The sequence below is a fragment of the Capra hircus genome, chromosome 3 (assembly GCF_001704415.2).
Source record: "Capra hircus breed San Clemente chromosome 3, ASM170441v1, whole genome shotgun sequence".
NCBI lineage: Eukaryota > Metazoa > Chordata > Mammalia > Artiodactyla > Bovidae > Capra > Capra hircus.
The window spans coordinates 110,629,302-110,701,190 of record NC_030810.1 but is presented as its reverse complement, the minus strand read 5'-3'; the positions used below and the strand labels follow the sequence as shown (position 1 = coordinate 110,701,190).

At 47.2% G+C, this 71,889-nt stretch overlaps 1 protein-coding gene across 2 annotated transcripts; it reads right to left on the bottom strand.

Annotated features, from left to right (window-relative positions):
* VANGL2 (VANGL planar cell polarity protein 2) lies at window positions 37,637-65,878 on the bottom strand. Of its 2 annotated transcripts, none has more exons than XM_018046377.1 (8): window positions 65,589-65,878; window positions 50,390-50,650; window positions 50,131-50,251; window positions 47,644-48,251; window positions 46,771-46,907; window positions 46,134-46,269; window positions 41,977-42,208; window positions 37,637-41,187 (listed from the first exon to the last, which is right to left on the bottom strand). In XM_018046377.1, exons 2-8 carry the CDS (start codon window positions 50,458-50,460, stop codon window positions 40,927-40,929), a joined length of 1,566 nt encoding a protein of 521 aa, XP_017901866.1. In that variant the 5' UTR covers window positions 50,461-50,650; window positions 65,589-65,878; the 3' UTR covers window positions 37,637-40,926. The 2 variants fall into 2 exon arrangements, with proteins under 2 accessions (XP_017901866.1, XP_017901867.1); XM_018046378.1 differs by lacking the exon at window positions 65,589-65,878 and adding an exon at window positions 65,212-65,243.

Genomic DNA, 71,889 nt, shown 5'->3' with positions numbered 1-71,889 from the left:
GAGGAACAGTTTTAGTTTCTCCAAGGGCCCAGATTCAGAGGATTTAAAAGAGATGTTATCAACTGTATGGTTCAATCTTTTCCTGTGCATTTTGTAAATAAAAGAGATCAGGTTTGGGGATGTTAAAAGACTTGTCCAAGGTTACACAACATATATAATACTAGGAGCAGGGCTTCTTTTCTACAGCAGTATTTTTGCCACTATACTGTGTTGTCTCTGTGGATTGTGAACTCCAGAGGGCTGAAATTGATTATGTGTTGTCTTTGCAGAATTGGAGAGAGTACTCAGAGAGTGTGTATGTAACTACTTCCTTTTTTAAAACACATCATTATTTACATTTGGAGTATCTCCTTTGATCTTCTCAATAAGTATATAAAGTAATGAAGCTGGTACTGTTATCCTCATTTGCAAGTGAAGGAAACAGTTTCAAAGAGGTAAATGTTTTGTTAAAGAACTTTATGGTGATTGAGGGGGCAGAATGGTGGGCCTTTCCCTTTCCTGTAAACTTCTGATCATCTCTCATCATGTGGGATACCTTCTTTCCATTCCTGCCATGGATACACCAGTACTATTCTCCCCAAATGGATAAGAAATCAGATGTTTATTAAACACTCACACTGAATAAGCATTCAAGGAAAACTAGAGCTATAGAAAAAGAAGTTAAAATCTATATATGTGTATACACATATGCGTGTGTGCTAAGTCTTTTTAGTAGTGTCCAGCTCTGCAATCTTACGGACTATAACCCACCAGCCTCCTCTGTCCATGGGATTCTCCAGGCAAGAATACTGAAGTGGGTTGCCATTTCCTTCTCCAAGAGATCTTCCCGACCCAGAGATCAAACCCAAATCTCTTATGTCTCTTGCATTGGCAGGAGGGTTCTTTACCACTAGCACCACCTGGGAAGCCTCATATATACATATAGTCACACAGAAATGTAATGACTTAGTCTTATTTGAATTTTAGAAATGAAAGAGTCATTGTAATTCATGTAGCCCAACAAATAAGAAAACTGAGGTCAGCCCAAGGTCACACAGAAAACAGTTACAGAGGGGACCCAGGCTTTCTTGTTTCCAGGCCCAGAATGCAACTTGGCTGCCCTGGTTCCCTTCCCAAACTCTTTGCTTGGTTACTTTGTAAACCTGAGAGTCAGCTATAGACAACAGTCACCACACAGCATCTCAATCTGTGTGGCTTGGGGCAAGAGGACAGACGGGGTCAGGATCCAGGGGAATTTACAAGTCATTATGATTGTGTTAGTCCTCAACGCAGCTAGGTTAAGAGGTATTCAAAATTGCTTGCTGCTGCTGCTGCTGCTAAGTTGCTTCAGTCGTGTCCGACTCTGTGCGACCCCATAGACGGCTGCCCACCAGGCTCCCCCATCCCCGGGATTCTCCAGGCAAGAACACTGGAGTGGGTTGCCATTTCCCTCTCCAATGTATGAAGGTGAAAAGTGAAAGTGAAGTCACTCAGTCGTGTCCGATTCTTAGCGACCCCATGGACTGCAGCCTACCAGGCTCCTCCATCCATGGGATTTTCCAGGCAAGAGTACTGGAGTGGGGTGCCATTGCCTTCTCCAAAATTGATTACATTGTAGTATTTTCATAATAGTACACCTGTGAAATAACCACACAGAAACAAGTGAGAGGAGGAAACAGCAGGTTTACAAAGTTAATAATTACATTGTTCTCAAATCTGCAACAGGATGGCTTTCATTACCTATAGTGAAAAGTGGTGGTCCATATCACTAGGATGAAGATGAGTTTTTTAAATAAATCACAATGGAATAACTAGACCCTTTCCATCTATTTGACACCATACCCACCATAACTCCAGGAATATTAAAGACCTTAATATCAGAGGCAAAAATATAATGATTTCCAAAGATAATACAGGAGAACATATCAATGATCTTGGCAAAAGAAAGGATTCCTTAAGCAAAACATAAAATGCACTAATCATACTCACACATTAAAATTTTTTTCAATCTTTTCACCTAAAGAAATCACCAAGAAAGTAAAAAGCCAAGCCACAAACTGGGACCAGATATTTTTAACATATATAACTGACAAAGGACTAATATCTGGAAATATATAATGACCTCCTATGAAGAAAGAGAAAGAAAAACAATAAGACAAAGAGGTAAAAGATAAAAGCAGGCAATTCCCAAAGGGCAAAGGAGAAAACCAAATGTTCAGTGAAGACATGAGAAATTGCCCAACCTCTTTAATAACCACAGAAATGCAAATTAAAACCACAGTGAAGTACCAGTGCACATCTTCAAATAACAAAAATATATAAGTCTGATAATATCAAGTGTAAAAGAGAACACAGAGCATTGGAAACTTGGTAAAAGTTATACATGCTGGATGCAGAGAAATTTGGTATAAATAGTTTCGTCTTTTCTTCCACTTAGAAATTTTAACCATAAACGTACACCCTAGACTTGAAGGAATCCCTGACAGGTGCACCAGAAGACACGTTCGAGAATATTCACAGAAGCATTGTGCTTGCTGACTCAAGCCCAGAAACAACCCCAGTGCTCTTCAACAATAAAATGCATAAATAAACTCTGATTTATTCATATAATATAATATTATACAACAACAGTAAAAAAAAAAAAAAACTATAGGAGACTTCCCTGGTGGTCCAGTGGTTAAGAATCCCCCTTGCAATGCAGAGGACTTGGTCAAGGAATTAAGATCCCATATGCCATGAAGCAACAAAGCCCATGTGCCACAAGGACTAAGTCTTTGTCCCACAACTAGAGAGTCTATGCACTGCAAGAAAAGATCCTGCAGCACACCAGACCAAAGCAGCCAAATAAATAATTCACCAAATAAATAAAATAAATAACCACATTAAAAATATATATATAGTTGCAGGCATCAATCTAGCTCAATGTCATAGCATAGTGATGCATGAAAAAAGGTAGTCAAAATAACATGTGTGGTATGATCTGTTTATATAAAGATACAACCAAACAAAAAGAAGCTATATTTTTTAGGGATGCCAACAACGCTGAGGGCTTCCCTGGTGGCTCAGATGTAAAGAACCTGCCTGCAATGCAGAAGACCTGGGTTCAATCCCTGGGTCAGGAAGATCCCCTGGAGAACAGAATGGCAAACCACTCCAGTATTCTTGCTTGGAAAATTCCATGGGCAGAGGAGCCTGGTGGGCTACAATCCATGGTGTTGCAAAGAGCTGGACACAACTGAGCCACTTTGACTCACTGACTCAACAACCCTGAAGTTTAAAAGTTGTTACGCCATAAGGGGGGAAAAATGACAATCGTAAAGTCAGGACAGTGTTACCTAGAAAGGGGAAGAAGGAGCAGGTACCAGGGAGGGACACAGAAAACAATGTTCTATTTTTAAAACTGGATGGTGTATGTGCTAGAATTTGCTTTAACTTTAAACTAGTTCATTAAAAAGTATATAGTATGTTAAAGCATGAAATTGCCATTTTGTATGTCAAATCGGAGAAAATATTGACATTTTACACGGTTTGATATAAAATACACATATGTATATGAGTTTATGCAATACAGTCTGAGTAGGATATATTTCACAATAAAAAATGAAAAAAGAGGGACTTCCCTGGTGGTCCAGTGATTGAGAATCTGTCTTTCAGTGCAGGGGATGCAGGCTTGATCCCTGGTCTGGAAACTAGGATCCCACATGCATTGGAGCAATTAAGCCCATTGCAACTACTGAGCCTGCATGCCACAACTAGAGAGTCTGTGAGATGCAATGGGAGATCCTGCATGACACAGTGAAGATCTCATGTGCCACAACTAAGACACAATGCAGGGCTTCCCTGGTGGCTCAGCAATAAAGAATCTGCCTGCCAATGCAGAAGACACAGGTTCCATCCCTGGTCTGGGAAGATCCCACATGCCCCGAAGCAACCAAGCCCATGAACCACAACTACTGAGCCAATGACCCAGAGCCCAGGAACCACAACTATTGAGCCTGTGTGATGCAACCACAGAAACCTACACATCCTAGAGCCTAAGTGAGTAAGCACTGGGGCTCTGGAGTGAGACAGACCTAGGTTTAAATCTCAGCCTGTTCACAAGCTGCATCCCTGTAACCTGATGGATTGAGTTACTAAGGTGTTGATTCCCTCATCTGTAAAACTGCTGTAGTAATAGCACCTATCGTACAAAGCTGTTATGAGGTATATGTGCGTGCTTAGTCACTTCAGTTGTGCCCGACTCTCTGCGACCCTGAGGACCATGACCTCCCAGGCTCCTCTGTCCATGGGATTCTCCAGGCAAGAGAACTGGAGTGGGATGCCATTTCCTTCTCCAAATCTGACCTGAGATGAGCCAAATCGACCACCACAAGTATGAAGTATATACATAAATTTAAATGAAGAAGGTGTTAACAGTGTATATAAATAGCTTAACACAATGCCTGGCACTTTGGAAATAACTGATGTTAGTCATATTATTGAATCCCTTTATCTTTCCTCATATTTCCTCAGAAAATTTCAGAAACATAGAAAAAATTATGTGAACACGTTTTAAAGAGCACATTTCCAGTGCAAGCGCTATGATTATTTTTATGCTCTTGCATGTCCACCTTAGTCCATTATCATTGATCAGCCTGACAGCACTGAAGGGAAAGCAGCCACCAGGAGTGAGGACAGAGCTGCCCTCGCCTTCCACATAGTAAACGTGAACACAGCACTTGAGTTCCTCAAGAGAGAATTAACTCATATTCCTCCTAACCCCAACATCCTAGTGCAAAATTGAGATCCTTGAACCCAACAGAACAAGACGCTTCAAAAAGTCACCTAGAAGTCAACCAGCCGAATCCCTTCAATTCACAAAGAACCAAAGCCCAGAAAGGAATCTACAACAAATGCCAACCTATCTTTCCAACAGACCCAGCTGTGCCATTGAGGCTTGGTCAGACTTCCAGGGGAGCAGTGGCAGCAGTCCCTTTTCAAACAGAGCTACAGGCTGTTCAGACCAGGGTGGATTTCTGCCTCATTAGAGTCAGCAGATGGCTTGGCTTTTCTACTCTGAAACTTCTTTTTTTCATTTCGATTTGTGCTATTCTGTATAGAACATTAAAAAATAAAAAGGAAGTGGGAGGTAGCCACTGCAAAAACAGGATGGACCTTGCCAACGGTCCACATTCCATCTTCATAAGTTACCCCCCTCCCCATCATCAAGAGGCACCAAAGACTGGAAATTCAGTTGAAACCTGGAACCAGAACAAAGCTTAAAATCTCTGGCTTATTTTATATTCCATTTCAACCAGCTTAATTAAAACAAAAAAGCATATGGAAAGAAGTCCAGTTATACAGAAGTGTAAACATAGTGTGGCTCTCTTTTTTGAACTTCAGGAAAGGACATCAAGTTTAACCTTATAGTTTGGCTGGTACTCACAAGTGAATTAAGATGAAGCGAAGGGGCTCCCCTGGTGGCTAAGTGGTAAAGAACCCGCCTGCCAATGCGGGAGACACGGGTTCCATCCCTAAGGGAAGATCCCACATCACCCGAAGCAACTAAGCTTGTATGCCACAACATGAGCCCGTGCCCTGCCTGAGAGCCCAGGAACTGCAGCTACTCAGCCCATGCACCACAACTGCTGAAGCCCGTGAGCCATAGAGCCTGTGCTCCACAAGAGAAGCCACACAGTCAGAAGCCTGCACATCATGACTGCAGAGTAGCCCCTGCTCACCACAACTATAGGAAAGCCCACAGAACAAAGACTCAGCACAGCCAAAAATAAATAAAATCTTTTTAAATTAAGACAAAACAATGGTCTTCCCACAATTTAGAGCCAAGTGCCCAGCTGCATCCTTTAAAAAATTCCTAAGATACACTCAGCCTGTGGTGTCACAGGTATCTAACATCTAATCCCTGGGCCTCTGTGTTCTTGAATTAGTCATTTAATAATACAAAAAGTCCCCTTGGTAGCCCCCACCATAAATTATGGCCCAGTACTACTTCAGAAACTCTAAAGAACCCTATACATTAATTTTTTTTAATTCAAAATGAAAATAAATACTTATACTGAACATGCATATTATCTTCCCACATTTAGCTTACATTATCTGTTACTCAAAAGATGCCCTTTTCAAGGATACTTGTGTGAGTATGTGTGACTTGAGTTGCAGTGGTGAAACCAGACATCGATGATTACTTACTTCATGTGAAGCTGGCAAACCCCACAAAGCATGGCCCAGAAGTGAAAAATTGTGGATAATTTCACTGCTGTGTGGTGAGTTACCTTGTGAGGATCACCTACAAAGGTAATCAGTATGAAAGTGTTGTAGGGATTCTTCTCAGTCCTAGAGCCTGTGTGGAAAAGGCCTTAGTTCCTCAGCTGAACTGGCCAAGACTCATGTTGGTCCAGTTCCGCTGTTACCCTCACAGACCGACTCCAGTGTTTAAAATTGAGTGACCACTGTGGTCCAGCTACAGATATAGCAGCACATGAAGAAGATTCTTGTCTGTCTATTAAATTCTTATTCCAGTCTAAGATAGTGATTATGAAGCTAAAATTGAGGTATTATCCCATTAATTATTTGACAGGTGTCCAATTGCTGAGCGTAGAATGACATGTTGCAAGTGATGGGAAATCTGGTAAATCTTGATGACAGTTACCCTCCATCAGACCACTTCAGGGGTCCCATATAAATCTGCACTGTTATTTTGGGCTAGTCATTAGCTTGCAGTGAATGAGGGCTACAGTGATAAGTAAGGCATTTATCTATTACTTTGCTAAATATATTTCAACCCCTCCAGCTCTTTTGTCTGTGACACATTGCTGCTTATGGGGAGCTGGTAAGCCTGCTGAGGTACCAAGGAAACACCTCACCCCTTTGGGCAAGAGTAAAGTTTTTCCTGAAGGGAAGGTCTTGGCCATACTCTGAGGAAGTGAGTGGAAACTTGTGAGTCCACTGTTGGGTCATAAAACCATAAATGAAAACCAGCCATGGGTAAGGCAAATGGGGAACAAAGAAGGATGCACGTGGGAGAACTGGTACCTGGGCTCAGGCTCCAGAGCTCACGTAGAGTCTCCCTACATTGGCAAGCTTCTTTTTAACTCTGCTAAAATTACATGAGTTAGCAGATTTCTTTACCACCAAGGATCAAAAATTATGTGTGGGTTAAATAAAATAAGAAAATGCTTTGGAAATCTTTTTTTTTATGTGTAACTACAATTTCAGTTTTGTTTTTTTGTTTTTGCTTTACAATATTGTATTGGTTTTGCCATTCATCAACATGAATCCCCCACAGGTATACACGTGTTCCCCATCCTGAACCTCCCTCCCTCCTCCCTTAAAGTGCTATTCAAATGTTCAATTAACATGAATATTTCAATATTATAACATTTGGATCTCAGCAAAATTAACAGCACTACACAGAACCACAAATTTTATTTTTTAACATTTCAGACAAATGAAAAATTTAAGGGATAGTAATAAACATCTAAGTAATCAACACCTAGTTTAATAAATTTAAATTACCATATAAACCACCTTTTCTTTTAAAATGTAAAGTATACTTGCCAGGTTTACTGGTGCTTATTATTCCTGTGCATTTTAAAAATATTTTCACTACATAATACCTTTCACAAAAGTGTTTTCTTGCAAGTTTTCAAGTAGTATACTACATATATTCTTCTATAACTTTCTTTTTTGTACAACCTTGTGTTTGAAAATTTAGTTCATGTTTATTCATGATGCTGTAGTTTGTTTTCACTGCTGTGTAGTATTTCACTGTGTGAATAAACCATAATCAGTTCAGTTCAGTTCAGTTGCTCAGTTGTGTCCAATTCTTTGTGACCCCATGGACTTCAGCAAACCAGGCCTCCCTGTCCATCACCAACTCCCGGAGTCCACCCAAACTCATGTGCATCAAGTCAGTGATGCCATCCAGCCATCTCATCGTCTGTCGTCCCCTTCTCCTCCTGCCCTCAATTGTTCCCAGCATCAGGGTCTTTTCCAATGAGTCAGTTCTTCGCATCAGGTAGCCAAAGTATTGGAGTTTCAGCTTCAGCATCAGTCCTTCCAATGCCCAGGACTGATCTCCTTTAGGATGGACTGATTGGATCTCCTTGCAGCCCAAGGGACTCTCAAGAGTCTTCTCAAACAGCACAGTTCAAAAGCATCAATTCTTCAGCGCTCAGCTTTCTTTATAGTCCAACTCTCGCATCCATAGATGGACCTTTGTTGGCAAGTAATGTCTCTTCTTTTTAATATGCTGTCTAAGTTGGGCATAACTGGGTATTTAATTAAGGGTTTTTTCCCCTTTGCTTTGCTTTTCTATTTAAAAGAAGACTGAAAATGCACATGTCTCCTTGTGCACATATTTAGAGTTTCTCTAGGCACTCTTACTAACTGGAGAATTACAAGATTTTCAGGTGGGGGCCTCAATGGGGTTATAAAATATTATGAAATTGTTCTCCAAATAAGTGAAGCAATTCTCATTCCTGTTGCCTCACCTATTATCAGTATTGGTTAGATACTAGTAGCCAGTATATTGTTAAACTTCCATTTTTGCTGATGACTGTAAAGTGAGGCTTTAATTCATATTGCAATTTTAACTTGTATTTCTCTGATCTTTTAAAAGTTTATTGGGCATTTGGAGTCCCTCTTCTGTGAATGTCCAGTCAACATTTCAGCCCAATATTAATTTAATTAATTAATACTAATTTGTTTCTCTTGACTCATAAGAGATTTATATACATATATACACATATAACTGGAGAAGAGAATGAGAACCCTCTCCAGCATTCTTGCCTGGAGAATTCCATGGACAGAGGAGTTTGGCAGGCTGCAGTCCAGGAGGTCACACAATCAGGCACAACTGAGTGACTAATACACACACATATATATATGGTCTTCCCAGGTGGCTCAGACAGTAAAGATCCTGCCTGCTATGTGGGAGACCTAGATTTGATCTCTGGGTTAGGAAGATCCCCTGGAGAAGGGAATGGCAACCCTCTCCAGTATTCTTGCCTGTAGAATTCCATGGACAGAGGAGCCTGGAGGGCTACAGTCCATGGGGTCTACAAAGAGGCAGACACAACTGAGTGACCAACACTTTCACTTCCCACATATGTATATATCCCTTACATAACACAAGTATACACATTGCAAATAAAGAAGTCCTAATCTATGATGCATCTTTTTAACTCTCTTCAAGGAATTTTTTTGAAGAACAAAAGGTGTTTTATTTTAATGCTGTGAAACTTATCATACAGCTTATCTGCTTTGTGTTTTCACACAAGATAACAACATAGTTTAGATGCAGTAGATTATCAGCTGTATGAAAAGTGGGCAGAGAAGAAAATATAAATGTATTTCCTAGATACACAGAAAGATTGGAAGGATAAACAATAAAATATTAACTTTTGAGTGGAAGAGAGTGGTACTAAGCTCCTGGCAAGGTCAAGAAGCAACAGTTTGAACCAGACATGGAACAACGGACTAGTTCCAAATTGGGAAAGGAGTATGTCAAGGCTGTATAGTCTCACTATGCTTGTTTAACATATATGCAAAGTACATCATGTGAAATGCCAGGCTGGATGAAGCACAAGCCAGAATCAGGATTGCCAGGAGAAATGTCAGTAACCTTGGATATGCAGATGACCACCCTTATGACAGAAAGTGAAGAGAAACTAAAGAGCCTCTTGATGAAGGTGAAAGAGGAGAGTGAAAAAACTGGCTTAAAACTCAGCATTCAAAAAACTAAGATCATAACATCCAATCCCATCACTTCATGACAGATAGATGGGAAAACAATGGAAACAGTGACAGACTTTGTTTTCTTGGGCTCCAAAATCACTGCAGATGGCGACTGCAGCCATGAAATTAAAAGACAGTTGCTCCTTGGAAGAAAAGCTATGACAAATCTAGACAGCAGAGACATTACTTTGCCATCAAGGGTCTGTATAAGTCAAAGCTATGGTTTTTCCAGCAGTTGTGTGTGGATGTGAGAGTTGGACCATAAAGAACGCTGAGCACTGAAGAATTGATGCTTTTAAACTGTCATGTTGGAGAAGATCCTTGAGAGTCCCTTGGACTGCAAGGAGATCAAACCAGTCAGTTCTAAAGGAAATCAATCCTGAATATTCATTAGAAGGACTGATGCTGAAGCTGAAACTCCAATACTTTGGCCACCTGATGCAAAGAGCCAACTCATTGGAAAAGATCCTGATGCTGGAAAAGATTGAAGGCAGGAGAAGAAGGGGACGACAGAGAATGAGATGGTTGGATGGCATCACCAACTCAATGGACGTGGGTTTGAGCAAGATCTGGGAGATGGTGAAGGACAGGGAAGCCTGGTGTGCTGTAGTCCATGGGGTCGCAAAGAGTCAGACATGACTGAGCAATTGAACAGCAACAACAATTAACTTTCAAGTGGAGGATAGTGGTACAGATGTTGTTCAAGGGGAAAAATAGGTACACAATTTAGTTAAGAAAAAATAAATGAATCTAGTTACAATCTAGATTACACTTTAGAAACAAATAAACGAAGTCAAAAATGAGGCTTTCAATAAAAGAAAAGTAGAAGAACTTCCCTGGTGTTCCCCTGATGTGACCCAGAACCCACCTGCCAATGCAGGGGACATGGGTTCAATGAACCATAGGGTCCAGGAACTAAGATTCCACATGCCACAGGGCGACTAAGCCCACCTACCCCAACTACTGAAGCGCACGTATCCTAGAATCCACGCTGTGCACAAGAGAAGCCACCACAATGAGAAGCCACCACAATCAGGAGCACACATACTCGAACTAGAGAGTACCCTTTGCTCACCACAACTAGAGAAAGCTCTCGAATAGCAACAAAAACCCAATGCAGCCATAAATAAATGCATAATTTTTTTAAAGTTGAAAGCTCTCTGCAAAGTTCAAGCAATGTCCTCTGAAAATGAAACTTGGTCTGAACCCATTGAGTCAGGGCTTCTTAAACCTGTGAATGAATTGCCCTTAACACCTTATAATAACTTAATGCCGCATTATCCATCATATATGGGTGTTTCACCAGTTGTGGCCACGAGTGACCAGACCTGTCATGGGCCCACCCATTGGTATTTCATTTGAGAAGAGTTCTAGCTTTCTATTTGCTATAACATTCAGGTTCATTGACTTCCCTGGTGGCTCAGACTGTAAAGCGTCTGTCTACAACGCAGGAGACCCGGGTTCAGTCCCTGGGTTGGGAAGATCCCCTGGAGAAGGACATGGCAATCCACTCCAGTACTATTGCCTGGAAAATCCCATGGACAGAGGAGCCTGGTACGGCTACATTCCATGGGGCGGCAAAGAGTTGGACACGACTGAGCAACTTCACTTTCACTTTCACTTTCACTTTCAGGTTCATTAAAGTTATGGACAGAACATCTGGCCACTGTGGTTTGGATAAATAATCTGACACAACCCTGGGCCATTTTGTTTATTCAAGTTCTATATTGATGTTTTATTGCCCTCTTTTCATTCTGGAGAGGTGGGCAGTGAAATCATTGAATCTCAAGGTTTACAAATTTCATCATCTCTCCCACAAAATGTGCTCCCTGACGACTATTATTAGACAAAATATTGCAAAGTGAGAGATAATGTCTTTAGAAAACATTTACTGATTCCTAAAGATTTCTAAATGATTTACAGAAATCATTTACAACAGTTCTAAGTGATTACTTATGAATGCATGCTATAAAGGCATAAAGGTACATAAGGTCACTAAAGCATCTGCAGGTGAAATTCACTTCTCAATTCAATCAACCCAGTTCAGTTCAGTTCAGTTCAGTTCAGTTCAGTCGCTCAGTTGTGTCCGACTCTTTGCAACCCCATGAACTGCAGCACGTCAGGCCTCCCTGTCCATCACCAACTCTCAGAGTCCACCCAAACCCATGTCCATTGAGTCGGTGATGCCATCCTACCATCTCATCCTCTGTCATCCCCTTCTCCTCTTGCCCTCAATCTTTCCCAAAATCAGAGTCTTTTCCAAAGAGTCAGTTCTTCACATCAGGTGGCCAAATTATTGGAGTTTCAGCCTCAGCATCAGTCCTTCCAATGAACACCCAGGACTGATCTCCTTTAGAATGGATTGGATGGATCTCCTTGCAGTCCAAGGGACACTCAAGAGTCTTCTCCAACAGCACAGTTCAAAAGCATCAATTCTTCAGTGCTCAGCTCTTTTTATAGTCCAACCCTCACATCCATACATGACTACTGGAAAAACCATAGCCTTGACTAGACGGACCTTTGTTAACAAAGTAATGTCCCTGCATTTTAATATGCTGTCTAGGTTGGTTATAAATTTCCTTCCAAGGAGTAAGCCTCTTTTAATTTCATGGCTGCAATCACCATCTGCAGTGATTTTGGAACCCCCTAAAATAAAGTCTGACACTGTTTCCACTGTTTCCCCATATATTTGCCATGAAGTGATGGGACTGGGTGCTATAATCTTTGTTTTCTGAATGTTGAGCTTTAAGCCAACTTTTTCACTCTCCTCTTTCACTTTCCTCAAGAGGCTCTTTAGTTCTTCAGTTTCTGCCATAGGAGAAGAAAATGGCAACCCACTTCAGTACTCTTGCCTAGAAAATCCCATGGATGTAGGAGCTTGGTGCAGGCTACTATGCATGGGGTCGCAAAGAGTCAGGCACAACTGGGCAACTTCACTTCACTTCACTTCATCTGCATATCTGAGGTTATTGATATTTCTCCCGGCAATCTTGATTCCAACTTGTGCTTCATCCAGCCCACCATTTCTCATGATGTACTCTACATATAAGTTAAATAAGCAAGGTGACAATATACAGCCTTGACGTACTCCTTTTCCTATTTGGAACCAGTCTGTTGTTCCATGTCCAGTTGTAACTGTTGCTTCCTGACCTGCATATAGGTTTCTCAAGATGCAGGTCAGGTGGTCTGGTATTCCCATCTCTTTCAGAATTTTCCACAGTTTATTGTGATCTACGCAGTCAAAGGCTTTGGCATAGTCAATAAACCAGAAATAGATGTTTTCCTGGTATCCTCTTGCTTTTTCCATGATCCAGCGGATGCTGGCAATTTGATCTCTGGTTCCTGTGCCTTTTCTAAAGCCAGCTTGAACTTCTGGAAGTACACGGTTCATGTATTGTTGAAGCCTGGCTTGGAGAATTTTGAGCAGTACTTTACTAGCATGTGAGATGAGTACAATTGTGCGGCAGTTTGAACATTCTTTGGCATTGCCTTTCTTTGGGATTGGAATGAAAACTGACCTTTTCCAGTCCTGTGGCCACTGCCAAGTTTTCCAAATTTGCTGGCATATTGAGTGTAGCACTTTCACAGCATCATCTTTTAGAATTTGAAATAGCTCCACTGGAATTCCATCACCTCCACTAGCTTTGCTCATAGTGATGCTTCCTAAGGCCCACTTGACTTCACATTCCAGGATGCCTGGCTCAGGATGAGTGTGAGTGATCACATCACTATGATTATCTGGGTCTTGAAGATCTTTTTTTGTGCAGTTCTTCTGTGTATTCTTGCCACCTCTTCTTAATATCTTTTACTTTTGTTAGGTCCATACCATTTCTGTCCTTTATTGAGCCCATCTTTGAATGAAATGTTCCCTTGGTATCTCTAATTTTCTTGAAGAGATCTCTAGTCTTTCCCTTTCTATTGTTTTCCTCTATTTCTTTGTATTGATCTCTGAGGAAGGCTTTCTTATCTCTCCTTGCTATTCTTTGGAACTCTGCATTCAAATGGGTATATCTTTCCTTTTCTCCTGTGCTTTTCGCTTCTCTTTTCACAGCTATTTGTAAGGGCTCCTCTGACAGCCATTTTGCTTATTTGCATTTCTTTCTCTTGGGGATGGTCTTGATTCCTGTCTTCTGTACAATCAACCCAAGCCTTTACCAAAGCCACCATGAGTGAGAATGAGCTGCCTTCTTTCCTTTGAGGCCTGACAGAGCATAATTTGTACAATACCACTGGACACTGTGGACCCATGGGGCAAATCAGCCTGCCTGATCATTCTTAGAAACTTTCTGTCTATGTGTGCCATGTGGTAGGCTATACAAGCCTGGGGCCACCCAGCACCCATCTAAGAAGCCCTAAAGATGATCTGGTGTCAAAAGAAAAAGGAGACAAAGCACCAAAGGAGTCCCTAAGAATTTGGAACATGGAATCTTATTTTGGAGCAGAGCAATATTTGAGAGAATTGTCAGGAATAGACAGTCAGTTGATAAAGATAAGAACAAAGATACCAGGACTTCTCTGGTGGTCCAGTGGTTAAGAATCCGCCTTTCAGTGCAGGTGACACAGGTTTGATCCCCGCTTGGGGAACTAAGATCCCACGTGCTGCGTGACAAGCAAGCCCGTGTGCTACAACTAGAGAGTCTGCACCCCACCATGAAACATCCCACATGCCACAAGGGAGCCAAATAAATAAATATTTTTTTAATTCCTATGAATAGAAAATGACCACAGCCCTGGTTGTGTTATTAACCAAAGAAACCATTTTATAATAGCCAAAACAATGTTAGAAAAGAATTTAAGAAATGTTTATTTGTCTGGAAGCAAGAAACCCCTGTTTTTACAATTAATGCAGTGCCCAAAAGTATAGCCAGAGTCGGTCTAAAAGTCAGTTTTGAGAAGAGCACCCACTTTGGTAAGACAATATTTTGCCACCTGAAAAAAGACTCTTGGTCTCCCCTATAGAATGCTTTAACTTCAATTTTACACTTTTTTAAAACTCAAAGAATCTTTGTAAAGAAAAACCATACTTGTGTGTTTCTCTTTTACTCTCACACTGTTACACTCACAACACTACACTTCTGACACCAGAGTGTGGGTTTCCTGCAGGTCAAACAATTCTCTATGACACCAACTGGGTGTCCTGCAATCATCTACCTTGAGTTAGCATTAGATCCCACAGATGAAGCGCTCAGTCCCATGAAACTACCCCCACTTTACAAGTCTCAGGTCATCACCTGTGCTTCTGAACAATCAGCCATAAACCAGGGTTCCTGGGACCCCTTCTTGGGTTCAGTAACTTGCTAAAACATCTCACAGAACTCAGGGAAACACTTATGTTTATCAGTTTATTATATAATAAAGAATATAAGAAAAGACACAGATGAACAGTTAGATGGAGATATAAGGTGAGGTCTGGGAAGGTCCCATTGAATTGGAGTGTCCCCTCTCCCAAATGGTGAATGTGTTCACCAACTCAGACGCTCTCTGAACCCCACACTTTGGAGCAAGTGGTGGACAAGAACTGAGGAGTAAGGGTCCCCCGTATTCTATTTGTTCGAGCAGCTGAGATGTGAGAGTTAAGACTGAGGCAAGCTGTTCAAATAGTGTTTGGCTGTTCCTTTTCTGCTGAGAGAGAGGAGAACAGATGTTATTGCAACAGTGTAACAGCAAGCCCCGCAAGTATCCTCCAAAAGGCTATAAGGAAGTGTTCACTTAATCAAAGTATTCCCAGAGTTAAAGTTAATGCTGTCAGTAGTAAGGAAATAAGAGTTTTTGGTAGACCAAAACCAGAAGTTCAGTTCCTCAAGCCTGGGTCCATCACATGCAACAGTAAGTGCAAAACCTCACATTCCTGACACAATCATGCTAAGTCACGTCAGTCAGGTCTGACTCTTTGTGACCCTATTGTCTGTAACCCACCAGGCTCCTCTGTCCATTGGATTCTCCAGGCAACAATACTGGAGTCGGTTGCCATACTCTCCTCCAAGGTATCTTCCCAACCCAGGGACTGAACCCACATCTCTTATGCCTCCTGCATTGGCAGGCGGGTTCTTTATCACTGCGCCACCTGAGAAGCCCTCCTGACACAGAGCCACTCTCAAGAGTCTGGTTAAGTCATTGCCCTCTGCTCCGCAGAGAAGCATTAGCTTTGTCTTTCAAGGCTATTAAAGCTTGAACTACTTTGTATTAACTGTTTATAGAAAGCCTCTCTTGGAGGTGACATTAAGCTGACATTTGAATGACAAGAATCTGGCAAAGGAAAGTCAAGTGATCTACATTTCAGGCAGAGAATACCTAATGCAAAGACCCTTCATTAAAAATGAACAATATGTGTTCCAGGAACAGACAGAAGGACTGAGTGTGGAGAATGAAAAAAAGATAACCCATATGTTTTTTAGCTTGAGCATGTAAGTGGTTGGTGATGCTGTTTAATGACACATAACCACCAGTGTGAAATAAAATTAATATTTTGTGGCAAGATGAGAAAAATATAAACATAAAAATTATTCTTTGCCCTTTGGCCTCCGCTCTCCCAGCACTCAGCCTCGGACAAATGGTGGTGCCTCAGACAGTAAAGAATCTGCCTGCAATGCAAGAGACCAGGGTCAGGAAGATTCCCTGGAGAAGGAAATGGCAACCCAGTCCAGTATTCTTGCCTGGGAAATCCCATGGACAGAGAACCTGGTGGGCTACAGTCCATGGGGCCTCGAAGAGTCAGAAAGGACTAAGTGACTAGCACTAACTAACTAACTCTCCCAGCACTGTGCATTGCATATCCACATCATGCACTGACCAAATCTCCCTCATCAGCAGGAATACTTGCTCAACCATAATGAGCAGCATTTTCCTGGCATCAACAAGACAACTCTTTAAAAGATACCTTTCCTTCTTGATCACTTATCTGTAAGAGAGAAAAAAATGGCCTCCACAGCCGTGGCTTCTTTCCACCAGAGGCGTCCCTCCCTGCTCCAGATGGGGGTGTAGACAGACTTTCCCCCAAAGTTTTCCTTCCCTAGCTAGACTTAGTCTGTCCCTTACCAACACAGGTGCCATACTCATCCCTCCCAGTTCTACCACCGAGGCGGCTGACGATGCACCAGGGGGAGACGTGATGACCTCTCAAATTGATTTCTGGCTCCTTACCACCAAGACGTTTGCTTGATTTGCCTTTTCCTCTGATGCCACCAGGGGTGGAGCAAAGCAGCATTTCTGGAAATGTTTTCCGAGCTAGGACTAGCAGGGGAAACGTCCGTCTCCCAAGTGCCCATGCACGTTCCTGAGTACAGTCCTGGCCACAGTAGCAGCAGTCAGTCATGCAGGGATGAGCCACCACGATGTCCCTTCTGAGTGTCACCACACCAGTGTATGTGATAGCAAAAGGGTCGACCAGCAAGGAAAAAGTGATTGTTGTCCTCGAGCTACTAGGGCCGACCCTTCCAATTCATTCCCACGGATTCCACAAAAGGAATATCTAAGGAGTTGAGACAAAACCCACCAGAGAGCCTCCTCTGATCCACTAACAGCACTACCAAAGTAAGAAGCCTGCTGTACTTCCAATCCGGGATTCTCGGCCTATATTCTTAGAAACCTCATGCTCGCTAGCAGCGCTTCCATCCACATAGTGTGGAGGCACAGCCATAACAAGGACTCACTTTTAGAGCTCTGGCCCCCTGAGGCGGGCAGCCAAGACAGTGACCTCTAGCCTGAGAGACAGCTCCGTCTCACTCCCAAACGTGCTGTTGTAACTTTCGGCTCCTAGCAAGGCTAGGCACTTCCATACATGGGGTCTAAGTGAAAGCGCATGGTATGGATCACAATTCCCTTGAAAGTCTATAATCTGATAGACCAGGTTAGTCGTTTTAATTCCCCACGCAAGTACAAAATGGTCAAAGAGACCAGGAAAATGGGACCAAGTAAAGAAAGTTTGCTCCACAAGCTTTGCCCATCTCTGGCCGCTCCCTTTGCAGGGACGTTGGGTGTCTTTTGGCATTGGCAGGTCGGTATAAACCCCCAACAAGGCTCCCCTTTTGGGGGCTGCCTTCAGCCATTATGAGCACCGTAAAACCACAGAGCAGGGCTCATCACTTGCTTCACGCAGGGCGTCATTCATTCACACAAGCACACAGTAGAGTTTGTAGGGTAAGAGGAGAAACATGTATACTGAGAAAGCAGAGAGGCTAGAGCTCTTGAGTGGTCTTACCTTGTCCTGAAGATCCCGGATGAGCCCCCAAGATGATAGCTTACTGTGAACGATGTCAGATTTGTGATCTCCGAAGGAGATTTAGCTTTGGGACCAAGGACCAAGCTTGATCACTCAAGAGCTTTTGTGTAGCAGAGTTTTATTAAAGTGAAAAAGGAACAGAGAAAGCTTCTGACATCAGGAGGGGGGATGGAGAGTGCCCGCCTTTCTAGTCTTAGAAAGGGAGTTATATAATTTTTCCGTTGGTTATTACAGTAAATCAAAAGAATGTCTCAAGGTTGTAAAGGTCTTACCAGACCCATGAAGGAGAAACACGTCCTAGAGCAGGATCCATTGTTGTTATATAATCCTTAGTACAGAGTTTAAGCTGAGTTGTTTTGTTGTGTAATCATCAGCTCTGGACCTATAGAAAAAAAAGTTTGTCCTTTTCTCCTCTTTGAGAACTCCAGACCCCTCTGTCCTCCTCAGGGACTACAGGCTTATTATTAACCTACCTAGAAATTGACTCTCTCATCTTTCCAGGAATTCTGGAAAATAGGATTTCCATGTGGCATGTTAAAAATTCAAGGAAAATAAAATTCTGAACTAACAATTCTTAACTCAGGATTTCCTCAAACAGTACACACTGTTTTATCATCTATTTATAAGTTTTGCAAGGCAAAAATCTTGCCCTATGGATTCTGCGTTCTAAGCAGAGGGATTTCCATAGTCTCCCTTTCCTTTGCATGCATGCTAAGTGGCTTCAGTCATGTCTGACTCTTCGGGCCTCTATGGACTGTAGCCTGCCAGGCTCCTCTGCCCTTAGGATTCTCCAGGCAAGAATACTGAAGTGGATTGCCATGCCCTCCTCCAGGGGATCTTCCTGCCCCAGGGAATGAACTCAGATTTCCTGCAGCTGCTGCATTGCAGGCGCGTTCTTTACCATGGAGTCACAAAGGAAGCCTCTCTTTCTTTTAGTTTTGAGCAATTGTTATATAGATCTATATATCAGCAGGGCACATTAGATGCTCCAATTCTCTCTCACTTTAAATTTCCAAAGAGAGTTTTTATTCTTTTTTTTTTTAATTTTGATTTTGGATTTGAAGTTTTTTTAATTTTCACACAATTTTTAAAAGTTAGTTTCCATTTACAGTCATTAAAATATATTGGTTATATTTGCAAACGGTGAAATTTCAGTCTCTTTTTTAATTGAAGAATAGTTGCCCTGCAATATTATATTTGTTTCACAATATTAATGATTCACAATATTAAAGGTTATATTTCACATATAGTTGCTATAAAATTTTGGCTATATTCCTCGTGTTGTACAATATATCTTTGTAGCTTATTTATTTTATACATACTAGTTTGGTCCTCTTAATCCCCTACCCCTATTTTGCCCCACTTCTTCCTTCTTCTCACTGGTAACCACTAGTTTGTTCTCTATGTGCATCTGTTTCTTTTTTAATATATTCACTAGCTTGTTCTATTTTTTAGATTCCACATATAAGTGATATCATAAAGTATTTATCTTTCTCTGTCTGACTTATTTCACTTAGCATGATACCTTCCAAATCCACCCATGTTGTCACAAATGACAAATTTTATAATTTTTTTTGGCTGAGTAGAATTCCATTGAGTGTGTGTGTGTGTGTGTGTATCTCACATCTTCTTTATCCATTCATCTGCTGACACACACTTAGGTCACTTTCATATTTGGAAATGGTAAATAATACTGATAAGAACTGAATCTGATCCCTGGGTCAGGAAGATCCTCTGCAGAAGAGAATGTCTACACACTCCAGTATACTTGCCTGGAGAATTTTATGGGCAGAGGAGCCTGGCGGGCTACAGTCAGTGGGGTTGCAAAGAGCTGGATATGACTGAGTGACAAACACTTTCACTATCTCAGACTTTCAGAAGAACACTGGGGTGCGTGTATCTTTTCAAATTCGTGTTTTCATTTTTGGAGGGTATCTGTTTAGGAATGGAATTGCTGGGTTCTAGGGTAGTTCTGTTTTTAGTTTTTTGAAGAAACACCATACTGATTTCTACCATGGCTGCACCAGTTTACATTCCCACAGTGCACAGGAGTTCCTTTTTATCCACACCCTTGCCAACATTTGTTACTTGTATTCTTTTTGATGATGGTAATTCTGAGTGGTTTGAGGTGATAGTTCTTTGTGATTTTAATTTGCATTTCTCTGATGATTAATGATTATGAGCATCATTTCATGTGCTTATAGATCATTTGTATGTTTTCTTTGGAAAAATGCCTATTCAGGTTCTCTATTTTTTAACTGAGTTTTTTATATTGAGTTGTATTAGTTCTTCATATATTTTAGGTATTAACCCCTTATCAAACATATCATTTGCAAACATCTTCTCCCGTTAAGTAGACTGCCTTTTCATTTTGTTAACAGTTTCCTTTGCTATGCTAAAGCTTTCAAGTTTAGTTAAATCCCATTTGTTTATTTTTGCTTTTGTTTCCCTTGCCTGAGGGGCAGACCCAAAAAGATACCGCTAAGACCTATGTCAAAAAGCATACTGTTTTCTCCTAGGAGTTTTATGGTTTCTGTTTCTATATTTAGGTCTTTATTCCATTTTGAGTTTATTTTTGTACATGGTGTAAGTGTTCTAATTTCATTATTTTACATGTAGCTAATATTCCTAACACCACGTAGTGAAGAGGTTGTCTTTTTCCCTTACTTCCTTTATCGTAAATTAATTGCCCCTAAGTGCATGAGTTTATACCTGGGCTCTCTATGCTATGCCTGTTTTTATTACCATACCAGCCCCATACTGTTTTGATTGCTGTAGCTTGGTAGTCATAGTCTGAAATAAAGGAGTATGATACCTCCACTTTGTTCTTTTTTTCAAGATTGATTTGGTTACTCAGGGTATTTTGTAGTTGCATATATATTTCAGGATTATTTTACTAGTTCTGTGGAAAATGTCATGTCTATTTTGATAGGGATTACATTAAATCTGTAGGCTGTTTTGAGTAGTATGGACATTTTAACAATATTAATTATTCAATTTTTTTGGATTCAGTGGGAGAAGAGGAAGGTGGGATGATTTGAGAGAATAGCTTTGAAGCATGTACATTACCATATGTAAAACAAATTGCCAGTGCAAGTTCCATGCATGAAGCAGGGCAACCAAAGCCAGTGCTCTGGGACAACCCAGAGGGATAGGGTGGGGAGGAAGGTGGGTTTGATGAGGGGGCCACATATATACCTGCAGCCAATTCATGCTGATGTATGGCAGAAACTATCAAAATGTTGTCAAGTAATTATCGAACAATTAAAATTAATTAATTAATTTTTAAGAAGTCTTCCATTTGATGAACATGGGATATCTTTCCATTTCTTTGTACTATCTTCAATTTCCTTCATCAATGTTTTATGGTTTTCAGAATATATGTCTTTCACTTCCTTGGATAAGTTTATTTCTAGATGCTATTGCAAATCCTGAAAGATGATGCTATGAAAGTGCTGCACTCAATATGCCAGCAAATTTGGAAAACTCAGCAGTGGCCACAGGACTGGAAAAGGTCAGTTTTCACTCCAATCCCAAAGAAGGCAATGCCAAAGAATTCTCAAACTATCGCAAAATTGCACTCATCTCACATGCTAGTAAAGCAATGCTCAAAATTCCCCAAGCCAGGCTTCAACGATACATGAACTGTGAACTTCCAGATGTTCAAGCTGGTTTTAGAAAAGGCACAGGAACCAGAGATCAAATTGCCAATATCTGCTGGATCTTGGAAAAAGCAAAAGAGTTCCAGAAAAACATCTATTTCTGCTTTATTAACTATGCCAAAGCCTTTGACTATGTGGATCAAAATAAACTGTGGAAAATTCTGAAAGAGATGAGAATACCAGACCACCTGACCTGCCTCTTGAGACACTTATATGCAGGTCAGGAAGCAACAGTTACAACTGGACATGGAACAACAGACTGGTTCCCAATAGGAAAAGGAGTATGTCAAGGCTGTATATTGTCACCCTGCTTATTTAACTTCTATGCAGAGTACATCATGAGAAACACTGGGCTGGAAGAAGCACAAGCTGGAATCAAGATTGCTGGGAGAAATATCAATAAGCTCAGATATGCAGATGACAACACCCTTATGGCAGAAAGTGGAGAGGAACTCAAAAGCCTCTTGATGAAAGTGAAAGAGGAGAGTGAAAAAGTTGGCTTAAAGCTCGACATTCAGAAAGCGAAGATCATGGCATCTGGTCCCATCACTTCATGGGAAATAGATGGGGAAACAGTGGAAACAGTGTCAGACTTTATTTTTGGGGGGCTCCAAAATCACTGCAGATGGTGATTGCAGCCATGAAATTAAGAGACGCTTACTCCTTGGAAGAAAAGTTATCACCAACCTAGATAGCATATTCAAAAGCAGAGACTACTTTGCCAACAAAGGTCCATCTAGTCAAGAGTATGGTTTTTCCAGCAGTCATGTATGGATGTGAGAGTGGGACTGTGAAGAAAGCTGAGCACCGAAGAATTGATGCTTTTGAACTGTGGTGTTGGAGAAGACTCTTGAGAGTCCCTTGGACTGCAAGGAGATCCAACCAGTCCATTCTAAAGGAGATCAGCCCTGGGTGTTCTTTGGAGGGAATGATGCTGAAGCTGAAACTCCATTACTTTGGCCACCTCATGCAAAGAGTTGACTCATTGGAAAAGACTCTGATGCTGGGAGGGATTGGGGGCAGGAGGAGAAGGGGACGACAGAAAATGAGATGGCTGGATGGCATCACGGACTCGATGGACTCGAGTCTGGGTGAACTCTGGGAGTTGGTGATAGACAGGGAGGCCTGGCGTGCTGCAATTCATGGGGTCTCAAAGACGACTGAGCAACTGAACTGAACTGAACTGAACTGATTCTCTTCTTTCCCTCTCTCTTCTTTATTTTATTCTTAAAACAAAAGATTTATTTGTTTAAAACTTTTATTTTAGTTATTGTTGCTGACCTGAATAAAATAACTCCCTCATTTCTCAAGGAAACCTATGGACAACATCCTAAAACATGATCCTAAAACCTAGGACAGCATCCTAAAATCCCATGATTTTAACACTCCCTTTTTAGCAATTATTTGGACACAGTTTCCTTATTGAAGAGAAAGAGAGGCTCTTCCTGGTCAAAAAGCTTTTGTGTTCCTTGTTTTCAAGCAGAAGTTTTTCCATGGAGCTAAAATGACATTTTTATCAAAGGAAACCTTCCAAGTTGGCTCCTCTTGGTTAGGTTCCTTAAGGTCCCACTACTCCTTCGTTACATTCATTACATTCACTATTTTGTTATCAATATCTGTGAACAAACACCACATCTGTAGTATTCATTGCCATATCAGCAATACCTAGCATAGTTCTTGACACAGAGAAGATACTCAACAAATATTTGTTGAGTGACTAAATGAGTGGAAAACACTGGACACATAAAGAAGCTTCCATAGCATCAACCGCAAGATCATTATGATCTCAAAGACTTCACAGTAATTGCAATGACTTTCATAAACAAACTTGAGAAGGCATCTATTGGTATATTCAATTCTTGATATATGGTGGTAGTTTACTTTCATTCTATACACATGTTCAGTTCAGTTCAGTCACTCAGTTGTGACCGACTCTTTACGACCCCATGAATTGCTGCCCGCCAGGCCTCCCTGTCCATCACCAACTCCCAGAGTTCACTCAGACTCACGTCCATCGAGTCGGTGATGCCATCCAGCCATCTCATCTTCTGTCATCCCCTTCTCCTCCTGCCCCCAATCCTTCCAAGCATCAGAGTCTTTGCCAATGAGTCAACTCTTTGCATGAGGTGGCCAAAGTAATGGAGTTTCAGCTTTAGCATCAGTCCTTCGAATGAACACCCAGGGCTGATCTCCTTTAGAATGGACTGGTTGGATCTCCTTGCAGTCCAAGGGACTCTCAAGAGTCTTCTCCAACACCACAGTTCAAAAGCATCAATTCTATGGCACTCAGCTTTCTTCACAGTCCAACTCTCACATCCATACATGACTGCTGGAAAAACCATAGCCTTGACTAGATGGACCCTTGTTGGCAAAGTAATGTCTCTGCTTTTTAAAATGTGCTCTAGGTTGGTCATAACTTTTCTTCCAAGGAGTAAGCGTCTTTTAATTTCATGGCTGCAGTCACCATCTGCAGTGATTTTGGAGCCCCCCAAAAATAAAGTCTGACACTGTTTCCACTGTTTCCCCATCTATTTCCCATGAAGTGATGGGACCAGATGCCATGATCTTCGCTTTCTGAATGTCGAGCTTTAAGCCAACTTTTTCACTCTCCTCTTTCACTTTCATCAAGAGGCTTTTGAGTTCCTCTCCACTTTCTGCCATAAGGGTGTTGTCATCTGCATATCTGAGCTTATTGATATTTCTCCCAGCAATCTTGCTTCCAGCTTGTGTTTCTTCTAGCCCAGCATTTCTCATGATATATTCTGCATAGAAATCTAATAGGCAGGGTGACAATATACAGCCTTGACATACTCCTTTTCCTATTGGGAACCAGTCTGTTGTTCCATGTCCAGTTGTAACTGTTGCTTCCTGACCTGCATATAGGTGTCTCAAGAGGCAGGTCAGGTGGTCTGGTATTCCTGTCTCTCTCAGAATTTTCCACAGTTTATTTTGATCCACACAGTCAAAGGCTTTGGCATAGTTAATAAAGCAGAAATAGATGTTTTCCTGGTATTCTCTTGCTTTTTTGATGATCCAGCAGATGTTGGCCATTTGATCTCTGGTTCCTCTACTTTTTCTAAAACCAACTTGAACATCTGGAAGTTCACAGTTCACATATTGCTGAAGCCTGGCTTGGGGAATTTTGAGCATGACTTTACTGGTGTGTGAGATGAGTGCCATTGTGTGGTAGTTTGAACATTCTTTGGCATTGCCTTTCTTTGGGATTGGAATGAAAACTGACCTTTTCCAGTCCTGTGGCCACTGCTGAGTTTTCCAAATTTGCTGGCATATTGAGTGCAGCACTTTCACAGCATCATCTTTTAGGTTTTGAAATAACTCAGCTGGAATTCCATCACCTCCACTAGCTTTGTTCATAGTGATGCTTCCTAAGGCCTATTTGACTTTACACTCCAGGATGTCTGGCTCTAGGTGAGTGATCACACCATTGTGGTTATCTGGGTCATGAAGATCTTTTTTGTACAGTTCTTCTGTGTATTCTTGCCACCTTTTCTTACTATCTTCTGCTTCTGTTAGGTCCATCTCATTTCTGTCCTTTATTGTGCCCATCTTTGCATGAAATATTCCCTTGGTATCTCTAATTTTCTTGAAGAGATCTCCAGTCTTCCCCATACAATAGTTTTCTCCTATTTCTTTGCCTTGGTCACTGAGAAAGTCTTTCTTATCTCTCCTTGCTGTTCTTTGGAACTCTGCATTCAAATGGATCTGTCTTTCCTTTTCTCCTTGGCCTTTCACTTCTCTTCTTTTCTCAGCTATTTGTAAGTCCTCCTCACACAACTATTTTGCCTTTTTGCATTTCTTTTCCCTGGAGATGGTCTTGATCCCTGCCTCCTGTACCATGTCATGAACCTCCATCCATAGGTCTTCAGGCACTCTGTCTATCAGATTTAATCCCTTGAATCGATTTCTCACTTTCACTGTATAATAGTAAGGGATTTGATTTAGGTCATACCTGAATGATCTAGTGTTTTTCCCTACTTTCTTCTATTTAAGCCTGAATTTTACAATAAGGAGTTCATGATCTGAGCCACAGTCAGCTCCCAGTCTTGCTTTGCTGACTGTATAGAGCTTCTTCATCTTTGGCTACAAAGAATATAATCAATCTGATTTCGGTATTGACCATCTGGTGATGTCCATATGTAGAATCTTCTCTTGCATTGTTGGAAGAGGGTGTTTGTTTTGACCAGTGTGTTCTCTTGGCAAAACTCTGTAGGCCTTTTCCCTGCTTCATTTTGTACTCCAAGGCCAAATTTGTCTGTTACTCCAGGTATCTCTTGACTTCCTACTTTTCCATCCCAGTCCCCTATAATGAAAAAGACATCTTTTGAGGGTGCTAGTTCTAGAAGGTTCTAGAAGGTCTTCACAGAACCATTCAACTTCAGCTTCTTTAGCATATTGGTCAGGGCATAGACTTGGATTACTGTGATATACAATGGTTTGCCTTGGAAACAAACAGCGATCTTTCTGTCATTTTGGAGATTGTATCCAAGAACTGCATTTTGGACTCTTTTGTTGACTATGAGGACTTCTTCATTTTTTTTAAGGGATTCTTGCCTATGGTATTAGATATAATGGTCATCTGAGTTAAATTTGCCCATTCCAGTCCATTTTAGTTCACTGATTCATAAAATGTCAATGTTCACTCTTGCCATCTCCTGTTTGACCACTTCCAATTTACTTTGATTCATGGACCTAACATTCCAGGTTCCTATGCAATATTGTTCTTTACAGCATCGGACTTTACTTCCATCACCAGTCACATCCACAACTGGGCATTGTTTTTGGTTTGGCTCTGTCTCTTTATTCTTTCTGGAGTTATTTCTCCACTGATCTCCAGTAGCATATTGGGCACCTACCGACCTGGGGAGTTCCTCTTTCAGTGTCAAATCTTTTTGCCTTTTCATACTGTTCATGGGGTTCTCAAGGCAAGAATACTGAAGTGGTTTGCCATTCCCTTCTCCAATAGACCACATTTTGTCAGAAATCTCCACCACGACCCATCCATCTTGACCCATCCTGGCCCTACATGGCATGGCTCATAGTTTCATTGAGTTAGACAAGGCTGTGGTCCATGTAATCAGTTTGATTAGTTTTCTGGGATTGTGGTTTTCATTCTGTCTGCCCTCTGATGGATAAGGATAAGAGGCTTGTGGAAGCTTCCTGATGGGAGAGACTGACTGTGGGAGAAACTGGGTCTTGTTCTGATGGACAGGGCCATGCTCAGTAAATCTTTAATCCAATTTTCTGTTGAAGGGTGGGACTGTGTTCCCTCGCTGTTGTTTGACCTGAGACCAAACAAGGGTGATATCGTATATAAATATAGTTAGTTATTTAATTAGCTAGTAAGTTTTGGCTGTGCCAGGTCTTTGCTGGTGCTTGGGCTTTCCTCTAGTTGCAGCAAGCAGGGACTACTCTCTAGCAGTCGTAAGAAGTTGTGCAGGGCACAGGCTGCTCATTGTGGCTCTAGAGCACTGCAGGCTTCAGAAGTTGTGGCACCTAAGTGCAGTAGTTGTGGCTCTAGGACTCTAGAACAAAGGCTCAATTGTTGTGGCGTACGGGCTTAGTTGCTCCATGGCATGTGGAATCTTCCTGGATCAGGGATCAAACTCAGGTCTTCTGCACTGGCAGGCAGATTCTTTACCACTGAGCCACCAAGGAAGCCCTGATATATCTGCTTTTGAATAGGCTGTCTTTGGTTTGTCATAGCTTTCCTTCCAAGGAGCAAGTGTCTTTTAATTTCAAGGCTGCAGTCACCATATGCAATGATTTGGGGGCCCAAGAAAATAAAGTCTAGCACTGCTTCCTCTTTCCCCCTTCTGTTTGCCATGAAATGATGGGACCAGATGACATGACCTTAGCTGGGGTTTTTTTTTAATTGAGTTTCAAGCCAACTTTTTCACTCTCCTCTTACACCTTCATCAAGAAGTTCTTTAGTTCCTCTTCATTTTCTGCCATTAAAGCAGTATCATCTGCATTTCTGAGGTTGTTGATATTTCTCCAGGTAATCTTGATTCCTGGAGAATCAACTGGAAAAGGTCAGTTTTCATTCCAATCCCAAAGAAAGGCAATGCCAAAGAATGCTCAAACTACCACACAATCACACTCATCTCACACGCTAGTAAAGTAATGCTCAAAATCCTCCAAGCCAGGTTTCAGCAACACGTGAACCATGAACTTCCAGATGTTCAAGTTGGTTTTAGAAAAGGCAGAGGAACCAGAGATCAAATTGACAACATCTGCTGGATCATCGAAAAAGCAAGAGAATACCAGGAAAACATCTATTTCTGCTTTATTGACCATGCCAAAGCCTTTGACTATGTGGATCACAACAAACTGTGGAAAATTCTGAAAGAGATGGGAATACCAGACCACCTGACCTGCCTCTTGAGACACCTATATGCAGGTCAGGAAGCAACAGTTACAACTGGACATGGAACAACAGACTGGTTCTCAATAAGAAAAGGAGTATGTCAAGGCTGTATATTGTCACCCTGCTTATTTAACTTCTATGCAGAATACATCATGAGAAATGCTGGGCTAGAAGAAACACAAGCTGGAAGCAAGATTGCTAGGAGAAATGTAAAAAAACTCAGATATGCAGATGACAACACCCTTATGGCAGAAAGTGAAGAGGAACTCAAAAGCCTCTTGATGAAAGTGAAAGAGGAGAGTGAAAAAGTTGGCTTAAAGCTCGACATTCAGAAAACGAAGACCATGGGATCTGGTCCCATCACTTCATGGAGACAGATGGGGAAACAGTGGAAACAGTGTCAGACTTTATTTTGGGGGGCTCCAAAATCACTGCAGATGATGACTGCAGTCATGAAATTAAAAGATGCTTACTCCTTGGAAGAAAAGTTATGACCAACCTAGATAGTATATTCAAAAGCAGAGACATTACTTTGCCAACAAAGGTCCGTCTAGTCAGGCTATGGTTTTTCCAGTAGTCATGTATGGATGTGAGAGTGGGACTGTAAAGAAAGCTGAGCACCGAAGAATTGATGCTTTTGAACTGTGGTGTTGGAGAAGACTCTTGAGAGTCCCCTGGACTGCAAGGAAATCCAACAAGTCCATTCTAAAGGAGATCAGTCCTGGGTGTTCTTTGGAAGGACTGATGCTAAAGCTGAAACTCCATTACTTTGGCCACCTCATGCAAAGAGTTGACTCACTGGAAAAGACTCTGATGCTGGGAGGGATTGGGGGCAGGAGGAGAAGGGGACGACAGAGGATGAGATGGCTGGATGGCATCACTGACTCGATGGACATGAGTCTGAGTGAATTCCGAGAGTTGGTGATGGACAGGGAGGCCTGGTGTGCTGCAGTTCATGGGGTTGCAAAGAGTCAGACACAACTGAGTGACTGAACTGAACTGAAATGAATCTTGATTCCAGGTTGTGATTCATCCACCTCAGCATTTCACATGATATACTCTGCCTTTAAGTTAAATAAGCAGGGTGACAATATACAGCCTTGATGTGCTCCTTTACCAATTTTGAATCAGTCTGCTGTTCCATGTCCTGTTTCTTCCTGACTCACATACCGGCTTCTCAGGAGACAGGTAAAGTGGTCTAGTACTCCCATCTCTTTAAGAATTTTCCACAGTTTGTTGTGATCCACAAGAAATGAAGATCATGACATCTGGTCCCATCACTTCATGGCAAATAGCTGGGGAAACAATGGAAACATTGACAGACTATTTTCTTGGGCTCCAGAATCACTGCAGATGGTGACTGAAGCCATGAAATTAAAGGACAGTTGCTCCTTGGAAGAAAAGTTATGAGACATCTTGAGAGCATATTAAACAGCAGAGATATTACTTTGCCAGCAAATGTCTGGTTTATAGTCAAAGCTATGGTTTTTCCAGTAGTCATGTATGGATGTGAAAGTTGGACCATAAAGAAGGTTGAGCACTGAAGAATTGATGCTTTTGAACTGTGGTGTTGAAGAAGACGCTTGAGAGTCCCTTAGATTGCAAGGGGATCAAACCACTCAATCCTAAAACAAAATCAATCTTGAATATTCATTAGAAGGACTGATGCTGAAACTGAAGCTCCAATACTTTGGCCACCTGATGCAAAGAGCTGACTCAGAAAAGACCCTGATGCTGGGAAAGATTGACAGCAGGAGGAGAAGGGGACAACAGAGGAAGAGACGGTTGGATGGCATCACTGACTCAATGGACATGAGTTTGAGCAAGATCTGGGAGATGGTGAAGGACAGGGAAGGCTGGTGTGCTGCAGTTCATGGGGTCACAAAGAGCTAGATACAACTAAGTGACTTAACAATACAGTCAAAGGCTTTAGCTAATCAGCGAAGCAGAAGTAGATGTTTTTCTGGTACTCCCTTGCTTTCTCCATGATTCAGTGAATGTTAGCACTCTGATCTCTGGTTCCTCTGCCTCTTTGAAATCCAGCTTGTAATCTGGAAATTCTTGGTTCACATACTACTTAAGTCTAGCTTAAAGGATTTTTGAGCGTTACCTTGGTAGCATGTGAAATGAGCACAGTTGTACAGTAATTTGAACATTCTTTGGCATGGTTCCTCCATGTAGCTCAGACAGTAAAGAATCTGCCTGCAATGTGGGAGATCTGGGTTAGATCCCTGCGTCGGGAAGATCCCCTGGAGAAGGGATTCCCACTCCAGTATTCTTGCCTGGAGAATTCCATGGACAGAGGAGCCTGGCGGGCTACAGTCCATGGGATCACAGAGAGTCGGACACAACTGAGAGACTAACACTTCCTTCCTTACTTGCTTCTTTGGGATTGGAATGAAAACTGACCCTTTCTAGTCTGAGAAGGCACTGGTGACCCACTCCAATACTCTCACCTGGAAAATCCCATGGATGGAGGAGTCTAGTAGACTGCAGTCCATGGAGTCGCTAAGAGTCCAACACAACTGAGCGACTTCCCTTCCCCTTTTCCCTTTCATGCATTGGAGAAGGAAATGGCAACCCACTCCAGTGTTCTTGCCCGGAGAATCCCAGGGACGGGGGAGCCTGGTGGGCTGCCGTCTATGGGGTCGCACAGAGTCAGACACGACCGAAGCAACAGCAGAGGCAGCAGCGGCAGTCCTGTAGCCACTGCTGAGTTTTCCAAATTTGCTCACACACTGAGTGCAGCACTTCAACTGTTAGGATTTTTAAATAACTCAGCTGGAATTCTGTCACCTCTACTAGCTTTGTTAATAGTAATGCTTCCTAAGGCCCACGTGACTTCACACTCCATAATGTCCGGCTCTCGGTGAATGACCACACCATCATGGTTATCCAGGTCATTAAGACCTTTTTAGTGTAGTTCTTCTGTGTATTCTTGCTACCTCTTCTTAATCTCTCCTGCTTCTGCTTAGGTCCTTACCATTTATATCCTTTATTGTGTCCTTCCTTACATGAAAATTTCCCTGATATCCCCAATTTTCTTGTCTTCTCTTTCCCGTCCTATTGCTTTCCTCTATTTCTTTGCATTGGCCATTGAAGAAGGTTTTCTTATCTCTCCTTACTATTCTCTGGAACTCTACATTCAGTTGGATATATCTTTCCCTTTGTCCCTTGCCTTTTGCTTCTTTTCTCAGCTCTTTGTAAAGCCTCCTCAGACAACCACTTTGCCTTCTTGAGAGGCAAATTTCTCACTGCACGCACTGCACTCGGTGTGTGAGCAAATTTCTTTTTCTTTGAGATGGTTTTGGTCACTGCCTCCTGTACAGTGTTTTAAAACTCTGTCCATAGTTCTTCAGGCATTCTGTCTACCAGATCAAATCCCTTGACCATCTGGTGATGTCCGTATGTAGAGTCTCTTGGGTTGCTGGATGAGGGTGAGTGCTATGACCAGGTGCTCTCTTGACAGAACTCTGTAGCCTTTGCCCTGTTTCACTTTGTACTCCGGAGTCAAACTTGCCTGTTACTCTGTGTTTCCCTTGACTTTCTACTTTTGCATTCCAATCCCCTATAATGAAAGGACGTCATTTTTTGGTGTTAGTTTTAGAAAGTCCTGTAGGTCTTCTTTGAACCAGTCAACGTCAGCTTCTTCAGCATCAGTGGTTGGACATACACTTGGATTACTGTGATATTGAATGGTCTGCCTTGGAACAAAACAGATCATTCTGTTGTTTTTTTAGACTTTACCCAAGTACTGCATTTTGGACCCTTCTCCTGACTATATGGGCCACTCCATTTCTTCTATGGGATTCTTGCCCACAATAGTAGATATAATGGTCATCTGAACTAAATTATCCCACTCCTGTCCATTTTAGTTCACGGATTCTTAAGATGTTGATGTTCCTCTTGCCATCTCCTATTTGACATCAAATTTACCTTGATTCATGGACCTAACATTCCAGGTTCCTATGCAATATCGTTTTTTACAGCATTGGAGTTTACTTTCACCACCAGATACATCTACAACTGAGCAATGTTTCCATTTTGCCCCAGCCACTTCATTCTTCCTGGATTTATTAATAATTGCCCTCCGCTCTTCCCCAGTAGCATGTTGCCTACCTTCTGACCTGGGGTTGGGGGGAGGGGCTCATCTTCCAGGGTCATATCTTTTTGCCTTTTCATATTGTTCATCAGGTTCTATCAGCAAGAATAATGGAGTGGTTTTCTGTTTCCCTGTCTAGTGGACCACGTTTTGTCAGAACTCTTCACTATGACTCGTCCAGCTTGGGTGGCATGGCTCATAGCTTTGTTGAGTCATGCAAGCCCCTTCACAACAACAAGGCTGTGACCCATGAAGAAGGCTGTGATTTGTGTGTGAGTGCTTGGTTATGTCTGACTCTTTGTGACCCCACGGACGGTAGCCAGCCAGGCTCCTCTGTCATGGAATTTTCCATGCAAGAATGTGGAGTGGGCTGCCATTTCCGCCTCCAGGGAATCTTCCCAACCCAGGGATTGAACCAGCAACTCCTGCATCTCCCACACTGACAGGTAGAATCATTACCACTGAGCCACCTGAGAAGCCCAAAGGGGACTACACCATAGCAATTAATATAAGCATTGAAGTACTAATACACTAAGGAAGCTTATCTGGGCCTCTCCACACTTGGTAAAACTCTTGAATTTCCTCTGTTCTATTGATCATATTGGCAAAAATTTATGGTCAGATACTTTATATTGTAAAGTGTTCCTTTAATTTCTATGGCCTCTAGTGATAAAGTCTAATCAGCTTGGCTCTTTGTAGGTCATTATAAATGTCTCTCTGGGTCATTTATGTGGTCCATTGAATTCGTTTGCATAAACTCTACATATAAGACTATACCACAACATGTCATTTAAGAGACCCAAAAATGACAGACCATGTAGATGGTGCAGTTCTATAATATAAAAAATAATGAGTTTACCAAGCTATTTAATTTAAAAAAAATTTAACTTTTATTTTTAGATTTTATTTATTTTCTTTTTGCCTGTGCTGGATCTTCGTTGCTGTGTGCTGGCTTTCTCTCTTTGCGACCAGTGGGGGTTACTCTCTAGTTGTGAGGCAAGAGCTTCTTGATGGGGTGACTTCTCTTCCTGCGAAGTACAAGCTCTGGAATACAAGGGCTTCAGTAGTTGCCACGTGTAGGCTCAGTAGCTGTGGTGAGGGCTTAGTTGCCAGACAGCATGTGGGATCTTCCCGGGCCCATGATCAAATCCGTGTCTCCTACACCAGCAGGCAGATCCTGCCTGCCGCTGGGCCACCTGGGAAGCCCCGACCTTTCTTTCTTCATGAAATTTAGATCTCAACAAATCTCCTGGACTATCTTAGTGTCAAGACACTATCTTAGTGTCAAGTAAGGCATATTTGGGCCCCTGAAGCTGTCAAAGAAACACAAAGCGTCTTTTAGGGTCTTGTTCTACAGAACAACAGCAGCAACACCTGGCACTGTGGACTGAATTGTGTTCTCCCCAAAATTGATATATGTTGATACTCTGACTCCTAATGTGATGGTTTTGTAGTTGGGGCCTCTTAGAGTTAACTGGGTTCAGATGAGGTCTTGAGGGTAGAAGCCCCATCGTGAGATTATTCTCTGTATAAGAACAGGAAGAGTCCAGACCTCACTACCACAGACCTATCTACCAAAGACCTCACCAGAATCTGACCACACGAGTACCTTGCTCACAGACTTTCAGCCTTAAGAACTGTGAGAAAATAAATTTCTGTTGTTTAAGCCATCCAGTCTAAGGTAATTCTGTGACAAACTGAGCTGACACTTGGGAGCTTGTTAGAACTGCTGAATTTTAGACTCTTTCTCAGACTGATTGAATCAGAATCTGCATTTTTATTAAAACCTCAAGTGATTTTCATCCTTGCTACATGGCACAATTAAAGTTTGAGCAGCTCTATTTTCAGGACCTCCCTCAAGATAAAATAAAAATCATCTTAACATTTCAACTCCAGGAAGTAGGTTCTGGGGTGTCAAATTCTTCAATATTATCCCAACCAGAAGTACCAAACCACAGACAGGTCTTTGCAAATGAAATCTCCAGGATCAGTTTTTCTTGCTTCTTTTTAAACTGGATTTCATCTTTGGGGTCAGAAGTAAAGTGTTAAGATGTAGGCAAACAGGCGGAAGACAAGTAGGTTTTCCACAACTGTTTTTTCAGCTTTATTGAAGTATAACTGACAAATAAAATGTTATATATTTAAAGTGGACAATGTGGCAATTTGACACATCTACTTTGTGAAATGATTATCACAATCGGGTTCACACCAATATGTGACATAGTTACCTTTCTTTTTTAAATGTGTGTGATGATAAAGCTTAAGATCTACTCTCTTCACAAGTTTCAAGTACACAACACACAGTCACCATGCCGTACATTAGACTCCCAGAGCTTCTCTGTCTCATAACAGAGACAACATATCTTCCAACAACAACTCTTTACTGCAGTAAAAACTATTCTAGTCAACTCGCCCTAAAGTCACACATTCTTATGAAAATAAGAACAAGCATTAACAGGAACTTGAAAGGAATCAAAACTGTAACTAAGTTAAACCGCTGTGGACTCATGCAAATGTTCAACTGTCACCCTGCTAATGGGTCACCAGACCCTCCTCTTCCGTTAGCTTTATCAGATTTCCAGACTTCATGGAAACACCTGAGGAATCCAGGCGAAATAGTACAGACTTTCTTCTGAATCACAAGTGCCTATATTATTTCTTTCATTGCTAGGTCTGTGTCTAGAACTAAGATGAGGCTTGGTTTTGCTTTGTTTTTAATAGCCTTTATTTTTCCTCTTAGTTTTATTGAGATATAATTTACACAGAGCACTGTATAAGTTTAAGGTATACACCATAATGAGCTGGATAACATGTATTGAGACATGATTACCACAATAAGTTTAGACATCCTTCATCTCATGTAGATAAAAGACCAGAAAGAGAAAACCCCTTTTTTTTCCTTGTGATGAGAACTTTTAGGATCTACTCTCTAAGCAACTTTCAAGAATACCGCCCAGCAATACGAACCATTGTCACCATGTATTAATGTATTAATACAGTCCCAGCACTTATTTATCTTTTAACAGAAGTTCATACCTTTTGGCCAGACTTTATTTTTCAGAGCAGTTTTAGGTTCATGGCAAGATTGAGCAGAAAGTGCATAAAGCTCTCATATGTACCCTACTCCCATGTTATGTATTGCCTCCCCCATCAGAGTGGTTCATTTGTTACAACTGATGAACCTACACTGACCTCCCAAAGTCAATAGGTTACACTAGGGGGTGTTTTGTTTTAACCATAGCTTTATTTTTTATTTGACTATTCTGGGTCTTCGTTGCTGCGTGCGGGGTTTGTCTAGTTGTGGCGATCGGGGACTACTCTCCAGTTGCAGTGCAAGGAAGGCCTTCTGACTGCAGTGACTTCTCTTGTTGCAGAGCATGGGCTCGAGGGCACTCGATTCATATGGAAAACCACCTCTGAGCAGCTATGGCAAGGAGAAGTCCCAGGCAAGATCCTGACTACCCACCAAGGTGAGCTCTAACTTCAGTGATAGATGCAGTACTTCCATTAAAAAAAAGAATGTGTCTTTTCAGCTATGTTATGAATACTCTTTGTTATATGACCAATAAGTGGGATTATCTGAAAGCACCTTTGCTTTCAGAAAACCCCAAGAGAAAATACAATTCCATAGATTAAATGTTGCAATCTGGCCTTAAATCTGTTAATTCCTAGGGCTGGCATTAGAGAAAGAGGTTCATGAGGTTAAGTAGACTCCTCCAGGGTCCACAAAGATAGATTCAGCGAAGCCAGGAACATATGCACTCTTACCAACTTTTAGTCCCAGGCTGGGAATGTCATAGTGAAAACAAGAATAATTTCAGAGGCATGGTAAGGTAGAAACTTGGTCACAATAAGTCAAAAACTGGCTTTGAGATGAAAACAGTACGTGAAATTAAAAGCCTAGTTACAGAAGGGACAGAGCCATGAGAACGGGGGGATATAGTTTCAAGGGAAGTTTTAAAAAAATTTTTTTACATTTATTTTTGCTGTTTTGGCTGTGCTGGGTCTTTGTTGCTGCCCACGGGCTCTAGAGCACATGGGTTTCAGTAGGTGTGGCACAAAGGCTTAGTTGCATGTGGAATCTTTCCAGACCAGAGATCGAATCATGTCCCCTACATTGGCAGGATTCTTGACCACTGAACCACCAGTGAAGTCCAGAAATTTTTTTTAACTCATTCTCACATGAGACCTGACTGAAATTTCAAAGGGAGAAGTAAATATATGATCCTTTTGACATGTCCCTATTCCCTGGTGGCTCAGTGGTAAAGAATCTGCCTGCAACGTGGGAGATGCCGGAGATGGGGGTTCGATCCCCGGGTCGGGAAGATCCCCTGGAGGAGGAAATGGCAACCCACTCCAGTATTCTTGCCTGGAAAATTCCATGGACACAAGAGCCAGGTGAGCTGCATGAGTCAGAAGAGTCCATGGGGTGGCACAACAGTCAGACACAACTGAGCGAGCACACAGCACCCACGCTGTATCATTAGTTCTTCATAATTCATTACTCATTCAATACACTTTTTAATTGAACACCGACTGTACGTAAAGAACTGACACAGCTGCTAGGAATATGAACGAAGTAGAGAAAATCCCTCCCCTCAAGAAAGTGTTACTGGTGTTGGTTCTTAAACAAACTACTTACATTTCTTAAAGGTAGGCTCTCTGAGCTCCTTGGAAACCTGCTAGGGGTAACCTGTGCTCTGCTTGTGAACAGGCCACACAGTCTTGCGTTAGGTTATCTGGCTTGTCACCTTCCTGTAGCTCAGATCTTCCTCCAGGACAAGGACAAGACTCTGGTCTTTGCATTCTCAGAGCATGGCAAAGGATGGGGCAGGGGAGAAGAGGACAAAATCTAGTAGTAAATGGGTTAACTTCACACAGGGATGTTTACATTTGTTGGTTTATTTTTAACCTTAGAAAGAATTTTCTGTGCTAAGCATTTTGGCCAAAGTCACAGAGAAGCTTGGGTCTGGGTAGAGCTGAGAGAAAGCCCCTCATCTCTCAACAATAATTCCAGGGCTTGATTACAAGTACAGTGTCAACTGAACATTCCCATTTTTTAAATAAATGACTCCTGCTGGAATATTCTTTTGTACAGTATCTGAAAGATTAGAGAGATACTGGTAGAAATAAGGCAATCCTTAGAAACATGAGATACACTTCAGAAATGTGTCTTAGTAGCATGTGAGAGGTTGTCACTATTGAATGAAATCATCAACTGTTCTCTGAAATTCCCATGAATCTACCCAGAAAGGAATCTTTCCCTCCTCCTTATCTTGACAACCACCCCAGAGAACAGCTAAGTGGTCACGTTCCCAAGTGTTTCTCTTCTCAGAATCAGAGTTCAGAATAAGCAGCTTTCTTTTTCATTCACCCTGAGAAGGGTGGAGCAGTGACAAGCTCACACTGCCCCCTCCTGGCCCTCCCACTCCCTAGCAAGGAGCATACCTTCACTCCTTCCTCACCTTCTCAGGCTCTTTCCACTCCTGTTTAAAAAATAAAAAAAGAGAGAAGAGGAAAAAAAAACAACAGAATGCCCCCACAAAAGTCAAATGCCTTTATTTTATATAAAAAAAAATTTGTACAGTTTTAATTCCTATGTTTAAGAAAAAAAAAAAACCCTAAAATTGCCATAATGTTTAGATCCACTGCAAACTGTAAAAACAAGCTTTTTATATATTAAAAAAAAAAAGAATTTACATTTTACAACTTTCTACATGCATGCACAAGGTCTCAGCTCTGTAACCCAAAAAAAGGGGGGGAAAAAAATCTAGATCCAACAGTGGAAAATTCTACATTTACAATCTCACTTGGAAGGAACTCAAAAAGCCCCCTTCCTTGCACACACAAAAGAACAAATCACAACAATCACACACCAGGACCAACTCCATCAGCAGATGCTGCCCCGTGGGGAAGGCAGAGGAAAGAGAAGACAGACTGACAGACACCACAGAGGGGCAAAGGGAGCTCATCCAGGCCCAGGAGAGGAGAGAAGCTTCGACTCTGGGAAACAGCTGTTTCAGATGAGAAGGGATCCCAATGTCTCATCACAGGTATTGCAATAGGGATGGCAACAGGACTGAAGTGGGGAGGGGAAGTGAAAAGGAAAGGGCTGAGATGAGGGGGGTGCGGTGGGAAGGGAAAAGGAGAGGCGAGAGGGAAATAAACAGGAACAGAAATAGCACGAAGAGGAGTGTCAGAGACAGGGACCAATGGGGACAGCGGCAGAGTGGCGAGGTAGGTGCAGGACTGAGGCACAGCATCCTGGTGTGGAGGGGAGGACCACCGGCCTTCCCAGGTGGTGGAAAGGAAGGCCTGGGAGGCGTGGCGGGGATGACCTAAGACGCCATGGGGCCGCAGGAAAGAGCACTGGAGAGATGCAGCCACAGCGTCCGCGATGACAGTATGTGGGGTGGGGGTGGCAATGGGTGGGCACACCCCCACGAGGGAAGGATGAGAAAATCCAGCCTGTGATGGGACAGACAAGAGTAGGGGACACTGGTCAGAGGGACCGAGGCAGCTACAAACCCTACCTCAGTTCACAGTATGGAGACAACTTCCTATACAGGAGAAGCAAAAGACAAACACAGCCATACACGTGACAGTTCATCCTGACATTTTAAAAAATAACAATAACAGTAATCAAAGAAGACAAAGATACCACAGTTCTGACGCCAAGGACCAAAACACTACCAGTCTTCAGTCACAGCCCTTAGTGCTTAGAGAGAGTGTTGGGGGGGGGGGGGGGGCGGGAGTGGGGAATGTCTTTTTGTTTTAGTTAAAAGGAATGAAAAAATCACAGTGATTAAAAAACATGGCAGGTTCTTAAAATAAACACTCCCCCACCCCCTCATCTAGGGCAGCAACTATGATCACAAATACTTTCCCTCTCCCCACCCAACTCTTCCCCAAACCACACCACATCCCACTCCTGCCCACAACGGCAGTGACCCCAGTCACCATCCAGGCCCCGTTTTCCAGGATAGTGAGGTATTTAGAAATGTGACCCAGAAGGGATTCCTCTGAAACCACGTCTTTGAAGAGAAGAAAAAAAAATACCTTCCCAGGACCTCCAGGACAGGATGGGTATCACTCGGGCTTACCCTCAAACTCACAGCCCCAGCCCAAGGCTGCCTTCCAGGCCCTGCCCAAGTCAGCCGTGTAACCCACCCATGTGCAGACAAGATAAGCTCTGGCTGAAGAGCCCTTCTCGAGGAAGTAGTGTGTGGACAGATGTGCTTTTCCAGAAAGGACGGCAGGACAAACAATCCCCAGGCTCCATCGTGCCCAGGGTTGCCAATACAGAGAGGAAGCCTCCCCGGTAAGAGATCAATGGGGGTCTTATCCCAGGGTGCCCTCTGCAAGGCAAGAACAAATGAGTTTTCCAGGGGAGAGATGGGCCTACAAAGGGGCATTGTGAGTTACTCTGAGGACGGGCTCAAGGGACTGCTCCAGCCGGGCCACGAGGACACTCCCCGACCTGGGCGCTGGCTGGAGGTATGTGAGTACTCCTTAGTTCTATCCCCCTTGGCTAAAACTACATCATTTAGGGATGTCTGATTTCAAGGCTCAGATTTACAGTGAAATTAAGTATTACAAGGCCAGCAACTTTTGCTCAAAATGAGAGTGAACCTCTCAAGAATTCAAATTGGGTGCAAAGACTACGGCAGCTAAATGGGGTGAGGGGCTAAGTACCCAACAAAGGCAGCAATCTTGGTCCCTCATCCCATTACAGAGGGAGACCAGAGCCCAGAAAACCAGGCAGAGAGGGAATGGGGAGGGGAGGACCCTGGCCAGCCAAGGAGAAGAGACCCCTGAGGCAAAGAAGTGGACTTAAGGCAGGGGATGAGGAGGAGCTGCTGGCTACCCCCCCAAAAAGAGATGAGGCAACAGGTCTCTGGAGCTGAGAGAAGAGACAGCGAAATGGGGGGCGGCCGGTGAAGAAAAGAAAAACGTTTGTCTGAGACCACTGGGGTGGGTCAGGGTCCAGCCAAGCCACTAAATCTGTACAGAAGTCTACGTGGCACCCTTCGCCAGGAAGGGGGAGACCCACCCCAGCACGGTGGGAGCAAAGGTGTGGGCAGCTCAGAGGGTAGTGCTCAGCGATGTTCACGGGGCTCTCTCCCGACCTTCCCCAAGGGGCTGCCTGGGAAAGGCCCCGTGGAAGAAAGGTACTGGCCCGCAGGGCCCAGGAACTTCCCCTGCTCTGAATACGTGGATGGGGAAGAGGTTCAAAGAGCGGGAAGCAAACAACCCTGGTGGGGAGGCTCCAACTCGGGCTGTGTGGGAGGACACGGGGGTCCCTGCTTAAGAATTCCGGGTTTGCTCAGGTGGGGTGAGCGAACGGGGGAGCAGGTCCATCTGCCACCAGGAGGCTGCGGGCAGCGCTGCCCAGGGGGTTTGGCACTGTGGCTCTCTGGAGTCAGATCTGTGCCCCCGCAGCCCAGAGAAATCCTTTGGGGAACCACTGGAGAGAACTGCTATAAGAACCTGGGTTCGAGTGGGGCTCTGCCGGGCCCTTCCAGAAGAGACTGTTGGTGGGGAAAGGAGAGGGTGAGAGGCACTGATTCCTGCAGGGCCCAGAGCGACACAAAAGTGAGGGGGTGGGAGGAGGGAGGGGGACTTCCCAGGCACTGTTGACAGCAGGATGGTCTCTCCAGGTTTGCATGGGGGTAGTAAGGATGGGGGAGGAGACGGGAGGGGGAGGGGGGTAATTCAAGTAAAAAAAAAACTAGAGCAAGAGGAAGAAGGGCTGCGGGGATGTGGCAGGGCCTGGGAGGCACGCCCCCACCGCCACCGCAGGAGCCCCCCACACCTCCCAGTCCCCCTGCTCTTGCAGTCACACTGAGGTCTCGGACTGCAGCCTCATGACAAACTTGTGCGACTTGGGGTCCACAAATTCCTCGGAGAGTTTGAAGAATGGGACCTTCTTGGTGCTGACCACCAGGCTGAAGTCCTGGCGTTTCAAGAGGAAAACAATGCCATCCTTGAGCCCATTGGTTACCGGCTCCTCGCTCACAAGTGTCCACTGTTTGGCCAACCAGCGTTCCTTGTGATACTGGATGGTTGGTCCAGCTGCCAGGTACCGCTCCAGGAAGGCCTGAGGAAGCGAGAGGGAACATCTCAGGAAATTTTCCCTCCCACCTACCCACCTCCCCTTTACCCCTCTGGGGGTAGAGCTTCCAAAGACCAACAAGACGTCCCAAGCTCACTCTATGCATACGATCTCAGAGTGTTAGAGCAGGAAAGGGCCTGAGATCATCTGCCTGGGACCCTGGTTTATCAGTGCAGGAGCGGGATCCCACAGAGGTGGTGTGGCTCAGCAGGGTCAGGTCTGGGACTGGCTCTCCTGACCCCCACATCCCCTGCTCTTCCCAGGTACCTGCTATGACCCAGGAAAGCCCTCCCTTGTACTCCTTTCTCTCCCTTCTGCTCGAGTGGGTAGCACTCAGCAGAGCTGCACCAGCAGAAAGCTAGAGGCATCACAGTTGAAGTGCAACATCTGTAGTGACCTGTTCCCCAAAGATGGCTCAGGGGAGGCAATTCTAGGAAGCTGGCCACAGAACTGAACGGCGGAACTGGCTCAAAGAGAGCATGGAGCAAACCACGTCTGGTGGGATTTGGATCTGAAAATTCTGGAACCTCTACAGAGAGGAGAAATAGGTCTCAGTTATTTCCCAAATGGTCCCTGAATTCCCTCTTCTCAGCACCTAAGAATGCTACCCCATTCAGAGATGGAGCAGATGGAGTAGGGATGGGAGACTATAGGGAGGTAGGGACAGGAGAGGGATGGAGGATAGGGAAGGAAGTGAAAGAATCAGGGAGAGGAAGCAGAAGGGAAGGGGCCAGAGTCGGGGAGAGAGAGAGGATGCTAGGGCAGGGGACCGACCTTGGGCGTCATGTCATGCGTGATGCAGAACTCAAGGTGCTGCAGGATGCTCTCCATGGTGTGGTAAGGCTGCTGCTTGGTCGTGCGAAGGTACTTTTGCATGGCACGGGCCATGGATGCAAAGATGGCCTGGGCTGCCTCCCGGGGGTCCATCACCTCCCTGGGGTTCTTCTGCTCCTCTTCCTGCAGCCGCTTAATGTGGGTGAAGGCCTCCTCCACTGCCACCACAAGCCTGGGGGAGACAAGGGGTGTGGACCAGGCTCCCACCTCTCATCTTCCCCCTGACTTCAGCCCTCCAGCAGCCTGAGAGAGGTCAGGCCTTTGTGCTCTGCCTGAAGCTATAGGCTCTCACCTGGACTCAAGAACCAGGCTTTGGAGGCTGTGTTTGTGCATATGAGAATGCATGTGTATGGGTGGGAGGCAGAGGGTCGTCACCCCTCTAGAAGTAGGAAACAGCTATAGAGCTCAGTGAGCCCAGCCCGGGACCCATAGAGGACAATCCAGTGTCAAAGAGAGAGACAACTATGGATCGAACCCTAGAAAAAGCCTTCTAAATGAGCCCCCCTGAACTGCACTTCAGTGAGTGAAACATTATTAGATATAACTACATCAAAATCACACATGTCTATTCAACTGTGATAGCATGAGCAACATTAACTAACAACTGGGGTGGGCAAAGGTAAGGCAAAAAAATGTGCTACAAATCAAGAAGGAAAAGGTAAGAACACAATAGAAAATGGGCAAAGAAGTGAACAAATAATTCATAAGAGACCTGAAAAGCCGGAAAAAGATGATGCTGTTACTAGACAGTACTAAGAAAATTAAATGTTAATAGAATACTATTTATTCATCAAAATGGAAAAAAATTAGGCAAATGTGTGTGTATGTGTGTTAGTCACTTAGTCGTGTCTGACTCTTTGTGACCCCGTGGACTGTAGCCCGCCAGGCTCCTCCGTAGGCAAATGACTATCATCCAAATACTGGTGAGGATGTTGAAAGTATTCTCCGAGTGCTAGACAGCAATAAGATGCAACAAACCAGATATACAGACAGAGTGAGTCTCAAAAATATGTTTGTAAGATGGAAGCCGGGAAAAGAAGCCCATTTACATTAAAAATATAGAGACATGCAAACAAACACCAGTACTGGGGAAACCCAGGAACCTGGGGCTTCAAGTAGCTTAGGATAGGGTTCTGGGCCAAGTACACAGGCGGATCTGGGTAATTCTGCTGTATCTCTGTTTATTCTTTTGCCTCCCTGAAGAGCTCAATAAAGGTCCTTTAGAAAAGATCCCTTTGTCTTAGGTAAACCAAGGGGAAAAGCTTTCTCTTGGCTACAACCAAGGTAATGGGGAAGGAAAGGGTCCCCTATGGTAGCAGCAGCCCAGGAGATCCAGAGATCACGGTCAAGGCAGAAGGCAGAGGAGGCAGGGAACTTTTCCAGCTTCCTTCCCATGGCAAGCGGAGACTTGCTGCAATGTCACAGAAATGGGGCTGCTAATCTTCCATCTACTGCAGCCTCGTGTAAAAACAGGACCAGATGCTGGAGAAAAGGGAACCCTCTTGCACTACTGGTGGGAATGCAAAGTGATACAGCCACTGCAGAGAACTGTATGGAGATTCCTTTAAAAATTAGGAATAAAACTACCATATGATCCAACAATCCCACTACTGGGTGAATACTCTGAGAAAACCATAATTCAAAAAGACATATGCACCCCAATGTTCATAGTATATACTAGTAGATACAATAACTAGGACATGGAAGCCACCTATTTGTCCATCAACAGAGATAAAGATGGGGTATGTATGTACGTGTGTGTGTGTGTGTGTGTGTGTGTGTGTGTATACATATAATGGAATATTACTCGGCCATAAGAATGAATTTGAGTCAGTTCTAGTGAGGTGGATAAACCTAGCGCCTGTTATACAGAGTGAAGTAAGTCAGAAAGAGAAAAACAAATAAAGTATATTAATGTATATATATGGAATCTAGAAACCAGTATTGATGAGTCTATCTGCAGGGAAGGAATGACGATGCAGATATAGAGAATGAACTTATGGACACACTGGAGAGAGGAAAGAATGGGATGAACTGACATATACACACTGCCATGCATAAAACATAGCTGGCGAGAAAGTGCTCTATAACCCAGGAAAGCCAGCCTGGCGCTCCCTGACGACTTAGAGGGCGGGCTAGCAGGAGAGGAGGGAGGCGATACATGCACAATTATGGCTGATCTCTGCCACTCTATGCACCTTCTGGCAGAAATCAAAAATCACTTTATGGCAGAAAGTGAAGAGGAACTAAAGAGCCTCTCGATGAAGGTGAAAGAGAAGAGTGAAAAAGCTGGCTTAAAACTCAACATTCAAAAAAGTAAGATCATGGCATCCGGTCCCATCACTTCATGGGGAAACAATGAAAACAGTGACAGATTTTATTTTCTTGGGCTCCAAAATCATTGCAGATGGTAACTGCAGCCATGAAATTAAAGGACGCTTGCTCCTTGGAAGAAAAGCTACGACCAACTTCAGTTCAGTTCAGTTCAGTCACTCAGTCGTGTCTGACTCTTTGCAACCCCATGAACCACAGCATGCCAGGCCTCCCTGTCCATCACCAACTCCCAGAGTCCACCCAAACCCATGTCTGTATGACCAACTTAGACAGCATATTAAAAAGCAGAAACATTACCTTCGCCAACTAAGGTCCATATAAATCAAAGCTATGGTTTTTCCAGTAGTCATGTATGGATGTGAGAGTTGAGCTATAAAGCTGAGCACTGAAGAATTGATGCTTCTCAACTGTGGTGTCAGAGAAGACTCTTGAAAGTCCCTCAAGGAGATCACACCAGTCAATCGTAAAGGAAATCAGTCCTGAATATTCACTGGAAGGACTGATGCTGAAGCTGAAACTCCAGTACACCTGAAAATCCAATACTTTGGCCACCTGACTCATTGGAAAAGACCCTGATGCTGGGAAAGATTGAAGGCAGGAGGAGAAGCAGATGACAGAGGATGAGATGGTTGGACAGCATCACCGACTCAATGGACACGAGTTTGAGCAAGCTCTGGGAGTTGGTGATGGACAGGGAAGCCTGGTGTGCTGCAGTCCATGGGGTCGCAAAGAGTCGGACACGACTGACAGACTGAACTGATGGCTGATTTGCACTGTTGTACAGCAGACACCAACACAATTTATAAAGCAATTTTCCTCCAATTAAAAGAAAACTTTTTAAAAACTTAAAAAAAAAAATAAAAGGAACAGGGTCAGGGCTACCTTCCTCCTTCAAAGCCTGGAGATCATGTGTGAGGAAGGGCAGAGTCCCAAGACCCTCCGTTCCTTCCCTGTAGAAATACCAACAGATGAAGGGCCCTGGCAAGCAGTCGACACCAAGAAAGAATCTTCAGGCATGAACAGCATTCACATAACAATGTGAACAGGAAAAAAGGAAGCATGAGGACAGTGTTTAAGAATTTACCAAGATATGGGCACTAGAGCCTCATTTTTTGCAGGAAAAATGTACCATCTGCTGAGCATGCCTCCAAGATCTACTGGAAGGAGGACTGGTCTAGCCTCAGTCCCTGCCACTGCCAGGGAGGCTCATGGGCTTTAACGGCCCCTGCCCCACGGTGCAGGCAGAACTCAAAGGCCCCATCCACCCCCACCAGATCCCAGTCCCCTGGTTATCCAATAATCTTGGTATGTTTTGCAGAGGTAATGAAAGTGTCAAGTTGGCTGACTTTAAAATAAGGAGATTACCCTGCAGGTTATCTTCATCACGAGCCCTTTGAAGTGGAGTTCTCTCCAGCTGGTGGCAGAAGTCAGAGACCTGGTCTTGCCGGCCTCAAGGAAAACTGCCTATGGGTCCAGGTGACCAGGAATTGATTCTGCCAGGAACCAGTGAGCTTGGAAGGGGACCCGGGCTAAAACTAGATTTGTTCTCTCTTTCAGCTCACCTGTGCCTGACTCTCAGGACTGCAAGACAGTAAGTGTGAGCTGTTTCACAGCACCCAGTTCATGGTGACTTATTAAGGCAGCACCAGAAAACGAACGCACACATCCCATCCACATCACCATCGGTTACAGAAGCCAGGTGGCTCTCCTCTCCCCAGCCTCCCAGCAGCCCCGCAGCAGCCCCACTCCTCCCCAAGACCCACCTGGCCCTCCGCTTGCGCACCCTCCGCTCATGCTCGGCCTCCTCGTAGTAGTACTCATTGTGGCTGTTGTCCCGCCTGCGGGCCGCCGCTGCGATCACAGCTCGGGACTGACCCGTGGAGTTGTTGGTACTGTTTTCTGTGCAGAAGCAGGAGAGAGAGAGGTTGGTCCCTTCAGAGCGCCGCCTTGATTCCCACTCCAGGAAGTCTGGGGCCAGCCCCCCGACATGTCCAGAGGAAGCCGCGTCCACCCCCCAGGAACACCTCCCTTTCCCAGCCCTCCTGGCCACGACGTCTGGGCGAGGCCCACAGGAAGGCCTCAAGGAGGGCGCCAGAGGGCAGGAGTCCCGCACGGGCTCCTCCCCAGTGCGGGAGGGTCGGGCCTCCGAGAGCGAGGGCTGAAGGGCAGACTCAGCGGAGCCAGAGGAAGGGGACACACCGTAGCATAAAGGGAAAGAGAGCAGAATCAGCAGCTAAAACCAGCCACCTGGTGTGGAGGGAGAGGACAGAACGGGAGGGGCTGGGACACAGTCTGAGGAAGGAGAAAGCACGGGAAGAAGGGTGAAAGAGAAGCGGGAGGCAGGAACTTGGGAGTCCTGCTTGGGAGGAGACCAGGAGGCCAAGGAGCAGGGCCGCTCACCCTCTCCGAGGGAATACACCTTGAAGCCAGACACTTTCTTGGCCAGGACGGACTTGGGCAGGTTGAGGAGGGCAGGGTTGTAGACAGGGAAGTCATGGTAATACTTCTCCAGGATCCACACTGCCACACGCTGGATGCTGCGGGGGAGACGGCAGGACGGGCAGGCAGAGAAGACAGACAAGGGGCGCGGGGGAGGGACACAGCAGGGCGGGTCAGCAGGGCAGGCGGGACAGAGGGCAGGGACAAGCTGCTTCCAGGAAGCCTGGCTCGGGGCCTGCGCTCTACTCACCGGACCCCTAAGCCTTCCCCAGGGCTGGGCCTGCTACTCCTTCCCTGCTGTGCTGAAGCCCAGGGGAGCAAGGGCACTGGGCCAGGATCCCCAGCCAGGGGTCGCCTCCTCGCCTCCAGCATTCCCCTGAAGATTCCCTGCAGGACTAATGATAATCTGGGTGGCCGGGGGGGCATCCTGCCCACAAGTTTGGGGGGCCGAAGAACCTTCCTCCTTATCTTTTCCCTGGGGGGGCCCTTCCTCTTGCCAGCTCATCTGAGTCCCCTCAAGAGGCTGTGCCTCCAAGAGCTAGAAACGTGGTGATTCCAAAGAATCACACCTATCTCCTCTTTGGTCCATCCCTCTGTAAGATCCCCAGTCTCTGTTCATCTATTCACTCCCAGCTCCTAACTCCCACCCTATCTGCTCCAGGACCCTTCAAGCAGCAAACACTATTGAAAACCTTGAATGTGCAGAGCACACAACTGCCCACCCAGTCCTCTGAGCGCACCACCTCCGGCCCGCCATCACACCCACCGCCCTGTGCCCTGCAGCCCCCTCCGCCCCCGCCCCAGGCCGGGCTGCCTGTCCCCACGCGCTTGCACCTGAGATGGCCCACGTTGTAGAAGCGGCTGGCCCCGTCGGTGGAGCGCACGACCTTGAGCGTGAACTGCGGCTGCAGCTGGCGCAGCTCCAGCAGGACCACGGCCAGGTAGTGCACAAAGAGCAGGGCGTCCACCAGCGACACGGCAAACTGCACCACGCCCTGGTAGCTGCGCTCGCGGGCGTCCAGGATGCGGACACCGTAGAAGAGCCAGTAGGACACGACGAGCAGGAAGACGAGCACCATGAGCAGGGCGCGCAGCACGAAGACGCGGGGCAGAGCGGCCTTGGGCCGGCGGAAGAACAGGGCCCAGCTGCCCAGCAGCAGGATGAGCAGCTTGAAGGCCACGGAGATGAAGAGGCCTTCGCAGGCTGTCCCGCACGGCTCCAGCTCCTCCCGCCACAGCAGTGGCGGCAGCAGCAGGAAAGCCAGAGGCGTGAGGAAAGAGAGCAGGGCCAGCGTAGCCCCCGCCGCCACACCCAGGTGCCTGGAGCAGTCCAGCGGGACGCTGTCTTCCATGTCCTTGGCGATGCGTGTGAGGTCATCGTGGGAGATGCTGTGCTCCGAGGTGCCCGTTACCACTGTGGTCGTCTCCCCCCAGTTGTCGTCCTACAGCCGGAGCGGCCGTGGTGATGGGGAAGAAGAGCAGGAGGAGGAGGCAGGGACACGGGAGAAGAGGTGAGTGGGAAGAAGACAGACAGCAAAGCAGGGAGAGGAGAAAAAACGGTAATCAACACACATGCAGCCATCCAAGTATTTACTGAGCTCCACTGTCAGAGGAGCCTGGCGGACTACGGTCCATGGAGTCACACAGAGTCGGACCCAACTGGGAGACTAACACTTTCCCTGCATGCCCGAGTCTGGCCCCTGCAGGGATGGCACATCTGAGACCTGGGCCCTCGGAGAGCTTCATGCCGTCAGCCAACCAGGAAAAACCTGCAGATGCACCCTCAGAACAGAGGGTCCAAGAGAGATGCCCGGGAGCTGCTCAGTCAGAGAGTGGGATCTGAGGTCAAACTCTCCAGGCGAAGCAGGCAGGCTCGAGCAACCCACTTGCAAGGCCAGGATGAACCATGCTGTGCTGTGCTAAGGTGCTTCAGCCGTGTCCAGCTCTTTGCGACCCTATGGACTGTAGCCCATCAGGCTCCTCTGTCCATGGGGTTCTCCAGGCAAGATTATTAGAATGGGTTGCCATGCCCTCCTTCAGGGAATCTTCCCAACCTAGGGATCAAACCTGAGTCTCATACATCTCCTGCATTGGCAGGTGGGTTCTTCACCGCTCGCACTACCTGGGAAGCCCAAGGCCAGGTAGGTAGGCAGTAGGTACCTGTCCTCGGAGTACGGAGGGCCACTCAAGGATCTGGTTAAGGGAGTGAGCTGACCAAGGCGGCATGGGGGAGAGGAGAGGACACCGAGAAGGGATGGGGAGGTGAGAGACTAGCGCAGGACATGCGAGACACGGTGCAGACTCAGGGCCACTCCGGGTCGCTGGTCTGCCCGGCTGACTCTTCTGGCCCATCTGAATGCCCACCACATGGGCATTTCCCAAGGAAAGGGGAGTCTGAACGGAAGGCAGAAAGTGGAGGCACTGCCTGTCTCAGCTCAGGAAACCCGTGAGTAACCACAACCACTATACCTACACGTGTGCTCCAAGTTTCAAGAGCCTGGGCACATGCCCCAACAACAGAAGAGCTGATCAGGCTCACTTCAAGAACTCAGGAGGCCAGGTCTCTGGGAGAAGACGGGATTGGGAAAGAGGGAGAAAGACCATTTCCCTCAGGTACTGATCTGCTTCCAAGCCCCAGGAATCCCAGAGTCTCATGCCTCGTGAGATCTCCAGCTCCCTAAGATGCTCCTAAGAAGGAGGAATGATACATGGACCACCTCAGTCATCCCAAATCCTGCCTCTTCCCTCTTCTGGCACTGGGTGCTGCCTCCTGCCCTCCCTGCCAGGGGCACACAGAGGGCCAGAGAGGCCAGAGCAGGAGCAACCAGCGGAAAACTCCCTCCCATCTCCCCAAGCTCACTTCCTCCCCTTTCTCCATCAACTCCTCCCTCTGACCAGCAGGTGCTATTCTACAGTCAGACACCAGAGGGCACCAGAGTGCCCAGGGGAAACATGGGGCTGCCACACCTCCAGCCCCCACCCACCACCGTCCTCCCACTCCACACTCCCAGCCCCCTAACTGGCTGGCATGAGCCCAGAGAAGAGGCAATTCCCATTACACAGCCCAGGTCACATGGGCCATAAAAGATGAAGGAGGCTGCTGCTTCCAAAGGGATCTCTGAATTCTACCAAGATTCTACAGAATTCTACTAAGATGAGGTCCTACCTTGGAACCCTTAACAGGGGTATGACCCAAAATGCCCTCCTTTCTCTGTCGAAAGAGGCCAGGTTTCCAGTCCCTTCCCCTTTTGGATGGACCTCCAGCTTCTCCAGAGATCCGAGTGGAAACACCTGGTCCAGACCTCAGCCCCTGACGCTCACCCGCTCATCCCCTCTCGTGGACTCATTGTCCAGCAGGGGCTCCCCTGGAGCCTGGATCGTCACCGACTTGTCCCCCCGGCTCCCGTCTCGGCTCTTAGAGCGGTGTCGGTCCCGGCGGTCCCTGCAGCAGAAGGCCAGGGGAACGGGCACGGAAGGTCAAGGGGAGGACCCGTGCTTCTCAGCGGCCAGCTTCAGCCCGCCGGCCCTGTGGTGCTCCCACCCCGCTCCCCCACCTGCGTCAGCTCTCATGCACACCCACCTGTGCTTGCGGGAGCTGCGGGAGTGGCCAGACTTGTAGGAATAGCCCGAGTACTGGGACTCGGTGTCCATGGCGTCCGAACGCCGTGCCTTGTAGCGCTCCAGGGCCACAGGCTGGGGCCTTCTGGGGGGCCCCCCTGCCACCTCCTTCAGCACCGGCTTCTTCAGGCCAAGGGGCACCTTCAGGAAATCAACCGTCACCCTGAGGGACTCTATTTTGCTGGACAGGTGGGCTTGTCTCAGAGAAAATCAAGCGGCGCTCCTGAGGAAAGGAAGCAGCTGGTTGGGGTGGGGCTGGAGCTCTCTGTGGGGTCAGAGCAGAGAGGGAGGCCGTGCCTAGGAAGCAGCCGCAGGAAGCTCAGGGGAGCCTCGCTCCCACCTAAGAATGTCCCCCCCAGGCTCCTGCTCTGTCCAGTGGGCCCAGTTCCTCCCGCCCTGCCTCCTAGAAAGAGCAGCCCAGACTGTGCCCCGGGGTGGGGGAAGATGACAGCAAAGGCCTCCCAGAATGACCCAACTCTGGACCCCCTGCAGGCGAGAGCTGGGCAGCACTTTCCTATTCTCAGCCAGGAACACTGGAGAACGTGGGTTCTGGCCAGGCCAACTGGCTGGCCCAGTGTAGACCGCAGCAGGAGGCAGCTAGCTTCAGTCCAGAGGCTACCCCAGGCCTCTCATCTCCTCCCATTCTTAATGCCTGAGTGCCCACAGGGGGCTGCCTATGGCTGCTTCTCTTGGCGTTGTCTCCCAGGCATGTATGTCAAACATACCCACAGTTACTGTGAGGTTAAGCTGGCTGCTCCCCTTAAGGCTGTGTGTGTGTCTGTGTGTGTCTGTGAGTGGCCTGACTTGTGTGCGTGCACAAATGTGCTCACATGGCCAGGGTGAAGAATGTAAACTACAGATCACGTGGTGAGGGGCAGGCGGGGAAGGTAAGCAGAAACCATTCTCTAAAAACCTGACATCCTGAACCAGGCAATGTCAAGAGCTTCTCTGACCACTGTGGACCTAGGGGCAGTGTCTTTCTTCCACACTTTCACCTTCTGGTTCAGCAGAGGAGAGGACCTCTCCGTCTCCCGTCCTCCCTAACTCTCACCCAACCCTGTTTACCACCTCACAACCCAGCCCCGAGCCCTTCACAAAAGCCCCCTTCACTCCCAGCACCCAAAGGTACATCCCTGGGCACTGAGCAGTTATTCCCCACCTTTGCTCACTGAGTCGTCACCTCTTGCTTAGGCCCCATCAGGAAACCATATCCCCTGCCAAGCCCTGAGCACAGTGGGGAAGAAACCCCAGATTCACAGCCCAGCAGGGTTGGTGCATGTAAACAGGTGCATAGAAACAACTAACTACATCAGAGATGAAAGGAGAAGGACAAGGACAGTATGACAGACAAGTCTGGGGAGCAGGGCTCCTTTAAACTGAATGGTTCTGGAAAATCTGAGAAAACAACAACCAAGCCTGAAGGAGCACAGGGGCTAAGCAGGTAGAGTGGAGGGGAAAGCCTGCAGAGCAGACAGCCACCCACAGGAAGGCCAAAGGCAGCAGACAGTTGGGTGGCCCAGTGGAGCCAACTGGGTATGAGGGAGGGAGAGGCAATGGAAGGTGAGGCTGAAGAGGTGGCCAGGGGTCGGGGCATTGCAAACCCCAGGGGTGAGGGAAAGAGTGCGCACATACTAAGTTGCTCAGTCATGTCAGACTCTTTGTGACCCCGTGGACCACAGTCCACCAGGCTCCTCTGTCCATGGAAGTCTCCAGGCAAGAATACTGGAGTGGGTTGCCATGCCCTTCTCCAGGGCATCTTCCCGATCCAGGGATCGAACTCGCGTCTCCTGTGACTCCTGCACTGCAGGCGGATCCTTCACTGCTGAGCCACCGGGGAAGCCCCAGGTTGCAGGAAGAGCTAGGTTAATTCAGTGGGAAGCCTAGGAAGGGTTTTAGGTCTCCAGACAGAGACTGGAAAGAAGGGAAGGCAGAAGCAGGCAGACAAGGAAGGAGGTGACTGCAGTGATGGGGCAGAGCAGCACACGAGGTGCGAAATGGTCACATTCGTGACATATGCTGGGCAGGACCAGCAGGACTTAACTGGACTGGCTGAGGGGGAGGGGAGCACCAAGATCTCTGGCCTGAGTGTGAGAGGAGGTGGCAGTGCCATTTCAGGTGGGAAGGCTGGGGAGGAATTGGTGAGTTTGGTTTCCGGCATGCTGAGTTCATGCCTGTGAGACAGGCAGTTAAACAGGCAGCTGAGTGTCAGAGGAGCTAGACTCAGAAGAGTCTGAGCTGGAGGTATGGATGGTGTGCAAGGTCAAGGGAATGAATGAGATCACCCAGTGAGAGGGTTAAATAGGGGGTCCCTTAGAACCCCAACATGTAAACACGTCCGAGGACACAGAACAGGCAAAGGGGCTGAGGCCATGAGGCCAGAGGAGCAAGGAGACCCGAAGAGCAGGCTCTCGTGCACCCAAGAATTACTGTTCCAAGGTGGGACTAAAATCAGCCAAGCCAAGTGCTACCACGAGGTCAATTCTGCTAAGAACTAAAGTGAATTTGCCTCATGTAGTTGTTAACTTTTCTCCAACCGAGCTGAACCATCAGTAACTTGAGAATAAGAACCATGATTGGTATGGACTTGCAGCCTCCACCTCTCCATTGGCACGCGGCTAGTAACTGACACCGCCTGACTCTCGGGAAAACTGCAAACACTGAGGGAGATGAAATAAATGCTACCTCCATTCATTCATCTTCCTCACAGAGGTATGTGGAGACACTCCATGGCCTGGTGACGTTTGTCTGTAGCCCCACATCAAGACAAGTATACGACAAAGACACACTCAGGCAACGGAGACATCTTCACCCACCCACCCTAAACCCTTCTAGAGACCTTCGCCACAAACAAGGCCCTATTCACCTTCTTACCTGCAAATTATGCTGGACTCCTCTACCCCATCTCCCAAGAACCCATTCCCTGATATAGTTCAGACACGTCGCCTGTATCTCTCCTGCTGTGGTTCAGCCCATTCTTTCCGGTCTTCCTCCTACAAACTCAATTTCACCAGGAGGTTCAAAGAGAACACGTGGGTGACAGGGTGAGGGAAGTGGAAAAATTAAGAGGAAAAGGACTGCCATGGCCTCGAGTCTAGACAGAGACACAATAACCCAGACTCTCTGAATTCTCACATCTGCCAGAGGAGTCAACAGCAAAAAGAGCCTGGGATTTGCCCCCGAGTATCTGAGTTTAAAACCTAACTCTCCCACGGAGGAGCTGTGTGTTCATGCGCAAGTTACTTAACTTCGCTGTGCTTGGCAGCCTGGTAGGCTCATTGGTAAAACAGGGGAAATGATGTTTTACATCAACACCTCATGGGGTTGTTGTTAGTATACTGGGGATAAAAGAAGTACTTTAACAAACTGCTCAGCAAGTAATAAGTTAGGCAATTAATACAATCTGACTTCACGGTCACTCCTGCTCCAATCCCCAGACACTTCCTCTAAGACTTGGGAAAAAGGTGGTATAAATAAATCTTGCTGCTTGTACAACTAAAGTCACACACACAAACACTCACACATACACAGCAGATCAGAACCACCACTTCAAACACAGCCAGGAGGGAAGCTGATGCCATTGTGCTTCCCCTACAGATAAATTTCAAACCAGACAGGGTGCCAGTCCCCTCCCAACCCTTTGTTCTAAACTGTTCCAGCCTAGAGCTCCCTACCTTCCTCCCAGCTGCTGATTAAAGGCCCAGCATAAACCTGGCTCCCCTGGCCTGCTTCTCCCACTCCCACCAACCCAACTCAAGGTATTCAGAAAGCACCCAAACATGCTGCTCCCTCCCCTTCCAAACAGAGAGGCCAAAAATGAACCCAGGTTCTGAGACCTTTGCCTGCTGTCTCATGGAGCATCCCAGGAATCTAACCCAAGCACTGGAGAGGCTATGGGGAGGGACTTTGGTTGAGAAACAAGAAGGGCAGAAGTTCCCCTTGTTTAATCAGACCCAGGAATCAGGGGTTTGGAGGGTCTCCCAGGTGGGCAGCATTCCCAGGGAAGAGGGTGGGGGAGGGGATCACTGGATGGGATCAACAAGTGGAAATATGGGAGGCAGGACGGACCCGGACCAGGAGGGAAGTCCGGACTTCGTCCAGGGCAGGGAGGGCCCTGGTTTAAAGGGTGGGAGGCTGTAAAAGGGAATATTTTCCACTGCTTTTCACCATGCCCCCAACCCCACCTCAGACACAAAAACACAGTGACTCGGCCCCCTGCTCAGGCCAACCATGGATTATCTGGGGTTAAAAACAGGCCAGAGAGGAGTGAGGGAAGGAAGAGAAAGTCTGTCACAAAAAGGAGACCCTTCTCCCCTCCAAAGGCCTTTCAGAAATAAAATTAATGGAATGTGTCTCAGTATCATCCCATGAGGATTGGGGTGAGGACCGGGGGGAGAAATGTGGGGGCTTTTGTCCCTGCTGCCCAGCTTCTCCCACATTGATCACCATGGCAACCAAAGCCCCCCGTTGCCTAGGTGATGGCAGCCAGGTCCTGGAACCCATACCCAGCATCCAAAGCGAGAGAGGTTATGGAGGTGGGGGGGTAGGGACAGAGCGGGAGAGAATGGGGTTTCTCCTCTGGCGGCCCCAGCTTTTGTATAAGCTCTGGGATCAGGTTTCTTCAGGAAACAATCAGAGGCCTTTGGAAAAAATACACTCAGAACCTGGCAACAGGCAGAGGGAGTAAGGCCCTGGGTAGACTGGGAGGCATGGGAGGGCTTGGTGTTGGCCAAAAGGCAGACCAAGACTAGACCCATCCCCACTGCCCCACTCGGTGGAGCAGCCTAGGTGGGTGAGACCTTGGACACAGACTCAGCAGCCTCTGGCCAGGCGCAGGCTGAGGACCAGAAGGCGGGCGGCTCTGGCCACCACCTCTCCCCACTGCTCTAGGCCACCACACCACTGGTCCCAGCTCCTTTCAGGAGTGGGGAAAGAAGGCAGTGATGATGACCCGGACGGGGCTGGGGAAAGCAGTGGGGGCAGGGCAACCAGGCGGAGAAGGGTGGGGAGGGACAGAACAGATACGCACCCGGAAGACAGGCCCGGGAGTTCCAGACCAGTGCTGCCACGGAAGGCCCTCGCAGAGGAGTCCAGAATGAACTTCCAGCTGCAGCTGGCAAGAGGAAGAGGAAGAGGACAGGAGGCCAAAAGTTCTCCTCTGACAGGGGCAGCACTCTGGTCGGACCATCTTTTAAACAAATGGCCTTCCTTTCCTCAGCCCAGGACAGGGGAAGGGTGGTCCTGCCTGGATGCAAGGAAATGGACGTGATCACCCCTTCAGACCCCTCCTGCAGAGTTGTCTGTGGACCCTTGCCCACGAAAGGTCTCTGGTTCCTGCAGCCTTCAAAAAGACTGAATCGCTGTGCTGTACATCTAACACTAACACAGCAGTGCAGATCAACTATACTTCAATTTTTTTTTTAAGTGTCTGTTTTTAAGAACCTAGGTCTTACTGCATGTACCGTGCACCCATCTCCCCACTAAAACCCATGGGAGGTGTGGCCATGTTGGCCCTCAGCCTCATGGCTCCCTAAGCGTCCCCCACCACAGCCTCAGTGTCCAAGGATATCAATGTGAGTTCCACCCAAAATGCTGGATGCCCACCCTCCAGAAGGCCCGCCTCCCAGCCCGGTATCCAAGGAGCTAGATGTCTGTCCACAGAGACGGAGCCCCTTGCCAAGACATCAGCTAGTGGGAGGCAGGGCAGTTTCCAAGTCACAGCTGACTGTCCAGCTTGGTCCTCCCCTTGCCACATCGCTCCGAGTCTCATGGGCATGCTCAATCCAGGCCGCCCTCTCAGACACTGGTGGACACAGGAGGTGTCTGGTGTTGGGATTGGGGGAGGCAGCCCCTAACACTCTCACACGGAGGAGAGGGAAGTGCCAGGGCCTCTGACCGCGCCCGCATCATTCCCCATGCTCACCCTACCCCACCACAGGAGGGACAGTGGGCTGACCCACGCAACTCTTGGTAGACTCCAGCACTAACGCAGAAGAGGCCCTCCAAGGTGTGACCCCAAGCTTCACAGATGAAAAGGCAGGGCCCAGAGAAAAAAGGGCACTTGCTCCTGGTACTGCATCTGAGGCAGCCCTTTCTGGCCTCTTTGTTAGAAGGACCTCACTGACACTGTGACTCGGACATGCTCCTCTCAGAGTGAGACCAGGTCCCTCTCTGGCACTCCTTCCAGACTCCGGTTCTTGAAACAGCCAAGGCTAGAAGATGGCCAGGACAGGAGAGAATTCACTGGCTTCTGCCTGTCCCTTCTTCTCTCTAGTGACATGGAGACAGAGACTGGACAGGCCTCAGCTTGTTGAGACAGTTGAGACTGAAGAGCCCCTTGCCCTAAAGAGGTAGTTCCCTTGCCCACCCAGCAACCACTCCTGCCTGAGGATCTCCACGTTTCCTCGTCATTCCCATGTAGCCGTGCACCAGGGACAAGCCCTCCGTCCCAGAAGGCCCATGCTGGGTTCTCTCTACCACAAAAAGAGCTGAGGCACAGAGTGGGCCAGGACCAGCCCCAAGCCCTAGACCAAAAGGCGGTTTCGCCCCCAGCCCTCATTCCTGTACCCTGAAAAAAACAGTGTCCTTAAGTGACAATACCGTCCAGGGAGCCAGAGAGAACAGTTGGATCTCAGTGGGCCGAAGGGTAAGAAAGAGCTGGACCCAAGAGTCCAAAAGCTGGCACTGAGCCCCGCCCCCGCCCTATAAACCCGGCACTCTCCCAGGGCAGCCCCAGACATGAGCTCACCATCCTGAGAGCCCTAGGGCAGGGGGCAGGATCCCTCTCCTCCCTGGGCTGAGTACCAGGGAAGGGCCCATGCTTGGGTCACCCAGACAGCCCATGCGGCTGTTCACCACCAGACCCCGGTGCAAGGAGCCTGCCGGGGAGGGCGGCGGGGGAGCCTCAGACTGGGCTCCTGGCCAGGATACCTGAGCTGGCGTTCTAGCTGAAAGGAGCTGGCGGAGCCAGAGGCAGGCCTTTCTCCATCTATTTCCCTCACTTCCCTCTATCTAAAGCAAGGGGAAGGCTGAGTACCCTCCAAGTCCACAAACACACTTGAACACAGATACACGCACGTGCACCCCCACACTCATATTCCCCCTCGGAAACCTGGAATGGCTCCTGACTGCCCCACCCAGCTCCACCCGCCCTGGCCAGGCAGGTTCTGTAGAGACCTGCTCCGCTTTCTCGCCAGCACCCCCACCCCCACCCCACCGCTCAAAGCCCTGCTCCCGACGCACTGCACACAAGTACACGCACGTTGCACACACACCACAGCGGTCCATTCCCTGACTCCCCCAGACCCATTCCCAGTCCGTCTGGAAGAGAACCCTGGGTGGGAGGATGCAGCATGGGGCAGAAAGGGTGAGTAATCCCTTTGGCATCTCTCCCAGGGGCAGGCCAGAAGGGAGTCGGATGCTGAGCTGGTGAGAAGGGAACCAGGGCTTCCAGGCGGCTGGGTCCTCTGTTTAATTCTCACCCATGAGCAGCCCCCTAATTCCCACCCACCAGGATCTGGACTTCTTCCTCCCTCAGCCGGAGCAAAGGCCCAACCCCTGCGTGCCCACCAGGTAAGCTGTGGAAGAGTCAGGCAGGAAAGCGGGCCCCGTGAGTTGTCCTCAGGGCCAGGAGAAGGTGGACCATGGGGGGCCGACAAGCTGGGTTGACCCAGAGGCCACACCTCGCCCTCTTCTCAGCCTGCTCTCCGAGGTGGGCCCCAACAGTCCCTGACCCTGAGACCTACAAAGCCTGCTCACCCAGCCACCGCCTCGGGGTGGGGTCAGCGGGAGTAGAAAGCAGTTTCTCAGGATGAGAAGTCAGCCACCTTAGGTCTGCACGTGGATGGGAAGAGCTATGACGTGGGGACACGGGCAACAAAAGCTGGTTTGTGTGGCAGAAGCAGTAAGGTGCGAGACGCAGTGTGACTAGGGGCAGGGGTGGCAGACCCGGGTCTCCCCATTCTGAAAACCTTTTCCTCCTGCTTCACTCCAGGGCCTCTGGCCTGGTAAATCACCCGGTTCTTATCTAGGAAAACCGCGCCAGCTGAAAGGCCCAAGCACCAACCAACCTCCTCCATCTTGACAAATCCACAACCTGAGGTTTTCACTCTTTCGGAGGGGCCTCAACATGCCCCAACCCTTGCATCTGCCACCCCAATCCTGGAGTAGAGCCGGTGACAAAATAAGTGCTTCTGTTCATACTCGGTTGCTTTTTAAGTCACTGCAGTCACACCTCCTCGGGCTCAGCACCTGCTTCCACGCACCCCCACTCCTTAAAAGGCCAGAGCCCCTCCCCAGGCTCCCTACACAGACACACCCTCTCTTCTAGCCAGAGTGGGGGAGCCAGGAACTCTCTGGTGAAACTCTCTGGCATCTGAGGGATACTGTTAGGGGGTTGCTAGAAAATTCTCCAGGGAGAGCCAGGCCCTTCCAAACAAAACAAGACTCCATGGGTCACAGTGAGCCCCCACGTGCGAAGTGACCCAGCAGAGAGGAAGAGGCCAGCCCCCGAGAATGTTCTGTCCAGGCGGCAGGCCTGCCCCAGGCTGTGCCAGCAAGCTGCTCCACCCGGGAGACCCCCATTCTTCCAGCAGACTGACACCCTCTCTAAGGACAGACTTCTTTTACATCTCAGGCTGACACCTGGACTCATGTCTGCTTTTCAGGAGACAGGGAAGCTATTCCAAGTTCAAGAATAAAGGCAATAATGAGCAAGCCTGAACAAACGAAACAAAAGGATGGAGAGGTGGAAAGAGCGCTTTGGGAAATGGAAGAGAAATGACATCAGACAGACCTGGCACAGCCTCTGAGGAGCTACATAATCTTAGATGAGCCCCTGGCCCTCTCTAAACCTACCTTCTTATCTGCTAAATAAACCTCAGTTTTCTCATCTGCAAAATGGAGATAATGGTGACAACCTCAGCAGGTGGAGGATTCAACGAAATAATGTATACAGAATATCACAGACTCAAGCACATAATAGATGCTCAATAAAATGTTAGTTTCCCACCTCTTTCTCCAATAGCGGGTGAGCAGCCAGTTCCTTTCTCTCACTCCCTGTTCCCAAAACCTCACTGCGAGAAGTAAGACCCCACCCAAAATAAGACGGAACCAACACTTTGGCTACCGTGTTGGCCTCAGCCCCTATATGACGGCCGCTCTCTAACCTAGACCACACCCAGGTCTGAGAGAGCAGCCGAACCCCCTCATTCCACTCTCTGCCTCTTTCCTCGGAGGCTCCCGGATCCCGCAGCCTCTCTCTTCCCCTCCCTCCTTCCACATTTAGAGTGAGGCAGGGCCTGCCTGAGGTCTAATCACCTCCTTCTCTCCTGCAGGTGCTAAGCCCAGCTGTGTGTGGAGTGGTAGTAGGGGACCCCAAGCCTCCCGCCCCACTCAAGCCCCCAGCTTCTTCCCACTCTCCCCTCTCACTGCCCCACCCTGATTACCAGGATATCCTCGGCTCTGCTGATTCTAAGCCGCTTCTCCCAAGCCCGTTCCCAGCTGTCATGTCTGTAATTACCAGCCTTGCCAGGGGCATCAGACAGGCACAGCAACACCTAATTTCCAAAGTGCTCTTGGAAATTAAGTAGAGGCCATACGAGGCCTCTACTCTGTACCAAGCAGGGTGGAGAGAAGAATGGAGGAATTCTTCCTGACCCACCTCATTTCCCTCCAGAACACAGGAGAAAAGGTGACAGAAGGCTGCCCAAGCCAGATCAGCAAAAGACAGGATTAAGAAAAAGGGAAGGCTTCTGGGGAATGGGTGTGAGTAGGATTTACTCCCAGGCATTTGCCTTCATCTCTGCTATCAAAATCTCCCCATGAACAGGGTCACCCACCTGGAGAATGTGAGAGAAATTTCAGGTCAATTCAGAGAGAGGGGAAGTCAGTGCCCAGTAAAACAAGAAGATGGGTACCCACAGGGATGACGGCAGATGCATACAGGAGGGAGCTGCCCAGGAAGGAGGAAAGAAAGCAAGTTTTAAAAAGTCCCATCTGCAACCCACACTCTGAGAACACGCAATAACATCCCAGCCTCTCCTCTCCCTAATACCTCCAACCCCATCCACCACACACGGCTTTGTTTCATAGGCAAGAAAACTGAGGCCAAACCCCCAGTTAATACTTCGGGATCCAGTAACACCCACTGCATGCGGCTCCCTGGCACCCCTGCTCCTTCTGGCTCGTGCTCAGCCTCTACCTGCAGTGCCCTCCCAAATCCCTCCCTGCTTGCCTAACTCATCCTTTAAATCCAGCTAAGGTGGACCCTCAGGGCTAACCCTGAATCTTCACTGGAAGGACTGAGGCTGAAGATGAAGCCCCAGTACTTTGGCCACCTGACTTAAAGAGCCAGCTCAGTGGAAATGACCCTGATGCTGGGAAAGATTGAGGGCAAGAGGAGAAGAAGGCAATAGAGGATGAGATGGTTGGATAGCATCAATGACTCGGTGGACATGAGTTTGAGCAAACTCTGGGAGATAGTGAAGGACAGGGAAGTCTGGCGTGCTGCATTCCACAGAGTTGCAAAGAGTCGGACATGACTTAACCACTGAATAACAAAGTTTGATCCACACAGTGAAATATCATTCAGCCGCAAAAAGGAGTGGAGTTATGATGCTCTAACGTAGATGAGCCATGAAAAAATTATGTTAAGTGAAGGAAGTCAGACACAAAGGGTCACACATTGCACCATTCCATTTACATGAAATATCTTGAATAGGTAAACCCATAGAGATAGAAGGCAGGCTGGTATTTGCCAAGGGCTGGGAGAAAGGGAACAGGGAGCAACCTCTTAAGGCGTACAGGTTTCCTTTGGGGATAATCAAAGCGTTTTCAGATAGAGGCAGTGGTTGCACAACACTATAGGTGTACGAAGTGCCACTGTTCACTTCAAAAAAAGCTAACTTTAGGGAATCCCCTGGTGGTCCAGCGGTTAGGACTCCATGCTTTCACTGCTGAGGGTGCAGGTTCAATCCCTGATGGGGGAACTAAGATCCCACAGGTTGCATGTGCAGCCAAAATAAATCAATAACTGGCTAATTTTATGTTTTGTGAATTTCACCTCAGTTAAACAATTTCCAGCGGTCACATACAGTTATGTACAGTTGTAACAGTTGGACCATAAAGAAGGCAGAATGCCAAAGAATTGGTGCCTTCAAACTGTGGTGCTGGAGAAGACTCCTGAAAGTCCCTTGGACAGCAAGGAGATCAAACCAGACAATCTTAAGGGAGAATATTCACTGGAAGGACAGATGCTGAAGCTGAAGCTCCAGTACTTTGGACATCTGATGTGAACAGACAACTCATTGGAAAAGCCCCTGATGCTGGGAAAGGTTGAAGGCAGAAGGAGAAGAGGGCATCAGAGGATGATATAGCTGGATGGCATCACTGACGCAAAGAACATGAACTTGGACAGACTCCAGGAGATGGTGAGGGACAGACAAGCCTGGCGTGCCGCCGTCCATGGGGTCACAAAGAGTCAGACACGACTGGGCGACAGAGCAACAACAAAAACTTCCAATGAAGGGCACATCTCCTCTGGGATGTCTCCCTGCCACCCACACCTGGACCAAGCACTTTTGCTCCATGCTCTGGTAGCCTCAACACACCTCGTATACTACTCACGGGGTTACAGTGAATCGGCATGTTTATGCACGTCTGCCTTGTGAAAGCCCATCTTCTTCACCCTCCATGCCTGTACTTCACACAGCGCCTGGCAGAGAGTAGGCAGTGCCCAACATGGTCTGCCAGAAGAAGTGCAGAGCCAATGTCTAGTTCTCCACCCCCCAACCCAGAACCCACTCCCTTACTAATCATCCATCAGAACATGAACCGTTCCAGTTATCACTTGGTGAGGGCGTCCCAAGTGCCAGGCACTGTGCGAAGTGCTCTCTATTACTTCATTTAATCCTCATAAACGGGCTTCCCTGGTGGCTCAGGGGTAAAGAATCCATCTGCGGTGCAGCAGTCCCAGGAGCCGCGGGTTCATTCCCTGGGTGGGGAAGATCCCCTGGAGGAGGGCATGGCAACCACTCCAGTATTCTTGCCTGGAGAATCCCCATGGACAGAGGAGCCCGGTGGGCTACAGTCCATGGGATCCCAAACAGTCAGACATGACTGAAGTAACTTAGCACATACGCACAATCCTCATAAACCTAAGAGGTAGGGCCTATTATTAACTCCATTTTACAGGTGAGGCTTCAAAAGTTATCTAGTCTATCCAAGGTTTCAGATCTAGGAAGCGGCAAAACCAGAACTTAACTGCAAGCTGACACCCAGGGAAGGAGGCCCAATCTGGGGTGGGAAGATGGTGTCTTAAGACATCTCAGAGGCTAAGGAACGGGTTTTAAGAACTTGCCCAATGTCCTGACACTTCTAAGTCCTAATTTCAGCCAACTCTGCTGGACTCTTCACTTTGGCCTCACAGTGTGAGATGCTCGGGGAAAAATAGCAAAAAAGACTGGAGATCCTCAAACTCAGGGGATGGGGGTGGGGGTCCCAGATGTCTTCCCTTTCTGCTGGAAGCTTCTATAAGTCAAGTTCATGCCCCCTTGACTGGAAGGGGCTCTTGGAAACCAAATGAGCAAATAAAAGTCTGTCCTGCTCTAGAGCCAGGGAAGGGTACCCTTCCTCAGATCTTGAAGAAGCAGAAGGAGCCGAGGGGGCGTACCAGAGAGGTCAGCCCCCAAACGAATCAGAGGGAGAGAGGGAAGGAGCAAGACAATGGGGGCGGAGGGGCCAACTTGACCACTAGTTCCAATCTGAAGCACTTTCAAAGGTGGCCTTTCCTAAGGTCTGACCACAAGTCCTCCTCTTTGGAAGAGCTCCTCACCCCCCAAACACACCAGTATAATATATCATGCATTCAGTCAGAGGACAGAAGCAAACAAGGTACCCCAGAGCACACCATCCTAGATTCCAGTGCCTTACTCACCCCTGGGAACCTTACCCAACGGATAGGTGTCAGATTTGGGGCAACCATGCATTTTTTTAATCCAGTCTTTTCCTTCTCTGCCTCACTTCTAGTCCCAACATTTTCCAACTCTTACTGCTTTTACCACGGGGACTTAAGAAAGGTGGGGAGCCCTGGGGGCTAAAATGCAAGCATTCCAATTGCACATGGCCCTCAAGGACTCCCATTAGGGAATTACCCAGAGACCCTGACAGGCCTGTGCCTTCACAGTCTCAGCTTCTAAAGCTGGATGCCTCAACCAGTTCCTCTGGCAGCAAGAGGAAAATGACTGAGAGTGAGATGTGCAAAGAAGATGTATGCCCGCCCTTCCCCTTCATCCCAAAAGAGAAATAATAACAGAGAGAAAACAGCCCTCACTGGGTTCTTGCCTCGACATAGGGACAGCCACCCTCCTGCCAAGTTGAGCCCCCTATCCATCACCCTCAGACCTGGCCCCAGATCGCATCTCCACCCCAATCATGCTTCTCACCAGGAAAAAGGGGAAAACTGTGAGATAAATCTGTACAAACTCCTGAGAAAACATCCCCCTCTGCTCTCCCCAGAGCTCCCATGCCACCTTCTGAACCCCATGCAACAGAGAACCGAAGATGTCCGGACCAGGTCTCATCCCTCCAGACATGCTCCTTCCCCCGCCTCTATCCCATACCAGAATCCCCAGACTCCTCAGGAACTGTAGGATCCCAGAGGCAGGGCAGAGTGAGTGGGCTCTGAAGCAGCAAACTCCAAGGCAGCTTTACAAGACAAGTGGGGCCTGAGGGGGCTGAACATAGGCTGAGAAGCCAAGAATGTGGCCTCTCCAAGTACAAGAACCCAACCTATAAGGTGGAATAAGAGGGTATTCCTCTGATTCTTTTCCCTGACTTCTCCAATCCCCCAGACTCCCCTTGGACTACAACCCAAATCCTTATTCCATATTCCCCACCACGCACACAACCTTTATCTAGAAAAGCCCATTTCCCAAAACAGGTACCTCAGGGGTCTCAAATACTTAAGGCACTACCCTCAAAACCAGGGCAGGGCATCCAAGAAGCCTCAGAACCCCTCTTGGCAGGTACAGCCCTCCCTTTGGGCTCCCTGCCAAGAAAATCCGCCTGCAGAGGCAAGTGGCAGTACCCCCAACACACACTCAGAAATACACACACCGCCTAAGGCAGGCACACGGTGGCACTTACCTATCAACACAGGTTGTACACAAGAGAACACAGATTCACTCACATCTCTTTCTAGTACACAGGTGTACACACACCTACCCAGGTACACCCTATTCTGCTCTTACACACCCACTTTCCTCAGAACCTTTCCCATAAACCCCTCCCCAGTTCACACACAGAGACACACACCCCTTCCCCAGAGTATACCCATAAATACATAACCAAACACACCACACATGGATGATCAGCTGCTCCTTGCGTGCACACACACTGGGGCACAGAAAAACACCTTCATCTCCAAATCTAGGGGCCCACCTGCAGGGACACGCAGCATGTCAAGGCGCACACATACACAAAAACAAAAGAATCACGCACACTGATGCTTCACCAAGCCTCTAAAACTCACCCATGCAGAGCCCACAGCCCCTTAGACGGGTAGAGACAAGCGGAGAGAAGGGTGCCGGCGCCTGTCCTCTGGGCCCGGGGATACAGCGCCGGGGTCTCCAGCCTCCAGTCCCATCCTCCAGCCGCACACACGCCTCCTCCACTCCCCTCCGGCGGCTGCCGGGACTCCACCTCACGCCCTGAACGCATACCTGCCCGGGGTCCTCCCCACACTCCTGAGGTGTGTATGCACCCCTAAACATCCTCGCCTTCCAGTACCTCCAGACTGCGATCCTTTCACTGCCTCTGCCTCCACCTCCAACACACACACTCCCGAGTCTCCAGCTCCAACCGGCTCCCCTGGGAACGCTGAGGCCCCCGCCCCGGCCCCGGGCCCAGGAAAGTCCCCGGCTCTCCAGGCCCGGGCTCCGCCCCCTCCCCAAGCGCCCCTTCCTCTCCCCAAAGTTGGGGGGCACTCCGCTGTGCAGTGGGGGGATGGACCGGAAGGGGGCTACCCCACGCCCCCTTTCCCCATAAGCCACCCCGCTCGCTCCGGGGCTGGGCACCCCTGGCCCCTTGCATGATTGTCCCTCTTTCTGTTTCTTTTTTTTTTTTTTTTTCAAACTTTGCTCGCGCCCCCGCGGCCCGGCACTCACCCGCCGCTGCGAACTGCCGGGTGGGCTCGGCCGGCGCCCGGCTCGGCCCGGCGCCTTTGTATCCGCAGCGTTCGGGTCGCTCCGAACTCCGCGCTCGTAGATGGGCAGCGCGGACGCTGGGGGGTGTAGAGGGGGGCTCCTGAGTCCGGTCGCCCCCTTTCCGTCCCAGACCGCTGTCTCTTCCCCCTCAGGGCCCCGGGGGCAGGGGGCCAGAGGGGAGTGGGGGCGCTCAAGCTCCCATGGCGGGACCAAGGATCAAGGAACCAGGGATCTGGAATCAGATCGGGAGCCCGCGGAGGAGGGGGAGGGGGCCGAGGGGGAGGGGACGGGAGCCGAGGGGGTGCAGGGGGCGGGGGAGCGCGCGCTCCCGGGTGCCGCCTCCCGGCTGTTCCCGCAGCCGCCGGCCCGCCCGCCGCCGCGTCCATTGTCTGCGGCCCCGCTCTTCCCCGAGTCGCCGCCTCCCCCCCAGCCCTTCGCATCCAGATGCCCGGCGGCCCCCCAGGATCCTGGGAATCGGCTGCGGGGCTGTGACCCCGGCCCGGGACGGTGGTTTGGGAGATGCCTCGATTCCTGGGCTGGGCCCAGCCCGCAGCCCTCCTGGGGCTGTTTCCCTCTACCCGCCTGCGGGAGACCGAGCCCCCAGACCCTCAGGGATGGCGATGTTCAATTCTTAGGGCCACAGACCCGGCTACACGAAATCCAGTGGAATCTGGGACGTGGAAAGATTGAGTTTTACCCCCCGAGGGCTGCGAGAAGAGAAAGTCATCCTTGATTTTAATTACTGGCGAGAAACGCTCCCTTCTTGCCATTCATACGGGAGTTTTTCTGACACTGTCACCACCATATCCCCCCCGCTTCCCAAAATAATTTAATTACTTGGTGTTCTAGCTGCGAGCGGCGACCGCCCAGTCAGTCTGGGATGCTCTCTCATTAACACTTTTTTCCTCCCCTCTGGTTTGAGCGCTGGGATTAATTACAAAGGGAACCCTGCCCTGGGGGAGTGGGGGAGGGGGGGACGACGAGGGCGCCCGGGAGTTTGGATGGCGGGGGAGAGAGGCCCCTCTCCCAGGAAACCTCCAAGTGTAAAAATGCGTTGGCCTGTCGGGTCCCTAACCCCAAACAGGCAAGGCTCTCGTCCCCAGGGGTTTCACATATCCTGGAGTTCATAGCACTACACAAGGCTTGTAGGGTATCACCAGTATCCGACATAATCAGGCATTCCTGCCTTAGCGTACACCAAGAAACCAGTTAGGTTCATGAAGTTGGGTCATAAAAGCTTTGAACCCAAAGAGATTGACCCCCATTATGAAAGTCTGGGTTTGTGAGAAGTCTATGTAGCCCTTGGAGTGAGTGAAAGCAAAAGTATTATTACAATATCATTAGTATTGTGTGCAATTCTCCACTTACTTAGAATAGTAATACTTCAAAAGCACCTTTGCACGCTTCTCCTCCAGCAGGGCAAGATCTCTCCACATTCTCAACATCCTCTGGCTTCCAATCCTGATACCTTCTCACCCAACCTGTGATTAAAAGTCTCAGGGTAGGAGACTCCCAGACTCTGTTCCTGACTTGTTTGGGGATTTTTCTCCTCTCTGATGAAAATTTTTTTTGAGACTTAATCTCATTCCCTTTGGTCATCCATTCTAACCTGACCAAAGATGAGAACAAAGTCATCTTTGTCCCCTGCACTGTGACCATTCCAATATGTCATTCTTTAGGTCTTAAGAGAGCCTTAGGACACACTTCCCTTCTTCACCCAAACATTTGCCTTTCTTCATCCTCTTTCCCACATCACAGGTCAGCAAGTGACTCAGCACCAAGACTACATGAAATGTGCAGACTCATCATTTCAGGTACCCAAGTCCCTGCATGCATCTGAGTGCTCATGTACTAGGTGCCTATCATGGGCCAGGCCCTGGGCTGCACTGGGGCCTTGGCGGTGCCCTTGACCAGCTGTATGGGGGACAGCTGGCAGGAGAGCTGGGGAAGGATAAAGGGAGGTAGGCTTAGGGTACTACCAGCTCTGCCCAGAGCACCCCCACACACACCCCCGTGCTGGGCAGCAAGTGTGTAATTTGACACAGTGTCAGGCTTGCCCTAGCTGCCACAGCCCTGGCTGACTATCCAGCAGGTTTACTGTGAACTGTGTTCAACATGATGGTAGCCTGTTTCACAGACCTCAAAAGGGCCCAAAGAATGGGAAACATGACTTCTGTTGCCAGAATTACAGATAACTCTCTAGTTTCTCCCCACCTAAAGCTTGAAATTTAAGTCAGCAAATCAACAAATGAAGCTTCAGGATTAACAGAAAGAAATCCGGCATCAAACTGGAATAAGTTCATCCCTCTTCTCTCTCTGAGGATGAGATTGGGGGCTTTCACTTTTAGCTCTGTAACGAAACCGCTGGATTACAGAGGAGAGGTCCAATATTAAATCTGATTGGTGTGTGTGTGTCCCATGCACCTACTCTCTGAGCTGCCCTCCAACCTAACCCCTAGGACGGAAGCCCATCTGGACTTCACATATCCTTAGTTCACAGAATGAAGAAATGGAGACCCAAAGAAAAGGCCCATACACCTTGGGGCCCAAGAGAACTAGTCTAATTCTTTAGCAGGGAGGAGAATGTTGAGGTGACAGGATTTCCTAAAGAGGTCAACCTCAGTGACAGAGGGAGGTCAGGAGCCTGAAGGACAGCAGAGTGGAGCAGACTGGAGTTCAAACGCACAACTCCTAACTTGGAGCACGTAGGCAAGCTTTTAATTTCTTCAAGCCTCAACTTCTGCATATAAAATGGAACTAATATGGTAACAGAAGGAACCACCTCGCAAAGCCATAGTGCCCCAGTCCATGCCCAACCAACTTCCCCATTCTGTTATGTGCCTCGGGGATTCCTGCTGCTTTGGTGAATCTTGATTAAGGAAGAGGGCATCCAGACAAAAGCCAGGGTCCTCAGTAATAATCCTTTCAACTCCTTACCAGCTCATGGGCCTGAGGCAGCAGGGTTGGGACAGGCCGACCACAGGCCCGTCTGGAGCCCTGGAGGTTTGAGTCTCCAGCGGAGATGCAAAGGGCTCAAGACATGGCAGTGGACACTCTCCAGGGAGGGTCAGCTCTGAAGAAGTGTGTGCTTTCCATGCAGATGAAGCTGTTCCCGGAAGTAAGGGCCCGCACCAGAGTAACAAAGGTTAGGTCTTCAATTCTGGTGAAAAGTAGGGCCCTTCCCCAGCTTCACTGCTTAGAAAGAGGAATCCTTAGTATCTTGACCAGATAGGGAATTTACAGCCTATAGGATGGCCATCAAAGGTTTCCAATGTCAGTGATTAACAATATCAGCCACCTCCCAGGTACAGGGAACCCCAGTAATGGACCCCATGCAGGATCAGAACCACCATCTTTTTGTAAAGATGATGATAAAACTGGGGACAGGTCAATCTCCTAGGTTAACTTGTGCTTTCTCCCCCAGCACCCACTTTCCTAGAAAGGCTAGTCTCAGTGCTTACAATAGTATTTCCAGACCCAGTTTGTATTGTGAAATAACTGGACTTTTTTCATTTTCAATGAAAAAGGAAACAAACTAATAAAAAGCCCTTACTTGATTAAGAACTGTGAGATGTAATAGGTTTACTGTGAGGAGTCTCTTTCAGATAAGCTCCTGATCTCTTTGAGAACAAGGACCAAACCTCATTCATATTCACATGAATGTCACATAAAAGTCACTAAGTTAGTACTAGTTTCCTTCCCTTCTAACTTTCCTTCTCTTTCTCTATTCCATATGCACGTGTGTGTGCTAACTCACTTCAGCCGTGTCCGAGTCCGTGCAACCCTATGGACCATAGCCCGCCGGGCTCCTCCCTCCATGGGATTCTCCAGGCAAGAATACTGGAGTGGGTTGCCATGCCCTCCTCCAGGGGATCTTCCCAATCCAGGGATTGGCCCACGTCTCTTTGTCTCCTGCATTGCCCAGAGGGTTCTTTACCACTAGCACCACCTGGGAAGCCCCTCTAATTCCTCACCTATCCCCAGACTTTACTATTCCCCATTCGTCCAATCTTTATCAAGTGCAAGCTTCCTCAGATCCCATCCTATTATCACCAATTTTAAAAGTTGCCTATAATTAAACCAGTGGTTCTCAACCGTGACTGCAGATTTTAATCACCAGGGAAGCTCTGAAAACATACAAATACCCAGGACCCATGCCAGACTAATTAAGCCAGAAACTTCCAGGTTGTAGCCGAGCTATCTGCACTTTTGTGTATGTGTTACACTGGATATTGGTTGCTGCACGAGGGCGTTCTCTAGTTGTGGAGTAGAGGTTTTCTTTGCAGTGGCTTCTCTTGTTGTGGAGCACGGGGCTCTAGGGTGCTTGGGTTTCAGTAGTTGTGAAGCATAGTTTAGTTGCCCCATGGCATGTGGGATATTCCCAGACCAGGGCTTAAACCCATGTCCTCTGCATTGTCAGACAGATTCTTAACCACTGGACCATAAGGGAAGTCCCAGGTAAGTTGCCTTAGTGATACTAATGTGAGAACCACTAAATCAAACTCTTTGTGATACTCTTCCTCCTTTCTTGGCACGATAAATGCCCCCACCTCCCTTGCCCAGGACTAATCCCTCCATATTTCATTAGATCCTATCCATTCCCACTTCCAACTCTTATCCCCAGGCTCTCCTATATCTATTATAACTTCCAACTCTAGTAGCAAAATAAAACATCTCCCACCACTCTGCAGCCTCTTCTTGCTTCAGCCCTCTTTTATTTTCTTATCATCCAGTGTTCTCTAAACAGTAGGTTCCTCTCTTGCCTGTTGGTGGAAATGTAAACTGATATAGCCACTATGGAAAACAGTGGGAAATTTCTTTAAAAACTAGGAATAAAACTACCATCAGTTCAGTTACTCAGTCATATCTGACTCTTTGCAACCCCATGGACTGTAGCACACCAGGCTTCCCTGTCCATCACCAACTCCTGGAGCTTGCTCAAACTCATGTCCATCAAGTCGGTGATGCCATCCAACCATCTTATCCTCTGTCGTCCCCTCCTCCTCCTGCCTTCAATCTTTCCCAGCATCAGTATCTTTTCCAAGGAGTCAGTTCTTCACATCAGGTGGCCAAAGTATTGGAGTTTCAGCTTCAGCATCAGTTCTTCCAATGAATGTTCAGGACTGATTTCCTTTAGGATGGACTGGTTGGATCTTATTGCTGTCCAAGGGACTCAAGAGTCTTCTCCAACACCACATTTCAAAAGCATCAATTCTTTGGTGCTCAGCTTTCTTTATAGTCCAACTCTCACATCCATACATGACTACTGGAAAAACCATAGCTTTGACTAGACAGACCTCTGTTGGCAAAGTAATATCTCTGCTTTTTGATATGCTGTCTGGGTTGGTCATAGCTTTTCTTCCAAGGAGCAAGCGTCTTTTAATTTTATGGCTGCAGTCACCATCTGCAATGATTTTGGAGCTCAAGAAAATAAAGTCTATCACTGGTTCCATTGTTTCCCCATCTATTTGCCATGAAGTGATGGGACCAGATGTCATGATCTTAGTTTTTTGAATGTTGAGTTTTAAGTCAGCTTTTTCACTCTCCTGTTTCACTTCCATCAAGAGGCTCTTCAGTTCCTCTTTGCTTTCTGCCATAAGGGTAATGTCATCTGCGTATCTGAGATTATTGATATTTCTGCCAGCAATCTTGATTCCAGCTTGTGCTTCATCCAGCCCAGTATTTCTCATGATGTACTCTGCACATAAGTTAAATAAGCAGGGTGACAGTATACAGCCTTGATGGATTCCTTTCCCTATTTGGAACCAGTCACTGGTTTAATGTTCAGTTCTAACTGTTGATTCTTGACCTGCATACACATTTCTCAGGAGGCAGATAGGTGGTCTGGTATTCCCATCTCTTGAAAAATTTTCCACAGTTTGTCATGATCCACACCGTCAAAGGCTTTGGCATAGTCAATAAAGCAGAAGGAGATGTTTTTCTGGAACTCTCTTGCTTTTTCGATAATCCAATGGATGTTGGCAATTGAATCTCTGGCTCCTCTGCCTTTTCTAAATCCAGCCTGTTCACAGTTCATGTACTGTTGAAGCCTGGCTTGGAGAATTTCGAGCATTACTTTACTAGCGTGTGAGATGAATGCAATTGTGCGGTAGTTCGAACATTCTTCAGCATTGCCCTTCTTTAGGATTGGAATGAAAACTAACCTTTTCCACTCCTGTGGCCACTGCTGAGTTTTCCAAATTTGCTGGCATATTGAGTGCAGCACTTTCACAGCATCATCTTTTAGGATTTGAAATAGCTC

Excerpts from the sequence above, each read along its gene's own strand:
- VANGL2 (XM_018046377.1), bottom strand. The coding sequence starts at position 50,460 with ATGGACACCGAGTCCCAGTACTCGGGCTATTCCTACAAGTCTGGCCAC. Across the intron at positions 46,908-47,643 it reads TACAACGTGGGCCATCTCAG|CATCCAGCGTGTGGCAGTGT; the intron begins GTGCAAGCGCGT and ends TCTCCCCCGCAG. Across the intron at positions 41,188-41,976 it reads CGCATGACATGACGCCCAAG|GCCTTCCTGGAGCGGTACCT; the intron begins GTCGGTCCCCTG and ends TCGCTTCCTCAG.